This window comes from Urtica dioica, chromosome 6 (genome assembly GCF_054948205.1).
Source record: "Urtica dioica subsp. dioica isolate 48M chromosome 6, U.dioica_male_clone48M_v1_H2, whole genome shotgun sequence".
NCBI lineage: Eukaryota > Viridiplantae > Streptophyta > Magnoliopsida > Rosales > Urticaceae > Urtica > Urtica dioica.
Genome location: NC_142761.1, coordinates 34,067,432 through 34,139,099, shown reverse-complemented (window position 1 = coordinate 34,139,099; position 71,668 = coordinate 34,067,432). Strand labels below are relative to the sequence as shown.

General features: G+C 40.6%; 4 protein-coding genes and 2 pseudogenes across 4 annotated transcripts; 1 reads left to right on the top strand and 5 right to left on the bottom strand.

Annotated features, from left to right (window-relative positions):
* Nucleotides 1–10,026: 10,026 nt before the first annotated feature.
* GATA1 (GATA transcription factor 1) lies at nt 10,027–12,158 on the bottom strand. Its single transcript, XM_089617710.1, has 2 exons — nt 11,652–12,158; nt 10,027–10,887 (listed from the first exon to the last, which is right to left on the bottom strand). The coding sequence occupies exons 1-2, from the start codon at nt 11,814–11,816 to the stop codon at nt 10,219–10,221; spliced, it is 834 nt and encodes a 277-aa protein (XP_089473836.1). The 5' UTR covers nt 11,817–12,158; the 3' UTR covers nt 10,027–10,218.
* Nucleotides 12,159–24,387: 12,229 nt separating this feature from the next.
* On the bottom strand, nt 24,388–26,818 carry LOC149393760 (Core-2/I-branching beta-1,6-N-acetylglucosaminyltransferase family protein). Its single transcript, XM_089616394.1, has 4 exons — nt 26,130–26,818; nt 25,721–25,796; nt 25,488–25,603; nt 24,388–25,086 (listed from the first exon to the last, which is right to left on the bottom strand). The coding sequence occupies exons 1-4, from the start codon at nt 26,683–26,685 to the stop codon at nt 24,605–24,607; spliced, it is 1,230 nt and encodes a 409-aa protein (XP_089472520.1). The 5' UTR covers nt 26,686–26,818; the 3' UTR covers nt 24,388–24,604.
* Nucleotides 26,819–32,141: 5,323 nt separating this feature from the next.
* On the bottom strand, nt 32,142–35,763 carry LOC149393759 (protein PAM71-homolog, chloroplastic). The gene is made up of 10 exons (XM_089618449.1): nt 35,404–35,763; nt 34,583–34,736; nt 34,156–34,339; nt 34,010–34,057; nt 33,801–33,897; nt 33,131–33,294; nt 32,948–33,013; nt 32,792–32,842; nt 32,582–32,686; nt 32,142–32,470 (listed from the first exon to the last, which is right to left on the bottom strand). The coding sequence occupies exons 1-10, from the start codon at nt 35,534–35,536 to the stop codon at nt 32,405–32,407; spliced, it is 1,068 nt and encodes a 355-aa protein (XP_089474575.1). The 5' UTR covers nt 35,537–35,763; the 3' UTR covers nt 32,142–32,404.
* A 543-nt stretch (nt 35,764–36,306) lies between these two features.
* On the top strand, nt 36,307–38,115 carry LOC149393758 (aldehyde oxidase GLOX pseudogene; annotated as a pseudogene).
* Nucleotides 38,116–41,557: 3,442 nt separating this feature from the next.
* On the bottom strand, nt 41,558–42,040 carry LOC149393757 (S-protein homolog 29-like). Its single transcript, XM_089618148.1, has one exon. The coding sequence runs from the start codon at nt 42,038–42,040 to the stop codon at nt 41,558–41,560; it is 483 nt and encodes a 160-aa protein (XP_089474274.1).
* Nucleotides 42,041–44,010: 1,970 nt separating this feature from the next.
* LOC149393756 (S-protein homolog 5 pseudogene) lies at nt 44,011–44,460 on the bottom strand (annotated as a pseudogene).
* Nucleotides 44,461–71,668: the final 27,208 nt, after the last annotated feature.

The window sequence follows — 71,668 nt, the reverse complement described above, 5'->3', positions numbered from 1 at the left end:
GAACATACTTCGTTTCATTTTCTAAAGGCATTGAAAAGTATGAATGAATTGTACTTATCAATGATCGGCAGACTAAGAAATAGATTATGTGGTGTGTGTTGTAATACTCTATGTGGTATTACTCGTTTCAGTGAATGATAGAGTCTTTGGGTGTTATAATTCGTGATATGTATACATATCAGTTGTAATCGAAATTACTACTACATATATAGTTTTCCGGTGCGGATGACTTTTGGGTGCGACTTTTCGCACCTAAAAGTCGCACCCTAAAAAGACTTTCGGGTGCGAAAAGTCGGACCCAAAACTCAAACAAGCACTGGAAAATTTTCGCGAATTTTTTTAAAGTTGGGTGCGACTAAGTCGCACCCAATACTTTTACCAAACTATTAGGTGCGACTTAGTCGCACCCAAATGTCCTAAATTTTTCCGCGGCCAAATTTTCCCCCTCTTTTTTCAAATATCGTCGCACCCAAAAGTACTGACACAAGTCATTGGGTGCGAGAAAGTTGCACCCAAAAGTGTCATTGGGTGCGACAAAGTCGCACCCAAATTCAAAGTTTTATATAAATTAAAGTGATGCTCGGTTTTCATTCTATCCGAGCCAAAACCTTCTCTCTCTCTGATTTCTCTCCTACAAATTCTCCGACCACCACCACATTCCGAGCTCCGTCGCCGCCACCACTCCGAGCTCCGTCGTTGTGATCTCTCTCCGGCTAGGTAAACCCTCCCACTCTTAGATTTTATCCTCACTTTGTCTCTCTCCATTCTCTCTAACACATTCTCTAACACACACTCTCTCTCAGCCTTCGACCAGCCCTCCGACCAACCCCTCTGCGCGCATCTGCCCCTCCGACCAGCCCCTCCGCTGCAACCCCTCCGATCACCAGCCCCTCCACGACCAGCACCGAGCCGGCGCCTCCGCTGCAGCCCCTCCGATGAACAGCCCCTCCGCGACCAACACCGAGCCTCCGCTGCAGCCCCTCCGACCAGCCCCTCCACTGCTGCCTCTCCGACCAGCCCCTCCGACCAGTCCCGAGCCTCCGACCAGCCCCTCCGCTTCATTCGGTATTTTTCATAATTTGATTAGTATTTTGATTAGTAGTTTAGTTTATAATTAGTTAGTTAGTTTATAATTGATTTGTAATGAATTAGTTAGTTAGTTTGTATTAGTTTTAGGTTGTTTAGTTTTATACTTACATGTTTAGGTTGTTTAGTTTTGATTAGTTTAGGTAAATTGGAATTGTCAAATTGAAATTGTAATTAGTTTAATAATATGTTTAAGTTGTTTAGTTTTGATTAGTTTAGGTTAATTGCAATTGTCAAATTGAAATTGTAATTAGTTTAATAATATGTTAAGGTTGTTTAGTTTTGATTAGTTTAGGTTAATTGAAATTGTAATTAGTTTAATAATATCTTTAAGTTGTTTAGTTTTGATTAGCGTTTAGGTTAATTGAAATTGTAAAATTTAAATTGTAATTAGTTTAATAATATGTTTAGGTTGTTTAGTTTTGATTAGTTTAGGTTAATTGAAATTGTCAAATTGAAATTGTAATTAGTTTAATAATATGTGTTAAATTGTTAATCATTAAATTAAAATTAGTTAAGTTATTGTATAATTTAGTTTTATTTCACATATTTTTTTTATAAATGAGTTGAGATTATTGTATTTTTGTTGTAAACGAGCCACGGAGGTTCTGTTTAGGGTTTAGTTGATTATTAGGATAGTTTTGGATGATTTGTATATGCTTTTAAATGAGTTTGCAGGTTTTTGGTTTGTTAGTATTATAGGGGAAACTCTGCCGAAATTTAGATTGAGTTTCTAGCCTATTATTCTCAAAACCCTAATTTTTTCAATTCGACTTCAAATAACATAAAATTCATAATCTCATCTTCATTCATTCTTCGTCCCGTAGCAATAAGTAATCGACTTCATTCGTCTTCGTCACTTAGCAACAACTCCTAATAATTGTTAATTTTCTCTTTCGTTTAGCGAAATCAATGTCCAATCCAAGTAGAGATTGGATCACCGAGAACAATCGGTTGTCTTTACAGTATAAAATTGGAGTTAATGAATTTATCCGCGCTGCAAGAAGATTTCCGAACGATAATGGAAAATATCGATGTCCTTGCAAGCCTTGCAACAACGTGAGATGGCACGACATTGGGGTTGTAAGGCATCATCTGCTAAACAAAGGGTTTATCCCGGGCTACACAGAATGGTATCATCATGGCGAGGTTGTGCGTTCCGTCTGTCATCTTGAAGAAGTCCCCATCGGAGAAACAATCCAGAGAGGAGTAGGAGGAATACATGCTGCTGTGGAGGATATAAGAGATCACGAGGATTTCGACGGTGTTACGGAGCCGACTCCGAGCGAGGTGCATGCGGAGGAGCAAGTGGAAGACTTGTTCGCCGAGTTGGAGTTGGAAGCGGAATTGTACCCTGGATGCAAGGAGTTTTCGTCTTTGTCATTCTTGGTTCAGTTGATGCACCTTAAAGTCACGAACCATTGGACGAACAAGTCGTTCACAGAACTGCTGCAGCTCTTGAGGAAGTCTCATCCAGTCGGTAATCGAATACCGGAGAAGCACTACAAGGCAAAAGCAAAGCTGAAGCGTTTCGGCATAGGATACGAGATGATCGACGTGTGCATTAATGACTGTGTCCTATTCCAAAAACATCTCGCGAACGTCTACGTATGCCCGATATGTAACAAGAGTCGATGGAAGCCAACTGGTAAGAAGATACCGCACACTACTACAAATTAACATATTGGGTGCGGAAGGGTATTAGGTGCGACATGTCGCACCTAATAGTCGCACCTAAGCCCATATTAGGTGCGACATGTCGCACCGGATACTCATCCGGATGACTAAAAATTTCGCTAATGTTTAGTGGTATTCGGTGCGACACTGTCGCACCTAATATGAATTTGTCGCACCTAATACCTTTAGGTGCGACAAATGTCGCACCCAATGGGTTTCAAATTTAAACTTCCCCGCCGAATCCCTCCGAAATTTTTCGGATCTGGGATTTCATATTGGGTGCGACATTGTCGCACCCAATATGATTATTAAGTGCGACAAAGTCGCACCCAATATGAATTAAGGTTTTTAAACTCGAACTTCCTTCTTCTCTTTCACTCATTCGCTCTATCTCTCTCTCTCTCTCAGCCAGCCCCGCCCCGCGCGCTCTCTCTCTCAGCCAGCCCCCCGCCTGGACCAGCTCGCCGCCCGCTCCGGTACGTCTCTCTCTCTCTCTCTCTCTCTCTCTCTCTCTCTCTCTCTCTCTCTCTCTCTCTCTCTCTCTCTCTCTCTCCGTCTCACCGTCTCTCAATCTCACTCTCTCTCTCTCTCTCTCTCTCTCTCTCTCTCTCTCTCTCTCTCTCTCTCTCTCTCTCTCTTTCTTTCTCTCTCTCTCTCTTTCTTTCTCTCTCTCTCTCTCTCTCTCTCTCTCTCTCTCTCTCTCTCTCTCTCTCTCTCTCTCTCTCTCTCTCTCTCTCTCTCTCTCTCTCTCTCTCTCTCTCTCTCTCTCTCAGCCAGCCCCCCGCCTTGCGCCCCGTCGGCCGTGACCAGCCTCCCCCGCCCCACGCTCTCTCTCTCTCAGCCAGCCCCCCGCCCCGCGCCACGCCGGCCGTGACTAGCCTCCCCCGCCCCGCCGCCTGGACCAGCCCGCCACCCGCTCCGCTACGTCCCCCTCTCTCTCTCTCTCTCCGTCTCACCGTCTCTCAATCTCACTCTCTCTCTCACTCTCTCTCAGCCAGCCCACCGTCCCGCGCCCCGCCAGCCGTAACCAGCCTCCCCGCCCCGCCGCCGCCTACATCTCACTCTCTCTTTCTAATTTTTTTTAATTAAAATAACCTATTAGTTGCATTAGGTGCGACATGTCGCACCTAAAAGTGTCGCACCTAAAGGTATACATATTAGGTGCGACATGTCGTACCTAATACCTTTAGATACGGACTATTAGGTGCGACTTTTGAGGTATTTGGTGCGACAATCGTCGCACCGGATGACGTTTTTTGTCCTAGTGGCAAAAGATATTGTGATATTGTCCCTTGAAAGATCGATTGAAGCGACTGTACGCATCTCGACACACGGCGCTTCAGATGCAATGGCATGAAAGAGATCGCGTCAGGGAAGCTGACGTTCTACGACATCCTGCGGATGGTACATCGTGGAAGAATTTGGACGAGAGATACCCAAGCTTTGCTGCAGAGCCTCGGAACGTGCGGCTTGGGCTAGCTGCGGATGGATTCAACCCGTTTGGGAATATGAACCTATCGTACATCATGTGGCCTGTAGTACTTACGGCGTACAACTTGCCGCCTTGGTTGTGCATGAAGAAAGAGTACCTGATTCTCACGCTTCTGATCTCGGAGCCTCATTCACCAGGAAAAGATATGGACGTTTTCTTGCAGCCTGTTGTTGAAGAGCTTGAAGAACTGTAGGAGAATAGAGTCCGCGTTCGTGATTAAGCCAAAGATGAAGTGTTTCGGTTGCGTGCCGCGTTACTCTGGACGATAAACAATTTTCCGGCTAGATTGTATTTATGGGGATGGAGCGGCCAAGGGTATCTCGCTTGCCCTACGTGCAACTTTGACACGCCGTCCCTAAAAGTCAGAAACAGGATCGTCTACTACGACCATCGTCGATTCTTGAAAAGGCGTCACCGATTGAGGAAAAGCAATGATCACTACAAAGATAAGCACGAGAAACGAAATAAACCCGAGAAGTTGATTTTGCAAGACATACTCGCTCAGTTGGCTGGTGTTTCTTGCACGACTACTAGCAAACACGCTGCCTCTAAAGGTAAAAAACGAAAGCAAGCTGCGTGCGAACTGAATTAGACCAAGAAAAGCATCTTTTATGAGTTGCCGTACTAGTCTGAGTCGCAGTTGAAACACAACATGGACGTGATGCACGTAGAGAAGAACGTGTACAAGAATCTTCTCGGGACGATGCTCATCTTGGAAAAGAAGAACTATGACACCGAGAAGGCGAGACTTGATTTGATGGACTTGGGCATCAAGACCGCTTTGCACTTGGAACCAAATAGGGGTGGGTATTACAAACCGCGTGCGTCGTACGTTTTGACCCTTGAGCAGAGACAGCGATTTACAGAGTTCTTAAAATCTGTCAAATTTCCCGATGGTCTCACTGGGAATTTAAAAAAAATGTGACAACTGATGGGAAGCTCGCAGGTTTGAAGTCGCATGATTGCCACGTCATCTTGCAAAGATTGTTGGCTGTTGGTATTCGCCCTTTTGTGCCACAGCCAATACATGATACGATCACTGAGCTTTGCAACTTTTTCAAGTTGATAAGTTCGAGAACATTAAGAGCCGAAGATCTTGAAAGAGCGCAAGAGTCTATCGTCGAGATCTTATTGTTGCACGGCGGCCCGGTGCATATGCGGTGGATGTACCCTTTTGAGAGATACCTTGGGACGTTTGGGTAGACCTTTGGGTGCGAATAGTCGCACCCAAAGGTCAATATTCTCCGCCAAATTATACCGGGAAGACCATTGGGTATGACTTTTCGCACCCAATAGTTTGGCGAGAAGGCCAGTGGGTGCGACTTTTCGCACCCAATGGTTTGGTGGGTAGGCCATTGGGTGCGATTAGTCGCACCCAAAGGTTTGGCGGGTAGGCGTTTGGGTGCAAAAATTCGCACCCGCACCCAATGGCCTTCGCGCGGTTTTTTCGCTTCACTTTTTTGACTTATGGGTGCGAAAATCCGCACCTAAAAGTCTTGATCATCGGGTGCGACTTTTTGCACCCAAGACCTTTAGGTGCAGACTTTCGGGTGCGGAAAAGTCGCACCTAAAGTCGCACCTAAAGGTATCATTGGGTGCGACTTTTGACTTTTAGGTGCGAAAAAAGTCGCACCCAATGTTTTTTTTGTAGTAGTGAATAAACAAACACTTGGAGAGTGTTTGAATGGAAGTGAGGGAGCTCAGATTCAGAGCGAGCGTGAGTTGAAATTCACGTTTAGTAATAGGAAAAAGGGCTGTTAAGTGGGGATCGTTGAGTTCTTCTCAAACAACTTTCAATTTGGTGAAGTAATTGAGAATCGAATTTTGATCTAGGAAGAGATTCCCCAATTTGAGTCTCAATTGGAAGATTCTTGGACAGTTTGATTGTTGAAATATCTCCTTTAGGTCATTCTTGGTTTGAGTGTTGCGATATTTTTGTACGCAAGTGCATGTGTTGCCCAAGTAATATAGATTTGTAAGTAAGGATGCCGTACCCACGAGGACTAAGCTTAATTAATAATTAAATCAACTAGAACGAATTGAACTCAAAAGACGGAGGAGAAAGGTTATCACAAATTTTTTACAAGAAAATAAATAAAGCAATTAAAAGATTATTAAACGGTTTTGCGAAGGTAAGGAACATGGTTTCACTAGTCTATTCAATAGTTTGGATTCTTAAAAGTTTCACACAATTTAAACACTCAAACTTTGCCAGTCGCATTCACAATAATATCACTAAATCTCTCTCGAGCATCTAGCAACCTAAGCCCGTGCCGGAATTTTATCTCTCGATCTCAGCTCCTAAAAACAAGGCAAGCACATATAGATGACTCTGTAACAATCAAGCTATCGCTAGCCTAGGAATGAATCACGGTAATTTAATTCACGCACACTAACAACCTAATCTTTCTCAATCATCAAGTTGAATTCAAAATCATGAACGAGGTCGCGAATCTCATACATGCATTAAGAGCATAATTGAATTAAGCAAAGCAAAATAGAATGAATAAATAATTCAATTATGGTGAATTTGAATCCATAACCATATTCTAGACTAGCTACACCATAGCCCTTAAGCGGATTAGTTCATGGTGTAGCGGAGAACAAAGAAGAAGAGAATAAACTATAATTCATCAAAACAAAACCCATAATAATAATCACAAAATAAAATTAACAACAAGAGTTCAAGAGAATAAGAGATGAGAATAAAAATTGTGATTGTAGCGTAAACGAGGACGAAAGGCTCTTCAAAAATCTCTCTATCTCTCCCAAACACAATTAGGAAATCAAAAATAAAATTATAAGTGTTTTTTTAGGTTACAAGAATAGTATATATAGGATTATGGGTTATTTTCGGAGCTATCTAGGCCTTTAAATGAGATCCAATGGCCAATATTCGCTCAAAAAAGTGGAATAAACACTTCAGGAATCGTTGCCGGTGCACCGCGCCGCGATGCATAACGTAATTTTCCAGGCTCTGTTCATGGCTTTCTCCGGGGTGCGCCGCGCTGGTTTTTTTTACCAGCTTTGACTTTCTCACAACTCTTTGTTTTAGGTCCATTTTGATCCTCGTTTTCTTCTAAATGACTCCCACGATGTCCCGAAAATCAATTAAGCACCCAAAACCTGAAATTCACTCTCAAAATATCAAATAACCTCAAATACACTTGAGAACGTGCCAAATTCACACTCGAGAATGATAGATTTATACCGTATAAAATGCACTCATCAATTTCCCCCAAACTTGAACCTTTGCTTCTCCTCAAGCAACACACAAACTAGATAATAAAAATAAACACACTAAAGAAGTTACGCTAAAAACAAATGGTGATTACAAAATTATCAACGTGTCAAGTGTTAGTAAATGTCTCAACCTACAAAAAATTGCCAAATCCGACTCAATCGTCATACGAAATCAAAAAGATTTAAATTGACAAAGTGACATTTGCAGAGGAGGAGGATGGTTGAACATCTCCTTGAACATATGGAGCACCAAGTACCCCTTCTATATCATTAGCATGCTTTCTAGTGAACAGCTTGGGATCGACATTGAAGCGCAAATGCTTTCTAGAAAGAGCACCATCAGAAGCCTTCAGCCAAGGATGCTGACTGATCACCATCTCATATATCAGAGAAGGAAATCCAACGGGTGGTTGACTTTTTTTGAGGCTCCATGAGCTTACAAAACTTGACCCATGAATTTGCTCACTGATGCCCTATGAAGATTTGGGAACCATTTTTTTATGGCAATGCCATAGAGCATAGAGAACTACGTGGACATCTTTGTAGAGGACAAGTTCTGATCTACCCATTCAATCTTCTCCTTCCTGGTCAACACACGAGCAATCTTGTCAAAGTCTTGCTCCCGTGAAAATCTTCCACTAAATTTGTGTGGTAGAATGAAGGCATTGACCCAGGAGAGAAGGACACTTCATTTCCTCTACTATGAGAGACCCATAGTCTAAGCTAGACTCATCTCCAAACTTCTCAAAAATGTTTGCAATCACCTCTCCGACTAGCTAGAGAGAAAACTTCTTAGAAGAAGTAACAGTGGAAAAGAGATTTACCTCCTTCATTAGAGAAACAATCAGGAACAATATACTTATCCTCAACCAAGTCTTCTCATGTATAGTTGATCTCTTGAGCATATCATCCCATCTCTCAGCAAACGACTGAGTATCAAAACAAAAAACTCTCATGTAGAAACCTTTTGAAGTAGCAGCATGGCCCTTCTTCTTTGAAGGACTCCTCTTCTTTTGGGAGGCACTGAGCACATGTTCAAGTAGAGAAGTAGGAACTTGTTCAACCTTATTTTTCTTCTTCTTTGGAAGCAATTAATTTCTTCTTGCGAAATGGATAATCTTTCTTCCTTTTGTGAGGTTCTTCTTCACTCTCGGTCTCCTCCTCATCTTGAAAGACTCTCACAGCTTCATCAGCAACATCCCTTTCTGACTCAAGGACCCTTCTCTTTGTAGGTGTCTTCTTCTTCAACTCTCCATGACTGTGACCTCTGTTGAGAATCTCCGAGAGAACAAGCTGAGAATGAACTTCTTCAGGACCATCACCAGAATGAGCTTGGACAAAATTTCAGTGGACATTCGAATCGTTTATGTTTAGGTAAGAGCGATGTCATAATCTCACTCGAGCAAAAACAATTTCAATATATGAAAATATGAAATTTAAATTTTATGATATGATATTTTCAAAAAAATTCAAATTGTTATTTGGTAATTTATATTGAAAGTTGTTATTCTTGATTTTTTTTTTTTCTGTATGGGCATTTATTGTCGGTGGATTGAACTCATGACCTCTACTTTAAAGATGGTGTGAAATTACCACTAGACCACTGATTACCACTCGATTAAATCTTTTATTGGTATAATTTCGTATTCAAATATTACCACAAAACTTTTCCACCATAGTTGTAATTTCATATATTCTTGTTTGGAGGACAAACTTAATGAAAGATATCATTTCTGACTTTTGGCCCAATTTATTGTAATTCATCCACGCCTCCCAAAGGAAACAAATTTCACAGGACTCTCGCTACTTAAAAGTCATGAAACCAAATTCACTCGTGTAATCCCAAAAGCATCGTACGTTTAACACTTTTGGCCTCATGAACTTTCTCTACCCAACTGCATTTTTATTTTCTTCGTAAAACCAACTAGAAGAAATACACATAGCTTGAAAAATACTCAAAGCTTACTTGTCTCGTGACAAACAAGTTGCCTAAGAAACTCCCTTCAAATGTTGCTTTCTGTCTCAATTGATGATTTCATAAATTAGGCTTTTGTACACATATGAAGCGTGAACCTTCTAAGGAAAGAGAGTAACCATATATTGACTACAACAAGAATTTTCCACTCGAGCAACCTAGATAAGAAAAAAGAAAAAAAAAAAGAAAAAAAAGTGATCTAATCTATTCATGGACTATAATGAGGCTTAAAATATGATCATCATCATTGTTTGTGCCTTAAGAAACTTTTATACAATATATATTATAATCTGCAAGATTTTACATTCCGAAACTCTTTTTTCACTTATATATCCACAACTACTAAAGTTAGTTGACAAAGATCAAACATAGCATACAAATCTTCCCCAATACAAAGAGAAGGAATACCAAAACTTATTAAAGAGAGAAAAAAAAAATCCAATCAACCAACCAAAATTCACCCACCCTTCCCCCCATAAAAAAAAAAAAAAAAAAAAAAAAAAAAAAAAAAAAAAAAAAAAATTCACCCCCAAATTCAAGCTGTAATTTAAAGTTTTAAACAAAATAAGTAATGACACTATTCTATTTTCTTCTTTTAATCTCAAGACAACTACAGCCACAAACCAAAAAAAACAACACACTAATAGTCAAAACTCACCTAACAATATATCTAAAACTAAAAAGTCTAATTAGACTCCCCTAATTAAAAATAAAATAAAAAAATTTAATCTTAATCTGTGACTAACTAATCATCCTTTATTTTACCAAGACCCAAGTGGGCGGCGGTGCTTAGCGGCGGCCCTTGCTTCACCCTCCTCATCTCGACGATCTTCCGGTGGGAATTCGAGTGCTGCTCCGGCGAGAATGTCGGGCTGCTCGCCGGCCTGTACTCCGGAACCAACCGGCCGGACTTGAACCGGACCCCACACGCATTGCACAGCGTCTTCGGGCCCGCGGGCCCCGCCCGCCACTGCGGTGTCTTGTCCGCCCCGCAGTGCTGGCACTTCCTCCCCGGAATCACCGCAGCCAAAACCGGCAATTTCTTCTTCTTCGCTACTTTTCCGTCCGACCTGACGGCGGCGGCGACGCCCCAGCATTGGTGGCGGCCGGGGAAGGGGAGCTCGGCGCGGCGTCCTCGGCGGCGGCGCTGGCTCCGGGCGCGACGCGGCGGAGCGGCCAGTCCGCCGAAGCAGCTGGTGAGGCTTCCGCCGGCGCTGGTGCTGCTGTTGCTGTTGCTGCTGGTGGTGACGGTGCTTCCGTCGAGCACCGAGACGGGGCTTCGGTCTTTGTTCACGGCGGAGATATCGCCGGTGGTTATCCGGTTGAGGTCTCCGGGGAGTACGCCCATGAAGGACTCCACCGCCGGGAAGGCGTCCTTGTTCGATATCCATTCAAGCTCTTCCTCCACGAGCTCCTGAAAAAATAAGCTAGTGAGTTGACTCGGACGAGTTGGCTCGGCGAAAAAAAGAATGTTTGGGGGAATGGGCAGAATTGTCTTTTTGCAACTCTGCTTTAATTTTTAATGATGAAATGACATGGGAAAATAATGAAGTTATAATTATGTTTTTTTTTTTCTTTGTTCTCATTAACATGTGGTGTGGTGGTGGTGACATTTATTTTAAGGCTATTGGCTGCGTTTGAGCAAAACAGCTCAGAATGCAAAAGTCGTGACTTGACAAGTGGATACAATAATTCAATTTTTTTTAAAAGCCTTACGTATATAAATATTTGAATATGTGTATGTGTGTATCCCCACCTCCCACCAATTGGGGCGTGGAATCACGTTGGTGTCCTTTAATTCTCTGGATTTTGTAAGCCTATTTCCGGGGACAGAATGGTCATTTCGGAAAAAACTAACACCCGTAAAATCTAAAAAGAAATGGTCAAAAAAAAAAAAACAAATCGTTTGTTTTTGTAAATGTTCGCTTCCGTTATCAAACGCAATCAAAGCGAAAAGGCGTGCGCTGTGCAGAGAGCGCTCTATCGAAAATCACCCAATCCTCATTTAATATCCTTGTCCCCCGACTCGGACGACTCGCCCGGGTCGACTCAGTCCGTTTCGTTTTATTATACCCTAAGCTGACCGAGTCGGGGATAACTCGGCCGAGTCTCGGCCGGAACCGGCCTCTGAGACAAAAGCTAAGAAAGGAAGGACAAAAGAACGAGCAAAGCACTTACATGGCTGTTCCACGGCCGTACGGAATCGGATAGGCCCATAAAAAGCCCATTGGACTTAAGCGAGGAAGCCAAGGCTCGCTTTGGGCTCACCTCTTCCTCGTCTATGTCCGACGAGAAGTTCAACAGCTCGTCCATGAAACACGTCTCAGAATCAGAGGAGTCCATTTCCAGAGAGAGAGAGAGATAAAGAGAGAGACAGGGAGAGAAACGCTTAAAGGGTACAACAAAGGAAGGGAAAAAAAAGGAGAAAAGAAAAGGGTTTTGGTTATTTCTTCAGAGAGAGAAAAATAAATTGGGTGTGTTTTTGTTTTTTTTTTAGGAAGAGGGAGAGAGAATGGTATTTTGGCTATATTATCCCCATATGCTTTTTTTGATTTGAGGGTTTTTGGGTGGGAATGAATGAACGAACGAACGAGGGGACGTAGATTTTTCACCTTTTTTTTCCTTATTTATTTCCCTCTTTTTTAACTTTTTCTTTTTGTAACGTAAATATGGAAAAGTTAGTCTGTAATTATGGTTCATGATTTTTTCCATGCCCTCCACATCGAGGTCGTTCTTATTATGCGAGTAAAAGAATGTCAAACAACAAACTCCTATGAGTCAATGTTGTCCTTGGTGGTGATTCATGATTCGGTGATGTGGCAATAGACCCAACTTTTTGCTTAATCTTGTTTTATAAGGCTTATTTGACAAATCTTGTTGTGATTTGGTTTAATTTATAAATCTCATTTTAAGCAAGCCAAAATATTTTGTTTTAAGAAATGTTACAATATATATATACAAGACATCAACTTGATTGAGATCTTTGAAAACTTATGAAAAGATTAAGAAATCATCGAGATTGTAAATGGAGCAATTATTCGAAGTTAAATGGTTTTTGTTATAAAAGAAAATCCTACTTCTTGTACGGGATCAAGTTTTAGTTGTTTTGCGCAGTAATGGAAAAATACGTGAAAAATATAAATATTTTTGTTTGAATGATCATCTAACTACATAATTTAAAAAGTTATTACCATTAATTAGTTTCGGATTTCATCTAATAGAAGGAAACATCAAAATCGGTACAATTATAAATGAAGGAATTGAACAAAATGACAAACTTCTTGAAAGGTGATCATCTGGTTGTATCTTTCAATCATTAGAAAGTTACTAAATCAATAATTTTTTTTAGGTTTCATCATAAATAAGTAAAATACGGTTATAAGTTTAGAAAATGAAGAAAAGAAATTTATTTTAGTTTCCGTAATCATCTAACTTTATTTCCAAAAAAAAAATGTGTTACATACAATTTTTTTTTTTTTCATCATTGAGAATCCGAACATTAAGATACATACTGTTTAGAGTTTAGATATCCAAAATGATAGATTTTTGCTACCATGATCATCTTACTGTATATTTGAAAAATGTGTTACCTAATCAACTTATTTCTTCGGTTTCATTAAAAGAAAGTGAAACAAGAAGATATGCACGGTTATGAGTTTATGAGTTGAAAAAATGATATATTTTTGTTTCTGTGATAATCAGATTATATACTATAGTAAATAAGTGCAGAATCAATTTCTTTCTTCATGCACATTACAAATAAGCGTAATACCGAAATTCATACTGCTATAGTTTCGAGAATTAAAATATTATAGAATCTGTGTTTTAATATTCATTTGATTGCATACTTCAAAAATTTGTAATGAAATCAATTAATAGTAATAGAACAATAATATTGCCAAGTGAAAGTTAAGCATTGTTCAGCATTTTTATAAAAATATGAAGCATCTCAACACCAACTTTAAAGAAATATTCTTCATTTTCTTTTTTTTTTTATTCAAACTTCTTCATTTTCAGTTATATTAGGCTTGTGATTTTCTAAACTTTAATAATAAAAAAATTAGAAAATAAGATAAGATCGTATTTAAGTGACGTTCCCAAATATGTATTTTTACTACAATTTTAAGAATTTAAATTCTCACGGTTTATAAAGAAAAGTAACGATTATTTACACCCAGAGTCCAGACCCAGTGATTATTTTCCTCTAGAACGTATATTTTTAAATTTTTTTTTTTTAAAAAAAACACTCTAGAAAGTACCTATAAAGGGTATAATAGTGGTAAATGAAAATAATAAAGGGTAATTTTGGAAATAACCAAAACGTGCGTTTTCACGGGAGGTGAACTGCAGATGATAAATCCGCGGTCCCGCTTACGCAAACGGACGGCCCGCCACCAACTTGGCGATTATAACTATGCGAACACAAAGCAAACGTCATTCCACAAATCGAAATACGCCACGTGTATTTCCCTCCCTCGTTTAATATTGCGTTTTATTCGAAGATTTTTTTTGCACATGATTTAAGTAAAATATGTAAAAGCAAAATTTAAAAATCTTTGACCCTAATCTGCCCCGACATCGCACGTGGCTGCGATGATGCAGTGAGTTTTTATTTTATTTTATTTTGTTAAGATAACTTGTTCGGTTGTCTTAGGTGGGACCTACAGGGGCGGCCCGTTTGCATGTGAGGTGGGTCCCACACCACAACACCCACGTTCCACCGGACATTTGCTACGCTTGTATTTGGTGAGTTATGCTTATATATACCTTAATACAGAAGTATATAATAATTGACCTTAATTTACGAATACTTTATCAAATAGAAATCATATAAACGAAAAATATCTACGGGATAAAAATAAATAATAATTGAGCTTAATTTATGAATACTTGATCAAACCATACATACGAAAAATACCTACTATCACGATTAAGAATATAAGAGCAATGTGCTTTGTCCTTCCATCAAATTTGTCATGCTCTGCTGTCTGGTTTTATTTAACTTTTAACGACCATCTATGTTAATCAAAACGCATTCTGATTTCATAATAATATTTTTTTTTACTAAGATAAATTATTAGAACTTTTACACATATATAACTTAGTGAAATTTGTTGTCACTAACCCACCTTAAATTTCTTATTAGAGAAATAACTCAAATTTCATTTAATTAATGAAATAGTCCATTTTTTCTTAGTAGACAATTATACTTTTCTTATAATATACATTCGCTCAAACAAGCTCAAACAAACAAATTCACGCTCAAACAAACTTGGGCGATCATTCTCTGTCCAGAATTCAATAATCAAACCAGCTTTTACGATCATCATCATCGCAACATCGTTTGTCCTGGTAATTAACAATCATCTCTGAATTTCCTGATTCTCTGTACGTAGCTCGACTAATCTTTTTTGTTTTTTTGTTTTTTGTGGTTTACGATCAAACAGGCTTTTGTCTCGGAGATTTTCACAATCAAACAAGCTTTTGCAATCATCATCATCATCATCGCAACATCGTTTATCCTGGTAACGATCGATCATCACTGAATTAATGATTTTCTGTTCATTAAGTCGCTGTAATTTTTTTTTTATCGTTTTGTATTGGATTCATCAATTACAAACAATTCTCTATTGATATTTCGTTTATTCAATTTTCGGTGTGTTCTGTCAATCCTATTTGTTGATTCATCATCGTCCTTAGACAAATCAAGCTTTTATTTTACTGTAGGGACGATACGTTTATTAATTAACCGGATGAGTTAATTTAATTTACTGATTTTTGACTTGTATCTCATGTTCCTTTAGTATGTTCAGAGTTTTTTTTGTATATTTATGTTTATTAAATCTTCAGTGTTCATATTTATGTTTATTAAATCTTCAGTGTTCATATCTATATTTATTAAATCTTCAGTGTTCATATTTTTTCAGTTCACTAACGTTAATGGCATCACAATCTCATTCTCAAAGTGCATCCGATGAATTACAAAGTTTTCAGTTAATTTATTTAATCGTTTGAGTAAATTTGATTAACTATAACCATATAGGTTTCTTTGTAGTTGTTTAACAACTTTTGTTGTTCCAATTTTTGTTTAGAAAATGCGACTGGGTTAATTCTCCACGATTCTTCCAGCAGTCGATCTTCAATTGATACCGTTGATATCGGAAAACAGGTTTCTATCATTGGTGATGTCGACTTTGACAACTTCTCTACTTCATTTGATATCAAAGAAAATGATATTTTCTTGTCTAAGAAGTATATGATTAAGGTCATGCAATTATATGCTATTACATATCATTTCGAGTACAAAATCCTTAGATCTTCAAGTACTCGTTTCAATTTGATATGTTGTGTACCTTCTTGCCCATGGATGATGAACACGGTGTCTTCCAAGAATTATCATATTTGGACTGTACGCAAGTACACTACTTTGCACTCTATGGATCATAGGATGGAAGTCTTTTATTGTTCAAGCTACCTCTTCATTGGTCAGTCAATGCATCAAAACAGAGTTGGTTAATAGGAGTGCTAGTCATATTACACCGAAAGATGTGATTTCAACCATGCTGGTTAATGGAAAAGTCGAAATTTCTTATTACAATGCATGGAAATCTCAACAACTTGCACTTAAAGAAATAAGAGGTTGTCCCGATGAGTCATATTCTTTGCTTCCTCTTGTTGCAAAGATGATGAAGGAAAGGATGTTGTCAATGGTTCCCACAAGAAGAGTAGTAGTGTCTATTTATGTATATTTTATGTAATATAGTCTCACGAAGACTCTTGGTTGTAAATGCTAAATCATTAATAAAAGTTGAAACGTTCATTCATTCTTCCTTGTCTGTTTGAAGCTTTATGATAATCTATAGTCTTTAGTCCTTAAACAAACCTAACAACATATGAAGAGACAAATGTAGATTTGCATGAACAAACCTTCATGGTTTGCTTAAAACTGCATATTTACGATCTAAGGATCAAAGGACTATTGATCTCAGTACGATTGTTAGCAAAATCTATGATGTCTGGTTATGGGACATTGAGAGTTGGAGATTCTATAGTTCTTCTAGGTATCTTCTGAATGTACTGAATTGACCAGTGCACTTCTAGAGACAGAATAAGAACAAACCATTTAATCTCTTATGTCTCGAAGTCACTACGTATTAATTGCATCATACTTACCTCAATCCTGGAATGAGACATGTCATTTCATAGCTTACGTATTCTCATTTGAGAAAGTCAGAGTTCGGATTCACTATGTGATTCTTAACAGGACCTATTGGTGAAGTACTAAGTTATGAAGATGTCATGAGTAACTTTGTGAAGATCTCATAGATATGGAATTCATGTACAAGATTGCTGAAATGCAATGTATAACACCTCATGCTTTGTTCCTTAGAATGTGAATAAATGAACTGGCCAGTGTCCGAATTGAGTCATGACTATTTTGGATGAACCAATGTGACTTGTTAGCTCCTCGTCAATACATTGTTTCTAACTTGTTCACAAGCGACAAAGGAGTTGAGAAAATAACAGCTAGAAGGGTAAAATAGTAATTTTATAAATCCCGACTAGCTGATGATATTCATGAAGGGTAAACATAGATAATATTCAGTGGATCCACTCATCACAATTAAGTTGAATTCTTGAGTATAAAATAAATTCATTTGAACCGAGAGATTATAAGTGTCAACTCTTTAGTGGAGTCAGTTGACATTAAGCTAAACTTGGAAAAGGTTTGTGAACTTTTGAGTCCAAGTATGTTAGCTCAAGCTTTGTTCATTTGGATCCATGAGGTCACTGTCACAAATCATATCGAGTAGGATTAGTTAAACTAGAAGCTAAGTCAAAACAATAACGAGACAAATTTTACGAAAATTGTCTAAATGATATTTTTATCTTTTTTGACATATGATGAAATGAAGGTCAATAAATTTTTTTGACATTTTCATATGATGACAAATAAACCACTCGGCCATGATAAGATTTTGGGCCTTGAGGATTAATTTCATTTCATGGAATTTTACATGAAAATTCTTAATGGGTCTTTCTTATGTTGTCATGAACAAATGAAGAAACATCTAGAAGTTCCTTCTAGATGTCCCTTGGCCGCCCAACATAGATAGAAAAAGAGAAATTATTTTGTGCATTGATGTATGAAGATACTTGCCAAAAGGAAAAGAGGAAACAAATTTCCTCTACAAGGAAAGAGGAATTTCGGCCAAAGCAAGAGGGGAAGCAAAAGAGGAAACAAATCCAAGGGCTTCTAGAAGCTCTCTTGGCCGTGTGAATGAGGACGGAATGAGCAAAAACTTTCCCATGAATATGTGATATTCTATAAAAGAGGAAACTACCTTGTTGAAGGAAATTCCTCTCCTATAAATAGGGCCCTCATTCTCATTGTTTATTCATTCCAAAATTTTAGAGATTGAGAGCTTCTCTCTCTAGCTTGGCCGCCCCCTCTCCCTCTCTCTCTCTCTAGTTCTTTTCATTTTTGTTTTGGTATCTAGGTCCATATTTGACCTAGTGTTTTAGTTCTTCGACTCTTGGACTTGTTCTTGAGTCGTCGTGTTTAAAAATACCCACACACTAATTCCTTCTTATCTCGAGTGATTCATGTGATAGAAACTTTCGTGGTAACTCGAGTTCCCGAAGAACGAAGAAAGACGAGCTGCGTGGGAAGACGAACGTTTCAACCTTCCTAAGGCTTCTCAACGTTCAAGCTTCACAAAGGTTAGTAAACGAGTAATGCTCTTTAATAGTTTTAATTTAAATATAAACATGTGCTTGCTTTTTGTCTAGGTTAGTAAAATCATTTTACTTGTTTAAAAGAAAATTTTTATTTTCCGCCACTTGCTCGAAGCGTTAAATATTTTCTTAACGCTGGATCAATTCCAACAAAGGAATCCAGGTAAATCATTTGACATCAATCAGGCTCAGTAAATTAATTAACCTACTGTTCTTCATCAGTTAATTAATTAACTGAAACAACAATGTTAAATAGAAACTGTTTACTCTTTTACAGTGTTATTGTAATTATTTTACTTATTTTTTTTCAACACAGGAACATTTACTGATTTACAGATCAAACCAAGCAGAGAGTTTTTGTACTTCTTCATTTCGTTTGGTGCATCCATGGCCGGTTGGAAGTATTGTCGTCCCATTTTTTCTATAGATGGAAAGTTTCTTAAAAGTAAATTTGGAGGTCAAATGCTTCTTGCTTCTGCCTTGGATGGCGATAATCACATATTCCCACTTGGATTAGGTATCGTTAATTCGGAGAACGATTTATCATTGGAGTGGTTTCTTTCTAAGCTCGAAGGGTGTATTGGTGATCGTGACGACTATGTAATCATATCCGATCATCACATTAGCATTTCTAAGGCAGTTTCAAATGTCTTTCCATTAGCCAAACATGCCGTTTGCATGCAGCATTTATGCAACAATTTGAAGACTAGGTTACATCACGGCACCATTGAGACATTCTTCAAATCATGTGCAAAGGCTTACAAAACTCAAGAGTTTGAAAAGTTTATGACTTTTTTGGAAAGAATTGATCCGGGCATCAAAATGTACCAAGAAGATGCTGACCCCTTACGATGGTCGCGTGCACTTTTTCCGGGAAAGCGTTACAACATCATGACAACGAATATATCGGAATCGATGAATGCACGGTTGCTCGAGGCAAGGGGATTGCCAGTTTCGCAGTTAGTAATTGAGTATCGCAACATTTTTCAAGGATGGTTTTTTTATCAGTTACTCTCGGGCCAATCGACGAATTCGTCACTGACAACTTGGGCCTCGTTGAATATGTCTCATGAAAATGATGAAAAAGCACAATCAATGTCGGTGATTTCTAAATACTTTTAATTTACTTATCTATAACATGGGTTAATTATGTACTATTTACATAATTGATGTTGACCTTTATTATGTCTTTACTAAAATATTTGTAGTTGATAAGTTAATGTACTTTATTGTATGAGTTAATTTAATTAACTTACTAAGTTAATTAAATTTACTGTCTGGTTGATATTAAAATTAATGTTGATATGACAGTTGACAACTTGATTGCAGATCAATCTTATTAATGTTGATGAATTCCAAGTTGAAGATAATGGAGTGAACGAAGCTGTCAACATCAACAAACGAACGTGCACGTGTAATTATTGGAAAATGAACTATTTTTCATGCTCACACGCGATGGCTAAGATGTGGAAAAACAGGTTACAAGTGATGTCGTTGATTTCACGTTATTATACCAAAGATTTTTATATCGCCACCTATTCAGCTAGTTTGTACCCGATTGATGATATGTCGAGTTGGGATATTCCATCGGAGTTGCTTAAGGCAATTAAAGCCCCCATTGTGGTAGCAAAGGCGGGAAGGCCGAATATGAAGAGGTATGCATCATCTTCGGTTGCGGCGGAGCAGATGTATTGCTCGAATTGTGGAGCAATGGGACACAACAAGAGATCATGCTTTAAGAAGCATTAGATTTTTAGTTTCAAGATTTTGGAATTTGTCTTATTTTTTCTTTCACTGAACTATTTTTCATTTGTGAGAAATTGTCATATATTTGTGTTACATTTTCTATACGACAATGGCTTGATTTTATAGGCTAATTGATTGTTGAACTATCTTTTTTATTTTGCAATCAATTAACATTTTGCTTATGTTAAGTTAATTAATTAACAAACTGAATTGAGTTAGATTAGTTAATTAACTGAATGTTTGGATTGGAAATTAACCGAGGGTTGTGCAATGAAATTAGCAGATATTTGTTTAGGCATATTCTTCATCTTATTAGAGTCTTTATACTTTGCATATGCTTTTGGTTTGATAAGCACTTGTGTGTTTTTGTTGCATAAAGTGATTGGTGTTTGTTGGTCCCTTTTTTCACATATTTAGCTCATCACATGGATTATATCGATGGATCATATAACTGGTTAAAATAATTGACAAAGCAACACAAAAAAACATATAATCTATGTTCATATCTGATTATGTATATGACCCAAATGTCTCCAACCCTTGCTTTTCCCAAGACCAACCCCTAGGCCCACTCAGTCCTGAAATTAGTGGGCCTAATTTCAGCGAAACCCCAAGTTAGTGATCACCACGACGAGGCTACGTACTCCAGCTCTCTCGAAGACCCATGGACTCTTCATGTTCACAACAAAGACAAATCCACGACCCGAGTCCCTCCTCCATAAAGCTTTACTAACAATAATCAACTTTCAAAGTTTGGACAAACCGCCACTTTTCCCTTTAAAGGTAAAGGCTCGTGTCTAAAAAAGAGACTTGGGTCTTAGCTTCAGAAGTGGTCGAGTAGTTGAGCATGTTGTTGCCAATAAATTCACACATGCAAATGTACGTGTCGCTCAAATAGTAAAGTATATGTGAAGTACGAGTATCGATCACACGGAGACTAGCAATATTAACGATTAAACGAACTTGACCAAGTTGATTTCAAAGTAATTGAGAGATGGCTTTAACAGTTATAAAAAATAATTAAAAACTAAAGCAATAAAAATCATGCGATTTCAATAAAGGGAAATAAAGGGTAAGAATTTCACCAGAACTAAATAGGTTGGGGACATCGGGCTTGAACACACTAATCTACTTCTGTGGTCGCTAATCTCACTCTTTACAAAATATTCATTTTTCTCGAGAGAGTTCTATCAAAATTGTGTAATTGACAGATTGTTATCTTCTTGCCTTCTAATCCTATTAAAACAATTACATGCAATGAAAAAAAGAATTCAAACGATTATACAATTACTAACCCAGGTCAACGATGATGAAACGAAGATTTGCACGACTATCTACTCTCTCTCTCTCTCTCTCAAAAAGCAAATAATCCTATATATCAATTTTAATGGTGATCAAGCACTAGAATAAAATAAGCATAATTCGAATTAAGCAAACCATAAATTGAAAAAAAACAAGCACTATATAACCCTAAAGAACTCCCAACCATCATCAATCCCGGCTACATCGCAACCCCATAGAGTCCTCGCCTCTAATCAAACTCATGATCCTAGACAAGCACAAAATAATAATTGAAAGCAATAAAATAAACAATGAAACTAAGAACGAACTCATACTAATCAAAATCAAGGTTCTACAAAATTCAAAAGTCCATAAACTAAATGGAAAGGAGGAAGAAGAAGAAGAAGAAGAAGAAGAAGAAGAAGAAGAAGAAGAAGAAGAAGAAGAAGAAGAAGAAGAAGAAGAAGAAGAAGAAATGAAACAAGAGTCGAAGCACTTGTCGGGGTTGTCGATAACAGCGAAAAACTATTTTTTCTTCTCCAAACTCACCATACAATACAAGAAAAACAAAAACCAAGCTAAAGATGTGTTTTAAGGTCCATTTTTTTCCTGAGAGCTGGGTGGTCCACAAGGTACGGAAAAAGGTTGTGTTTGACGGGTTTGTTGGCCGCAAAAGATTCTACCAGTGTGTTCATCAAGGTTGCGTGTTCCCTCAAGGTACAATAGTTTAAATTTGATCACAATGGTCTATGAAATCAAAAAAATAATGTGACTAAGAGAAAGTCGTGTTGGGAAGCAAAAGGTTTGGTTGAATGGATGTGATTTTTTAAAGGCCATTCAGGAGGCCAACGTGGTGAAAAGACCCCTCAACAGTGGACTACGCCTCCTGTGGAGACATATGTGGTGAGTGCAGATATGACTCTTACGACAAGTGACCGGTCTTTTATGGGTGGGGTGTGTCCTCTCGGACCACGAAGGATTAGTGGCGGCTTCTATAATTAGTTACCACAACTAAAGGTGACCATTTCGACTGGTTAAAATTAACCGGTCGATTAATTTACATTTTAACCGATCGTTTTGGTCAAAATTAATCAAGCGGTTAATTTAACCAGTTATTTCATGGTTAACCGCGGTAACCAACTATCAAGAAAAAATAATATTGAGATTAATGGTTAATTGGTTCCGTTCTAAAAACACGGTTAACCGGTTAAATATTTAATTATTTTGAACGGTTATTGGTTAATCATTAACCGTTCAAAATGGTTAAAGGCTCAACTAGTTAACCATTTTGCCAACCTCAACCAAGGGTTCTCACCCATACTTGCAGATAGGGACGGTGGCAATGAAATCATATTTTTATCTTGAAAATTTACATTAGCCCCTTCTAGAAAAAAAAAAATTCACTTTAGCCCTTCTAAGTTTAGACTCTAGCTCGGTCCCCGCTTTCAGAAGCCACGGCGATTCTTCAAGGTGTGTGACATTGGCATGAGATATTGGTTAGAAGAAGATTGTGGTTCAAACCGATTACTTAAATGAGGTGTCGGTCTTCAATTCTTGCTTATTTCTGGTGATGACACTTGGTACTATATTTGGAGATATCTTAGCAGATGTTTCTAATTTTTGTATTACTTTCTTCCCAAAGTTTGCAGTGTATGTTCAAATATGCGATGATCGAGGCTTCTCCCATAAAAAAAATAAAAATTTTAACACAGTGGCTATTGCGTATCTATGTTCCGAAAAAAATATCATTTAAAATTTTAATTTCATTATTTTTTTTAATGTCATTATTATCAATTTTTTTTACGAAATGTAATTTGGCAAAGCATTGCTTGGTTTGCACTATATTTTGAGTATAGTCATAGATTCAATTTGTGGTTGCTCATGAAGGCAAGTTAAAAAAGACGAAATTGCGACATAAATACCTATTATTTTTTAGAACACATTTAAATAACTGTTCTTTTCTTTTCGCTGAAAAAACACCTAATATTAGATTTCAATTGTACCATTAAATAAATTATGTTAAATTTGACAGAAATCTACGTGGTACCTTTAGATCAAACACAATTTAGTATTTTTTTCGTAATTAAACATTGATTATATCATTCATATAACAAAAAAATTAATTAAAAAATAAGTTTAATATTATAATCAACCAGTAATGATATTTTAAAAAAAAAATTAATATTGAAAAAATTAATTAAGCATTTTTCTATAATAAAGAATATTCATCCTTAATTAATTTAAATAAATAAATATGAAATCATTTTAATAATATTATTAATGCCTAATTATAATATAAAAGTCATTAATAGTTAAATTTTTTGTTATTAAAATGATATTATTAATTTTTAGTTAATTTTTATGATAAAAAATATTAAATTGTGTTTAATACGAAGATTCCACGTGGATTTCTGTAAGATTAAACTGATTTGGTTTTACGGTGCAAGTGAAAAAAAAAATTAATATTTTAAATATATGTTTCCAAAAACATTATATATTTATACCGTCATTTTCTAAAAATATATATATATATATATATATATATATATATATATATATATGTGTACAGATGGATCAAAATCCACAAGCCTCTAAAAGTTCGAAAAGCCCGCTCAAGAACTTGGCAATTAAATATGTTATCATGCTCTTTGATTAGGGTTTCTTGATAATATATTCAAGCATTGAGCAATGCTATACGGCCCGATTCACGATTCCAAACGATTCACTCACATGTTGACACGTGGCAGTTTGTTGCCACGTGTCAACACGTGAGTGGATCGTTTGGAATCGTAAATCGGGCCGAAAATCAATTCCGTCAAGCGAAATTGCCTCATTTGCCACCAATTTTATAATTTTTTCCCACTTTCCACAAAAAGACTAATTTTTCCAAAAATGCCACCTGAGATGTCAACATTGTCTATGTCAACAATGTTGACATCTCATAGTGAAGTGCAAAAATAAATGTTAACATTGTTGACATAGATGGTGGCATTTTGAGAAAAATTAGTGTTTTTGTGGAAAGTGGAAAAAAATTATAAAATTAGTGGCAAACGGGGCAATTTCTCTTAACAATATCCTCCTATTACACACACATAGCTCATGGTTAATCTACTAGTATGAAGTGACATAATACTAAAGCCGTGACGTCTGATATCATCACACTTTACTTGATTCGTAGAAGCAAAGTATTGATTAAATCATATTATTTCAATAAAAAGTTATTCTTTAATACAACAATTTCTCGGTAAACTCAAATGCCATAGCATAACAAGCCTGTATAAAATCTAGCCTTCCTATAAAATAAAAAAAAAATAAAAAAAAAATCCAAAAATCTACAACAATATAAAAATATATTTTTAATGTGGTCATTCAACTATGCACCTGTCAGGTATAGAGGTAGTGTTGGAGAGCAATCCGACGAGTAGATTCTCGAGCCTTTTGGCTCCCGGGCCGGGCCTGAGGATTTCGGCATCGCCCCATATGGAGCACGTGGCGTTCCCGGGCGGGCCCAAGCACCAACCGCCCGGGACAACCTGTCCGCGTTCGAGGCCCAAAAGCTCTCGGTCGACGCGGTCGAGCAGCCGATCGTCTGCCCGGAATCCGGCGGAGAAGGCCGCGCCGCTCAGGACCATCTTGTCGAAATCCCGGGCTTGGTCGTCGGCGTATCTCAGGTTGTGGTTGACTACGGTGCGGTTGAATTGGCGGGAGTTGCAGATCACGGTGGGGAAGTAGCTGGAGAGAGACGAGGGAGTGTTTGACAAGTACATCAGGAGAGCCCTCGGGAGATTGTCCGTCCCGACGATCGTGAACTCCACTAAGTTGCGGCTTAGAATCGAAAATGGCGACCCTGCAAGCAAACAATACAATGTCTATGATTTAGTGTTTCACTCGTACAAACAAATACGCCAGTTCGTCTCACTTTTCAGCAAAACAGCCAAGACTTTTGATGGTATAGTGGGTTGGTAATTCGACTACAGTAAGTTTGAATTCGGAAGGTATTTTGCTTAAGTGGCTCGTTTCTAGTCATTTACAAGACAGAACTAACGGCTTTACTAAGGGCTCAGCGAAAGGTTTTTTTATTCTTATCAAACTTGGTCGTTTGTAATAGATCACCGTCACCACCAAGAAGTTGATCCTCATAGCTATGACCTACTGACCGGAAACCGATCCTCGAGAAATTTGACAGTAATAGCCCCAGGATATCACCTACTTTGATTATTTCACCTAATCAATAAGAACACTGAATACCTGTGAACAGCCGATACGCATCAGGCAATTTCCTCTTCTGCGAAGCATAAAACATTGCTGATTTCTCCGAGAGGTAAAGCCCCGGATCGACGATTATCGGCTTCAACTTCTTTGACCTGTTTTTACATGTATATGAGGATGTTTCACAGAGATATAAATGGAAGCCACTCAACTTTCCAGATCAATCCCCAAAAAGAAAACACATTTCTACAATTCAATGCAACACAACATACTCTCTCCAACCAATGTAGCTCGAATGCTTCACGAAGTTGAGACTCTTTGGCACGTACGACAAAATGTGAAGAAGATCTGAAAATTCACAATCAGGAAAAATACACTCAAAATCATATCATTTGACCATCGCAGAGTCTTAAAAATCTTCCAAAATTCAACCTTTATGTCAAAAAAATCAATTAGTCCAAACCCTAAATCACCAAGATTTCAACAAAATCAAAATCAATCACAATAAAGAAGAAAAGATGTAAGCCATAGTAATCCTAAATTCAAGAACAAATGAATTGCCTCTAAAACACAAATCCACAATTAAACGTCGATCCAGCAACGAAGCCTGAACCCTGAATAAATTTCCGAACTTTAACCAGAAAATCTAACAAATCGAAGAGCCCCGACCCAAATTCATACCGTCCTGAGTAACAAGAGGATAATCCGAAGCATCAAGGACGACAAACCAGTCCCAAGTCTCCGACAACCTCAAAAGCATCGAAGCCCCATGAAGCGCGAAAGCCAGCGGCGAAGAGCCCTTGGCGTAGACGAAATCGGCCTTCCCGATCACATCGACGTTTTCTGCGGCGCCGAAGATCGGCTCCGACTGGACCGCTGCGGCGAGGCGTTCCCTCTCGGCGGCGCCGGCGAGGCGATCGAGGTGGAGCAAGTAGTGGTTCCTCGGGTGGTACGTGGCTCGGAGGAGGCGGAGGATCCGGGTCGCATCGCCGGTGGAGCCGGAGATGAGGTAGGCGACGGAGGCTGGGGTTGGGCCGGCGGCGAGGGTGGTGGGCCGGGCCGGAAAGAGGGTCGGGTTGGGACGGGAAGGTGAATTGGCGGCGGGGGAGAGGGAGATGAAGAAGAGGAGCGAAAAGAGCGAGGCTGTGAGGATTATGGAAAGAGTTGTTTTCGGGTCTTTCAGGGATATGGTGTTCGACGACGAAGATGAATGGGTTTGGCTCTGTTGGTTTTGCATTTTGGTGATCGTTTTTTTTTTTTTTTTTTTTTTTTTGAGTTCAGTTCTGTGTTTTACTCTATTTTCCTTTTCCGCTTCTATTGATTGAGCTTTGTGTTTTCTTTTAGTTTATTTATTGCCAAATATGTCCCTTTGTTGTCTCGTTCGCGCGCGTGCTTGAAGTCTCATAGGTGTAGTTTACGTTATTTTTCTTTATTTATTTATTATTTTTTTTTTTTGAGAAGGTGTAGTTTACGTTATTAATAAACTAAAATGATTCCGAAAAATTCATATGCAAAATAATAACGCTCCACATTTTCTCTCATGGTCGTCGACCGACGTCGTTGAACACGTTGTATAGTCATATTATTATTTTTTTTATTAACTTAGACTAATAAGAAATCATCATATATTTCACTTAAGAAATTTAAATAATTCTAATTATATTGGTTAAGATCATTCTCCGATTCTCATGGATTGAGAGATGAATTCGCTCAAAGTTCCCATACCGGATGGTCTTCAAGTGGAGAAAGAGCCGGGAAGGACTAATAGGAATAAAGATAAATATGAGAAAGACATATGATATAATGGAATGAGGCTCTAGTCTTAAGGTTCTTTGTTGCTTTGGTTTCTTGGAGGGTTCAAGAATATCATGGAGCGATGTATAACCTCAACTACTAATTATATCTTGCTTAACATCACCTTCCTCCGGCTTATCACCAGCAATCTGCTCAGAGCCATTTTGAAAACTTAAGCTAGAATTGGGGGGCTTTTACAAGAAGCTGTATTCTCACCATATCTTTTCATCGTATTCTTGGAGATTCTAAGCCATTCGATTATTTGGGAAGAGAGGATTGAAGCGCTTCACAGCATCGAGATTAGGCAAGGAGTTTCAAGTATTTCTCATTTGATGTTTGCTGAAGATATTATTCTTTTGGTAAAGCCAATAATAATGGGATCGATGGCTTTTATTTGTGGTTTCTTGGTCTGATTGTGTTTTAACTGCAATCTATCTCATCAACCATACACCTAGTCCTCTTTTAGGACACAAATGTCCTTATACTATTCTCTTTCAAAAGGAAGTAGATTACAACTTTATGAGAGTCTTTGGAAGCTTAGTCTTTGGTTCAACTCTGCAAGTTCATTGGACCAAGTTCCAGCCACGTGCATGGAAGTGTATCTTCATAGGATATTTACAGGGTGTCAAGGGCTACAAATTATTGGATCTTAATACTAGAGAAGTGTTTATCTCTAGAGAGGTGGTTTTTCATTAACAAGTTTTTCCTTTTCACAACATAAAAATCAAATCAACAATTATTGATCCTTTTCCAAATATTGTGTTACCCTTACCTGTGTGTGATTTTGCAGATCATGCTCCCATTGATCATGGAGCTGCCATTCCACCAAATATTAGAGAAAAGAAAGTACAATCTCCACAGAGACAACCAGGTCATCAACAGGAGTTGGACTTTCAAGATTCAAATACTTCTGCTAATGAATGACTTATTAACATTCCTAGTAGAAGGTCAGATAGGCCAAGAGTCCCACCAACAAAGTTTAAGGACTATCATTGCAATGTGATCAAGATAAAATCAGGTGTACACTTTCCATCTTCACATCACATTTCCAAATTTTGTTCATATGATAGTGTATCTACTCAGTTTCATAATTTTGTTCTATTTGTTTCCGAATGTTTTGAACCTTAATACTATTACCAGGCCTGCAATTATGCAAATTGGATACAAGCTATGATTGATGAATTACAGGTCATGGAAGACTACAAAACATGGACTATTGTTGACTTACTCCCAGATAAGAAGAGTATTGGTTGTAGATGGATTCACACCAACAAGTTCAATTCAGATGAGTCTTTAGCTAGGCATAAAGCACGGCTTGTGGAAAAATGGTATAACCAGAGAGAGGGTGTTGATTTTATTGACACTTTCTCTCCGGTGGCTAAACTTGTCACTGTTAAAGTTTTATTGGCCTTATCAGCCTCCCATAATTGGTTTTTAGCTCAATTAGACTTTGATAATGCTTTTTTGAATGATGATTTGTTTGAAGAAGTCTACATGGATATGCCTTTGGGTTATGATAGCCAGGGGAGCACAAACATGCTAGTTGTAAACGTGTATGCAAATTGCATAAGTCCATTTATGGACTTAAGCAAGCATCAAGGCAGTGGAACATTACTTTCACAAATGCCATTGTATCATATGGTTTTAAACAATCTAAATCAGACTACTCACTTTCACTCGTGGATCTAATGCTAATTTTGTGGCTATTTCACTATATGTAGATGACATTATAATTGCAGGTCCTGACAAGCATGTCATAGATGAAGTCAAAGCTTTCTTACATTCCAAGTTTAAACTCAAGGACTTAGGTCCTTTAACATTTTTTCTTGGAATTGAGACAGCTAGGTCATCTTCTGGTATTGACTTGAGTAAAAGACAGTACACTCTACAAATTTTGGAAGATTATGGTTTTTTTTATTCAAAACCAGTGTCCACTAAGATGAATCCTAGAGTTTCTTTGAACTTCGAGGATGGTGTACCTTTAGAAGATATTACACATTATAGGAGTTTGATTGGCCATCTTTTGTATCTAACCACATCTAGAACAGATATTACCTTTGTAGTGCATGCGTTAATTCAATTCTTACAAGCTCCTTCTTATGTGCATCTACATGCTGCTCATCACTTATTGCGTTACATCAAAGGATCTCATGGACAAGGACTGTTCTACTCAGCATCTTCTTCAACTCAACTTAAAGACTTCTTTGATGTGGATCGAGGAACGTGTAAAGGCAGTAGATGGTTGGTCACTGGCTATTGCATGTTCCTTGGAGACTCTTTGGTTGCTTGGAAATCAAAGAAGCATAGTACAATATCGCGATCATCAGCAGAAGCAAAGTACCGGTCGTTAGCTTCTGCGACGAGCGAGTTGATTTGGTTGCAACAACTGTTGAGTGACTTTCATGTTGTACAACAAAGTCCCACAATTCTATTTTGCGATAACCAAGCAGCAATCTACATTGCTACTAATCACGTGTTCCATGAACGTACAAAGCACATAGAGATTGATCTCTAATTTGTACGAGATCATGTGCAACGTGGTGGTTTGAAGCTGTTGCCGGTTCTATCACAACACCAACTGGCCGACACATTTACAAAGCCTCTTCCTGCACCTGCTTTCCATTCATTCATGTCCAAGCTGGCACTCAAGGCATCTTTCGTCCACCTTGAGGGGGAGTAATGGAATCATTGGCTTTTATTTGTGGTTTCATGTTCAGTTTGGGTTGCTAAGAGTGCAAGTCATCTATTCAGCGTGTTAGTTTGAATGTTTTATTCTATTTATTAGTTTACGGTTTTGCCCTTTCTCTATTTTGTTAATAAGTGAGGACAATGTCGTCTTTTACCTGACCTTAAGTCCGGTACGTATGTTAGTTAAATACTATGTATTTGGATTATTTTATTCATTAATTCGAATCATTCAAGCGAGGTCTTTCCTTTCTTCTTTGTCTTCTCTTATCTTCTCCAAATCCTAAATTCCGAGATTCAAGCCGTAAAATGGAGAGAGCAAAACCGTAAACTAATAAACATTCAAACTAACACGGTGAATAAAAGACTTGCACATACAGTTCTTCATGTCTCCCACCCTTGCTATTCATCTTCCTGGTCTTGAGTTCCTGTGTATCACAATCATCATATGAGAAGGAAACAATACAAGAAGAATCTAATTCCATTAAATAAGGAGTGGCGGTGGTCCGGGCAAGGAGTTACTATGACAAAGTCTAGAGGTTTCATTCTCTAATGATTGCACCATGGAGACTAGAGAGTCGGTTGCTTCTTGGCTCAAAATGGAAGAATGCAACACCAAACTACACTATCATGCAATCCCCTTTTTCAGAAAATGAACTAAAATAAGACTTTTGTGTTCCTAAAGAAGAAGATTCACAACAGGTTTGAAGGATGGGTGGAGGGGAACATTTCGAAGGCCAGAAGCCACTTTGGTTAGAGTGGTAATCTAGAAGATACCTTCATATAAGATGACTACTTTTTAACTCCCAAGATCTTCTTGTCGATCTTTTGATAAAATGGCTCGGAAATTTTGGTGGAGTGGTAAGAGAGGAAATGAGAACTCTTGGCTCTTTTGGGTGGGACAAAAATTTCCAATCTATATTGAAGGTATGGAGGCTTAGGAAGTTAGAAGACACCAACATGGCTCTTTTGGCGAATTTTAGAAAGTGTTTAGTGGCCAAGGCCTTGCTGATTTGGGTGGAAGTGTAAAGCAAGATATAACGTGATACTAGTGGTTTTTTCACGGTAGAGAGCCGGACTAGTGACTCCAAAGGGTAAAAAGAGATTTTGGCCACAAGAGAAATTATTAACAGAAACTCTTGCTTTATTCTGGGAAGTGGCAAGGCGTTTTGTTTTATGGAAGATTGATGGATTTCAGCGATGTCGCTCGAAGGTCAGCATGTTAATCTTGGTGGATGGGCTATGGTTAGTGATTTTTTTTTCCCCGGGAATGAGGCGGTGGAACTACACAAAAGTTCGTGACGAGCTGATCGATATTCTGAATTCTGCGTTTTCTTCCAGCTCCGATAGATGACACTTTGATGTGGACGGCGATGGAGAGTGGAGTCTTTAGTGCTAAATCAACGGTATGTCTAATTGCAAGAACCTTCAATCATAAGGAAGACTTGTTGAAGAAGCATGGAAACTTCATGTCCATGAGAGAAACACATGGAACATCCGGAACTCGAACTGGGCTAGTGGGAATTCAGAGTTTGCAAATCAAAGTGGCTGAGCAACTGCAAGAGAGGAAATGACACATTGATGTGGTTCAGCCGGAAGATATTATCAAACTCAACGTTGACACATCCTTCTCGGTGGCGCGCAACTGCAATGGCAGAGTTCAATGGTGCTGATGCATTTCGACGGTCACAGCGACAGCAAGAGAGACAGAGCTTCATGCTTTTTTTCATGGCGACTTTATTGGTGAAATTCCGTAACCACCGTATGGAGATCTTGGTCGGAAAGTGATCACCAGGGCATCATGATTAGTTTGAGAGCAATCGGTAGATGAGTTTCAATTGTGAACTTTATTCCCTGTTTATTTCTGTTAGTGACACCTAGGAAATCTGCTATTCCCTTTTTAATATAATTTTAATATAAACAAGATATACCTGAGAAACATAATGAATCCAAGAATCGACGTTTCCAATACTGACTGCGGTTCTGAATCTGAATCTTTCGTCCACATTTGGCTCGGCCTAGAAAAACAGTGGCAATGATGGAAAGTAGTGTTTGACAATGCCCGTAGAACTCGATCAGTTGCAGGGTTTGGTGGCCTTATACGCGGAGCAATCGGAATATGATGGGTTAATTATTAGAGCAGACGACACCATAACAAACTTGTTACCAACAATTACACTCTAATTTTTTCCCACTTACAGCCAGAGCTAACAATTATGATCAAGGTAATAATTATTTTTCTTGATTTTTTTTTTCTTACATACAATTACAATTGTCATATTGGATACAAGAATGTGCATACTACTCTTTTTCCAACATAAATAGCTATCTTTCTTGATTTGTACTTTTTTGCAGTCTCTGAGTTGCATTTTTGTATCATCATCATCTTTGTGCCTAAATTTGTCTCTATCTCTCTCTCCCTCTTTTTTTTTTTTTTTTTTTTTTTTTTTTGCGGTTCATGGGTCAACAAATTCCCTCTAGAAAAATCCAAAGAATGTGGCTACTGCGAAAATGAGGAAGAGCACACCTCCCAAATAGCCAACCTGATAGAATGCACAAGAGCTTGGTCACAGAATCACAAATAAATAAAGAAAGTATTCATCGGAGATTTTTGTTCTTTTTCTTCGACATTTGTAACTTGTTGCTGTATTTACCAGTTTTTCAGAAATGTAGTTGGCGAGTAACGCTCCTCCAACGATTGCGATTAGCGTCGCTAGAAAATGCCCTGCTATTGCCCCGCTTGCCACACCCAATGGAGACTGTAAATGCAATAGAAAGGTCGATAAGAAAAAAAAATCAAATAAAAATGGAAAAAAATATTTAGAAGCTGCCTTTGATCAACCGAGTGGACATGAAATTTTGACCTGTGCTGCCCCGAGAGCAATCGTGGCCAGCATCGAGCGATCACCCCATTCCTGAAATCAGAGTCGTGGATATGAAATTATTTTCTTTGGAAAAGATTATAGATGACTGAAGTGAAGATATACCAACTTGTGCCAAGATTCAGACAACATGCTTACCGCGAAGAATACAAGGCTGAATGACTTCCAGATTATCTCTAGTGGGTTTGAGAGCCGTTTCGACGCCTGAGTGAGTCAACAAGATAAATGATTTATTAATCTACTAAATCGATGAAATATCGCAGTCAGTCAAGACTTGGATCTTTTATATGGGATTTCGGTACAATTCTGTTATTTTTTTACCTTTTCTTTCACAAGTTCCTCGGCTTCAGCGAATTCATCAAGTTCAGGGGTGCTCTTTTCACCATCCTTGCTGCTAGCTGATGGAAGTTCCCAAGTATCTTTTATGGCTTTGAGGCCGAAGAACAGTAGAAGAGTTACGGCTGCGTATTCTCCGATCGGTAAGGCTGTCATGTTACCACAGGATTATGAACAATCAGAACATCGTAAGTCTAAATAAGCAATCAAAACCATTTTAATGAATGGCAAAATGATGAAGTTGTTAATCAGAAAATGCAATATGGGAGTTTCAAATCAGAATCCCTTATTCTTGAATGAAAAATGAACCTAACAATGTAAAGCGAGTACGATAATCTATCAATGATGAACCTCAAATCATTGTTTGAACTATTTCCCTCTCGCTCTCTAATTTTTTATTTTTTATTTATTTATTTGTTTTTTTATGTTCTGATCTTTTATTGCTATGAGAAAACCTCCTAAAACATGTCTTTTCCCCTAGTCCTAAAGATTAATCAAATAAGACCTTGCCATGATAAACAATTGGCTCTGAACTAAAAGACATTAACTAGTAGAATATAAATATTTTGTTATTGTTTCATACCTACAGATAATCATCTCGTTCTTTCACTGTCTGGGCCTATTAATACATACACTGATCATTTGATTGACTTACTTGTCTGGAATTGAGCAGGAACTGAATTAAATATCCTCCCAATCACGACTGAAAGGACAGTCATCAGTGAAAGGGCACCCATTGAACCCAGCAAAACCTGTTCAGAAATTTCATATACATGCACATGACTATATATACAGGCACGCATACCTAAACGTCTGTGACTCGGTCAAAAGAGAGGAATACTTCAGAAGTTTTTCGCTGCATACCAGTACTTTATCGTATTGCATGGCCAAGAGTGCAGCGATGAAGAATGTCTATCAATTAGTTCAAAGGAAAGTTTTAGCAATATAAAAAAAATATTCGTGAAGGAAATTTAATTCGCTTATTTTAAATTAAACCAACGAAAGTTTACCTTGTCTCCGATTTCGGACACAAATATCAATGAAAACGCGGCTGTGAAACCTGATTTTGCGATCGCAGCTAAAAGCAACGAAGGACCTCCATTTACAAAGGTAATGAGTGAAAATACCGAAGCGCATCCAAGTAAGACCAGACCAATAGCAAGAGGATAAGGAATTTGGATTGGTGGCTTCTGACTATCAGATAAGTGGGGAAAAAAAAACAGAACAAGTATGAACAAATTAGTTTCACTATATCAGCTTGCACAGTGGCATAGAAACTGAGACCATCCAGAGCAATTTCGGGTCGACAAACAAAGACTATCATTTGAAGAGTTCATATGTCACTGTACTAATGCGAATAAAAAACGACTGTGGCCAAAATTTTCCAGTTTCATTTATTTTTTTAATTTTCTTTAAATCAGCTAGATAAACACTTACAGCGAAGGTGAAGTATCGTCCTTGGAGACCTCGTGAGAATTCTTGCTCTCATTAGTCTCTTCTGTTCCATCGTAGCCGCCACCAGACCCTATGGTGAGATTAGAGGCTCGTACTCGAATCGTGCTTGAAGATCTTGAATTGTCTCTACATCTTACTATAAATAAGTCAGACAATATTCTGCTTCAAAATGCCATGGACGCGGAATCGGTAATTGACCATCGAAGCTCTAATTCCGAACTAGGATCAGCGTGACTCGGATACCAAGTAAAAAAACAAGAAACTTGCAGATGAAATAGACACAGCTTGGGAGATTTATCTATCCATTGCACTAATAGCCGAATCACACGACTTGGGTACAAAAAACGTTAGTAGGGGTTCACCGCAAACAAGCTAAATAAATAAACATAAACTCCAAATGATTTGAACCCAGAAATAAAATCCTAATCAAATCTCCGTAAGACTAAATCATAAAATTGAAGAAACTCAGCTCCAGTCATCAAGACCAAAGAATTAAAAAAATAAATAAATAAATAAATAAAGAGTACTTCATTCTAAAGTAAGAAATTACAATGACTAGGAGAACTAACAGCCTGAACAATGTGGAAGTCACTGGATTTTGATTAAAGTTTGGGAGTTTGGAATTCTATGGAATTCTCATAAACCCAGATACAGACGTTTAATCAATTCAGTAACTAATATCAAAGGTAACTCAATTCAGTGCCCACCAACGTATTGGCTTGTTCATAAACACAAACCCAATAATAACCAACTAGTCCGAAACTTGAAAAATTCTAGGAGAACAAGCTAGAAAACGAACTTACACGAAGAAGGCGAAGAAGAAATGGTTTTTCTGTAGAGAACAGAGCAACATGGCAAACTGTCAACCACGGCTGACAAAGGAAGCTTAGCTCTTGAATTAGATAAAACCGGCTTTTGAAACACCAGTCTCTGCATTCTGTGTTTCCTCTACTTTAATTCTTGGAGATATATATATATTTTTTTCCCACCAACTTTAATAGAGACCCTCCTCTTTACGAATTATCTCCTTCATGAAATCTCAGAATAAATGCCGAATAGTTTCTTTCTCTGTAACTCGTTTTCGGGGTATATAATAATTTAAGGAATGAAGCAAAAATGAAGTCTATTAGGATTGAACTGAGAAATCGTTTTCTAGGGATGGTTTGATTAAGTGTAGTAACTTCAAATAGTTTGCTGGGGCTGATGGTCTTGGAAACCGCCACGTGGCTCGTGGAGATAGAACGGAATGCTATTTAGCAAATACTCATACGCCGTCGTTTTAAAGAGAATTTAACAGAAGATAAAACACCCTAGCACTAGATTTAGATTATTATTTATCGATCTTATTTAGTTATTAATTTTCTTTAGCTTTAATTGAAACAAATGCAATGAGCAGAATTTTGTTAAAATAGCTAAAAATGCTGTAGCTAAAAAATTCAAAACAGGAATATTAAAGATAATTATTTAATAAATTTAGTGCCTAAAAGATGTACGAAAAAGAAAACAAATCCTGAAGCGCTCGTTGAGAATTCAAACACAACAGTTTATTCTCACAGCACTCTCGTCAAGTTAAAAAACAACTTTATTGAAGCTCGCATATATAACAACACTATATAAGACTTACAGTTACACACCAAATCAGATACCCAATCAACAACTACATTTTCATCACAGAGAAGAATCAAGAAAGAATAGGTTCACCAGTAATGGCGTTCAAGAACCATTATTTCTTCTTCTTCTTCTTCCTCATCATCTTCTTCTCCTACATTCCCAATAACTCCTCAGCAGACTTCGACGACAAGCGGCTCGGAATATCCTCTCCGGCGAGCACCGACGAGTTCATCGGAAGCTGGAGCGTCGTCCAGGCGAGCATCGGGATATCGGCGATGCACATGCAGCTCCTCCGCAACAACAAGGTCGTCATCTTCGACGGCCTCGAAGTCGGCCCTTCAAATCTCTCTCTCCCCAACCACCGCTGCCTCCACGTCACCCGCCACGCCGTCGTCCGTACCAGAACCCGCCGCGCCGGACGAAACTCCTCCGCCGTGATGACTTCGTCGAAGATCGTCTCGATTCCGGCCACGGACTGCACTGCTCATTCCGTCCTCTACGACGTCGTTTCAAACACGTTCCGCCCTCTCACCCTCCGCACCAACACCTGGTGCTCCTCCGGCGCCGTCCTCCCCGACGGAACCCTAGTTCAGGCCGGCGGGTTCGGAGAAGACGGAATCCGCAAGATTCGGACTCTTTCTTGCTCCGATCCCGGCGGAGACAGCGAGGGTTGCGATTGGGCCGAGCTGGCTTCTCCGACGCTGTCCCAACGCCGGTGGTACTCCTCCAGCCAGATTCTCCCGGACGGGAGGGTTATCATCGTCGGAGGACGACAATCTTTCTCGTACGAATTCATCCCGAAGAGATCAAACGACGATTCGTCATCGTTCTACATGAGATTCTTGGTCGAGACTGTCGATCCGTACGAGGAGAACAATCTTTACCCGTTCTTGCATCTCCTCCCCGACGGAACTTTATTCGTCTTCGCAAACAACCGCTCCGTCGCTTTCGACTACCGAAACAACACCGTCCTCCGGCGATTCCCGCCGATCCCCGGCGGCTTCAAACGGAGCTACCCGAGCACGGGCTCCTCGGTGCTCCTCCCGATCCGCCTCGGAGGCGAAAACCCCGTCCCTCCGGTCGCCGAGATCATGATCTGCGGAGGAGCGCCGAGCGGGGCGTTCCGATCATCCGACCGGTCCCGAGTCTTCCCCGCCGCGGCTCGAAGCTGTGGCCGGCTCCGAGTCTCGGACAGAAACCCGCGGTGGTCCATGGAAGATATGCCGAGCCCTCGGGTCATGCCCGATATGCTCATCCTCCCCACCGGAGACGTCCTTCTCGTCAACGGAGCCGCCCGAGGGACCGCCGGATGGAACAACGCGGTCTCGCCGGTCCTGACCCCGTTCCTCTACATCGCCGACGGAATCCCGGGTCGGAAATTCGTGGTTCTCGACGCGACGACGACGGCGAGGATGTACCACTCCTCGGCGGTGCTCCTCCCCGGGGGATCGGTCCTCGTCGGGGGAAGCAACCCTCACCGGAGGTACAACTTCTCTGGGAAGCCCTACCCGACGGAGCTCAGCCTCGAGGTCTACCGGCCGTACTATCTCCGAACCGAGCACGCCGAGCTTCGTCCCTCGATCCTCACCGTCGAGGCCAGCGGGAACGGAGGGATGAGCGTGGCCTACGGCGAGCCCTTCGGGGTCACTATGGTTCTCAGGGATTATCGCGGCGGTGGAGTCTCGGTCGCGCTCGTTGCTCCGTCGTTTTCGACTCATTCCTTCGCCATGAACCAGAGAATGGTTGTGCTTCACTCGCTGGGGCTTCAGAAGCTCTCTGACGTGGCCTACAAGGCAACCGCGAATGGGCCGCCGAGCCGCTCTGTGGCTCCGCCGGGGTATTACATGCTGTTTCTCGTCCACGCCGGGATTCCCAGCGAGGCTGTTTGGGTCAGACTTCTTTGATTTGATTGTTGATTAGTTCAGTTTTTTTTTTTCTTATAGGGATATTCATCATTGTCTATATGGAAGAGAATTTGTTCGTTATGTAGCTTTGTCTGTATTGTGTACTCTTGTATTGTGGCTGATAATGAGACAAAATTCAATGTCAAATGGGGAGCAACTTTTTTTTTTTTTTTTTTTTTTTGTATGATTTCTTTGCTGTGATGTACTTTGTCCTTATTATTTGATTTTCAACGATATGTCTCATACTATTTTCTGTTTAAAAAAGAGAGATTATATAATTTAAACTTGAACTGGAAGGAGCGAGAGGCATATATAGCATTGTGTGCAGGTACCAAATTAAAGGTACGAGATAAAAACATATCCGCTTAGATATGCGCTTATAAGGTTTTCAACACTTTATTTTTATTTATTAACAAGTCTTTGGTTATTCTAGAAAGATGGCTCGACCTGCGAGTTCAAACAAATTTAACAATTAACAAAGGAACAAACAACATGGACATTCAAATCATACAAAGGGATGAGATAGACCATACGAATACAAAAGTGTTGTTTTGTTGTGGCCTTCGACAACTTGACAGATACAACAATTCCACCCAAAAATTACGTCTGCGATAATTTACACTATGCATATCGGAATAAAAGCATGTGATATATATATATAAAGAAACACTGATCGAAATGCCAATCTACACGTCATCTTCCCTTGTGCTCCGATAAAACCCGTGCCGTCTCGTCCCGACACACATTGCCTCGACACGCCTTGTTATTGCACTCAGTCCAAACTTTGGATCTGTGATCCCAATTATGGCCCAACAGATATCTTGGAGCTTTAGCTCTGTTTTAGACTTAGAGGCTTTACCTTGTTTATTAAGTTAATTGATGTTATGTGGTTTAACTTTTCTTTGTATACAAAAGATTAGTCGTTTTGGTTAGCTATTAGTTTTTAGTCGTTTCCTTGTTATGACTAGATAAAAATCATTTATTACTTAAGTCTCACAATCTATGTATGAATACATTAATCTTAACCTTGAATTAAAATGAGCCATAGTTTCGTATCAGTACTCATCTTCACTAAATGTGCCATAGTCAATGACCAGGTAGTATATGAGCTTTCACATATATAGAATTCATGAACAAAACATGCTAGAATGGAATCTGTATATTCTCTCACACTTTTTTCTTTTATAGTGTGAATAAATTAACTAGGTGATAAGCGCGTTCTAGACATGTTTGTTAGTGCTCTAGACGATGAAACGATGCTAGTTTAAGAGTGTTTTGATAGTAATTTGGAGTTTTTTCTCTATATTTTAAGAGTTCGGGACTTCATGGCGGAATTTGGAGCATGCGAAGAGGACGTGGCAGTCTCAAGGAGCGCATAACATTTTTCGGATCATGATTCCGCGACAACCGGAGCTCAAGATAGGTGGTTCAGTGAACCACCCTCGTCTGGGCGCCGCACAGGCTTCACAGAGTCTTGTGCGCTCTCCTGTGCGGCCCCTATGCGGCGCATGGCTGCCCAGAATTGGCGTGTGAGGCATACAGAAAGTGGTGTGCGTCGAACACACCAAAAAACAACAAATCCGACTTTTGTTTATTAAATGTATTTCGAGCCGTCGGATGTCATCCAACGACCATATGAGCTTCGAAAAACCTAGGTTACCTACAAAAAAAACTTTTGTTTATTCATAAACATATCTTTTCTTTGAGTCTACCAAGTTTACTTCGGAGACCACGGCGACGAGAAATTGGTCATCTCCCTCGGTCTCGACAGCACTGGCCTCACTCTTCTTCTTCTTTTGCGGCTTTCGGCAATCCGCGGCTCGGTGACCTTCTTTGTCGCAGTTGAAGCACTTTCCAACAAACTTTTGTTGGTTCTTCTTCTTGAAAGCAGCCCCTTTAGCCCCAAGCTTGTTGGCGGGCTTCTTGCCTCTCGAGCCTTCAACATGCTCGATGATGTTGGCTCTCTCGGATGTGGTTTTGAACCTCTTGTCGGAGCCACGATTGTCTTCCTCTATGCGAAGGCGAACCACCAAATCTTCAAGACTCATCTCATTTCGCTTATGCTTAAGGTAGTTCTTGAAGTCCTTCCAACCCGAAAGTAGCTTCTCGATGACGGAGGCAACTTGGAAAGACTCGCTTATGGTCATTCCCTCGGCTTGAATCCATGCAGTTACAAAATTTGAATCAATGCAGTTACAGAATTTGAGAGGAGTAAGCCTCTATATAGGCTAACATCCATGCAGTTACAGAATTTGAATCAAATCGTTTGGTCTTAATTCAGTCTTAATGCACGGTTATTGAATCAAAACAAACGTCCATGTTAATTCACGGTTATTGAATCAAAACGTCAAAGTTCATGCTCAGCAAACCGTTTAGCATTAATACTGCACGGTTATAAAATTAATTCTCACACTAACTACTCGTGGAATTAATCAGCTTTATGAAGTGAAACGTTCAAGAAAAAGAGATAGGAATCGGCCCAAGGCCCGAGATCGGGACATTCCCGAAACCTGAGCCCGAGCTCGAGCCCGGCCCGGCCGGCTCGGCGGCGGCGCGTGTGTGTGCGCGCGCGCATGAGGGGTTAAGAGATAACCCACACACACACACTCTCGTGATCTCTTGCACTTGGATGACCACTAAAATAAGAGGAGAATATATAAACACTACCACAACACTCATTCCCAACCAATGCGGGACTCTTGATTTCCACTTCAATTACACATAACAAATGTGTTCTTTAAGCATACTTTGAGCATCAATTTCTCATTCATTATAGCTCCGATTTTGGTAAACGTATAATCGATATTATACCTCATTTCGCAAGGAAGAATAATACGAAAGAATTATCAAATTCCGTTGAGTGGAACCCACTCAAATCTTTGCCTAAAGTCAGCAGCTTATTAGACAATAAATACTCTTTATTATCCACTTTTTCTCTCTAATATTCCAACACATATCACCGAGTTATCAATCTATATCGATTAAATAAAGGGTGATGTAGCTAAATAGTCAATTTAAAGTTATGAATTTGTAAAATAACCAAAATATGTAGTGATTTGGTTTTTAAAAAAAAAAATTGACCCTTAATGAAATTTGACCCACGGGATTCTCAATTAATTTTGGACATCAGATTTTGGTTCGTAGAGTGCCAATTTCTTCAGACGTATTACACTTTGGAAGACAGAAATCCAATTTAGCGTGTTATCATTACCCTTTATCCAAATTTCGCTTTTATTAGCATTTGTTTATTTAGATAAAAGAGCTTCACGAGGGCCTTTTCGTGAGGTTAGTTATCCAATCCTTCTAATTCGAATCTATCTATAGCTTAGGTCGCCGTCAGAATGAAAATCAAACGATGAATCATAATAATAATAAATTAAACATTCCTTCTTGGTACAACCGAGACAATTATTTAAGTTGTCGTCTATAATAATGAGAAAAATCAAGGACGAGGAGGAGGAGGAGGAGAAACAGGGTTCCAACCATAACAATTATCCAAGTAATCGCAGGGACCGCTGCATTTGCAGCGGCAAGCGCCGTTGGGAATGATGGTCCAACAACAGTCGAAGCAATGTCTCTCATCCCTCACCTGGTCATAGATGTCGAACCACTTGATCTCTGTCCCGAGGCTCGGCCACGAGAATCTGCAGAAGAATAGCGTGCTCGGCCAGAAATTGGGGTGAAACTTAAAATCCCACGATCCCCATGGCGCGATCACGTGGGTCCCGAGCTCGTCGTCCTTCGACTTGCAGCTCACAGTCAGGTCTTGTGCGGGCCCGCTCGTCGCCAACGCATTCTTGATGTGAACTCGCGTTAGCTCCGTCCTGATCTTGATCGCAACGCAGTTTGTCGCGTACAGCGATAACAGAACCAGCATTGTGACCACCGCTAGGGTTCTGTTTGAGGTTTTACTACAGCTAGCCATTTTTCTTCTTCTTCTTTTCCCTTTCTTTGTGTTTTGTGTGATGTAATTTTTGGCTATAAGTAATGTTTAATTTATAATGGTTGGATTGGTGACAAAATTTCGTATTTTTTGTATTAATTTTAATGTTGTTAAGTGTGTATGCCAAAGTTCATGTATTCGGGTTTTGTTTAAAATTTATTTGGGTACTTAGTATTTAGATATATAATTAAGCGCTGTAAAGGATACATTGCACTAACTGCAATATTTTTATTTATTTATTTACAGTCAATGTATATTAATTGCGTCTTTATTACTTTCGTTATTATGTTTACTATTAGGGTAATAAATGAAGATATTTTTTTTATATTGTGTGTCGTCAATCAAGTGGATTTTGACTTTTATTCTTGCCCTTTTTGTTAGTAATATCATAATTCATTATAACGCTTGAGACGCGGATTTGTCTATTAATGGATGGATTTAGATTTACGAGTATCTGTCTTAAAACGGCGTGGTCAACGATATATTAGATAGTTCCTAAAATAAAGGATATTCAGAGCCAATTATCGATATTAATATACTTCCTTTATATCTATTAGAAGGTGTTACTGTAATAAAAAGAAGAATAAATGAGCCCCTCAACTATGACACTCGTAATGACTCGATCCTTGAAGTATTTTTTTTTTTTTTTTTTTTTTTGGATTAAGCATATTCAAACTTTTATTTAGAAGTTTTAGTCATCCCGTCTATTTTTTCAACATTCCGTCAGTTAAGTTGTCCTGGTTTTGTCATGTGATTTCTGAAAGAAGGGCAATATAGTAAACACGCTTTGTAAAAAAAAAACTCTTAACAAAAATAAAAAGCTATCGATGGAATATCTCTCCCTCTTCTTCCTCCGACTCCGACTTCGAGCAAAACATACTGTACAATATGATGATTGAGCATTTTCCATCACCTTCTTTTGCTCCTAGCTCTTAGATATCCATTGTCTAATTCGATTCAGTTTGAAAGCACAACCTAAATCTGTCAATTGGGCCGTACCACCTGCAGGTCACCCGGCCCAGCCCTTATTTCAATTGGTTATGGACCGGCCCAGCTCGGATTAAAGAAGGACACTATGACAAATCATAATTCGTTAGATCTCCATGCTGAAAAGCCCTTGGCGAAGAATTTGGTTTCAACGTCGCCGATTGTCTAGTACCGCACGGTGATGCGATTTTTCATGGACAATTGACTTTTTTGTGTCTCCCTTGCTGACGTGGAGGATGCATAAACTCATCTACGTCATCTCGAAACTTTCAACCGACAAGATCATTCACATAAATCCGATCTCAATTTGGATTTGAGATTTTACTGAACAAATATTCAAAGATTAATATTTATTACTTGTGTTTGTCGAAAAATTTCCTAAACTATTGCCAAGCTAAATGCAAATTCAAATATCTAACAGCCACAAATAATCATAACCTACCAATGAAAAAGTACGAGCTTCGTGCCTCCGTTAAATTTATTGAATCAAATAAAATGATACACAATAAGGTTTGAGTTACCGGAGTGACTGGTGGGTTACCGCGCGATATACCGGTTACCGTCAAATCCCAGTAGTAAAACGTACAAAACCGTGAAATACCCGTAAAATTAGGATCTTTTAAATCGAGGAAGTATACACGAGATATTATCTCCTGAATTTTGAATCAAATGCGAGAAGTTCTCATTTAAATGTTTATATTAACGGACACGACTTCCACTACTAATTTTTTTTATTATTGATTTTAGTTGCGACATTCGTTGCGACTGTCGCAACTAAAATAGATTTAGCAGTGACCTTAGCCGTGACCGGAAAGAGGTGAATCGGTCAATATAACCTAGTAATCACCGCAGGTCCACACCATTATACAGTAATAAATTTCTACATTGTAATGGCACTTCAATATCCATAAGTAAAGCATGTAACTGATGAACATCCCATCTCTTATTAAAACATATAAATATTTCTAATTGATGAGAGTTTTGCGAGGTTTCCAAGGCAGGCAATGATTGAAGTCGCAGGCACGGCCACAAGGGCAGGAACAAGGGCCGTCGGCTTTGATGGTCCAACAACAGTCATGGCAGATTTGATCGTCTCTTTGCTGAATGTAGATGTCGAAGTAACGGTAGTCTATCCCTTCCCATGAGAACCGGCAGAAGAAGAGAGTCTGGCCCCACATGAACCAGTTCGGATGAAACTTGAACATCCACGTGGCACCCGGAGTCAGCACTTGGATTCCCAGATCGTCGTCCTTCGACTTGCAGTGCATCGTCAGGTTCTTCCCACCTTCCAGCCCGTTCGTGGTGTACACGCGTGCCAAGTGCTGGCGAATTGCCACGACATCGCTGCCCGCGTATAGAACGAAGAGAAGCGTCACAAATATGCTTTTCCTTGAGGTCTTGCTTCCTATTGCCATGGTGTTTGTGGTATACTGTACTGTACTGCCGTTGAGTATTTATAGATGGATGATGGTCAAAGAGTTTTTGTGTCAAGTTTTAATTATCAATGAATTTTGTGTTCTTGATGTATATCGGCTTTAATTGGATTAATTAGAATCTGTTGACTTAACGTTATGATTATTAATAAAGTTTTAGTATCATCCTTTTTCTTATTGATATGTATGCGTGCATCATGTAGTATTCAAGAGGAGGAGGAGGAGCGTCTATGATAAAAATAGAATGTAAGATAAAAAATAATGGATATAATATATTAGGATATAAGATTAGGGGAAATATAATTTAAAGGAGACATAAATGTTAAAAATAATCTAATTATAGAAAGAAAAACAAAAAATGTCAAATATACTAAAAATAAAAAGGTTCAGGGGTTCGGCACTTATATGCATATATATATATATATATATATATATATATATATATATATATATATATATATATTTACATATAAGTCTTATAAAGACTTAACTTTAGTCAAAAGCATTTAGTAAGTTATTATTGTTCCAGTCAAAAATCTAATGTAAATATATAAGTTTGACTAGTTAATTAAATTATAATAAATGTAATAATATAAAATGGAAGGTCTTCTTATTCTTTTGCACGTATACCTATTATGAAAAAATTGTACATTCGAAACTTATTGATTAACAAAATAATCAAAGTTTCAATTTTTCAGATAGTCAAATTTACGTTTTCAAAATTGTTTTGACAGCAAAGATTAAAATTTTTGGCGATTATTAAACTAAGACAAATTTTGGCTATTTTGCAAATTTATTCGTTTAAATTGACTATTTATCTACATCATCATATATATATTAAGAATATATATATATATATATATATATATATATATATATATATATATATTAAGAATATCTATAAAAAAAAGATTTTTTTTTTGTTCCTAGGAGGAAAATATATGCAGATTGATTCTAGAAATGATGAATTGCATGTATATATGTTCATCATCCCACGGAAAATATACTTAGTTGTACAAAACTTCTTTTAATCATTTCGTCTTACTTTACTTATGAACTTATAATATTTTTAATCTCTAGCTAAAATATTCACAAGGCAATAAATACATTTGTACGCTTTCACATCAATGTAAAATGTACTAGTGTTCAATAATACATTTTTGAAGTTTTGGAGAAGAAGATGCATCGTGGGTAAACATATAGTGTAACAATCAGATCTATTTGGTTATATGGTATTTTTTTTGTTCTCTTACCTGCTTGAGATATCATCTCTTTCCCCTAAGATAGATTTATCAATCATAAAAATTTGGAGAGTGAAATGAAAAGTAGAAAATATTATATTTATTAGTGGCTATACAGATCAATATTACCAATTTGACTTATTTATGGTTGTTTTGGTTCGAAAAGTAAAAGGAAATATTCATAGGCTCCATTTAGAAAAAAAAAATCAATTGTTAATATATATATATGATTTATAGCTAATGTAAAATTTTATTATATTTATAATATGAAAACACAAGTGATCTCAAATTGTTAATAAATTTAGTAATATGATGAATGCATTGAATATTAAATTTGGGGAGAGGCATGAAAAAAAATCAATTCATAAAAGGGCTCTGCAAAATAGCCAACTTTTCAAAATAGCCATTTGAAACTTTGGGCTTTGCAAAATAGCCAACTTTTCACCCTTTGGGGTAAAATATCCCAAACGTGGAAAAACCTGATATTACCCTTAGACCTAAATAGACCTAAACAAATCTCCAAATCAATCGATCATTCGAGAGCCTTCATCATTCGACCAGAAGAAAAAAACCCTGAAAAACTTAACTCGACTCATTGTCATCGGCGTTCTCGCCTTCGTCGATCGCCATCGCCGTCCTCATTGCCGTACTCATCTTCGCCGTTCGCAGTCCTAATCTCCGTGGATCTTTGTCGCCGATGCCGTATAACTCAGCCTCAATCTCCGACGAATTAGCTAAGTTCCATATTCAAGCGTTTTAATTTTTCTACTGTTCTTGATATGGATGCTAGATTAATAGTTTGGAAAGCATGATTGTATTAAAGTGTTATTGAGTAGTCGATTCAAGATTTTGAAATCATAATAAATTGTTTTGACATTGTTGTAGCGGTCTCGACATAATGTTGTTAATTATTTGTTGATATGAATACCGGATTAAAAATTTGGAAGGCAGGATTAAGAACATATAACAGTCTTGAGAAATTGTTGTTAATTTTGTTGATATGAGTACTGGATTAAAAATTTGGAAGGCAGAATTATATTTGTGTGTTATTGAATTGGTGATTAAACATTTTGAAATCTTGATTAAATGTATTTTGACATTGTTGTAGCAGTCTTGATCAATATTTATTATGATTATTCTTCATTTTGTTGATATGAATACTAGATCAAACATTTTGAAATCTTTATTAAATTGGTTTTGCCATTGTTGTAGCAGATGGCCAGGTTAAAGATCACTAATGCAGGAAAGAAGTAAAGGAAATATGAAGAACAGGTAAGTAGTTTAACTCTGCTTTATTACTAGATTAAACTTTTTGAATGCTTAAATTAATCCATACTAGTTTAAGGATGTGTTTTTACTGGATTAAGGTTTTTGAAGGAAGATTAAATTAGTTACCAGTTTGTTGTCATTTGAATTAACATTTGATTAAAATTCCAAAATTGTTTTACTTGTAGTAAATTAAATATTTTGATGGTAAGATTAAATAATTGGAAACATATACTGTGTCTGATTTAAGGAGTTTTAGTATGTTAATACTAGATTAAAACAAATGAAAGCTTGATTAAATTTTCATGACAGATGTCCCTAACCACAAGCAGAAGGCAAAAATCTACCATGATAGAAGAGATGGTCAGACAAACTATTATACAAGTATGTGAATGTTTATAATATCAAATAATATATTTGTGAATGTGAACGTAAATTATTCTTATTTTGAATGAATCTTTTTTGTACAACCACTTATCACACCAGATTTCATCATCGAGCAAGAGGCTTGGAATGGCAGCGCTAAAATCAATGTCCACACACGACTTGATTTGATTAAAGATATCAAGTTAAAGCTAACAGATGGCCACTGGGAGGAGGTGAAGAAAAGGGCCATTTGGTCACAAAACCTAACGAACTGTCGTCCAATTTCAATGGACAGTTGGCCATATTTGGAATAAAGGAATTCACAAACACTTCCGTTCAATACCCCGTTGGAAGCCACAGATGAAGAGAAGGTGAAGCTTGCAAATTTGTGTAACTTATACACACAAATATTGCCTTGCCAACACTCAGTGTGTTGCGACCCAATCCACTTTGAGATTGCTGCCAATGCTAATCAATTCGCGAATCATCCTTGGGGGTTAGAAAGTTTCAACAGCCTCCTTGCGACAATGAAGAAGCCGAGGACTCTGGCAAAGGGAAAAGTGCAAGGGTATGATGCCGATGGTTTCATTCACACCCTATTAGCATGGAAAGGCCTTTCAACAAAATTAAGAACGCGAAAAACACCAAGGCTTGTTAGGTGGAACTTCAACTTGAGCCCAACCTTTGCAGCATTTTCGCAAGAGGTTTTGACAACCCAAAAGTACTAATGTATATGTGTTTATTTATGAAAATTTGTGTAATATGTTTGTGTGCTGTACTCCATAGTAGTTTGAGATGTTTGTAAGTAGAATAAATATTTTGAAAGCATGGTTAATTTTTTTTTTAATGTTGGATTAATATTTTTGACATGGCATACTTTCTGTTTTTTGTTTGTTAAATCTATTTCTTGCTAATCGAAATGGAATGCACAATCAGCGAAATGAAGGAAAGGTACATGATACCTTTTAAGTTGACAATGCAGCAAGCACTCCAAAGACGAGAAGAAGATGAACGAGAAGAGGAGAATCGGGAAGACGGAAGAAATGACCACTTCATGCGCACGCCCCTATAGTCAACAACAACGTCTTTAGTGTGTGTCGCAAATGAATAGATACTTGAAAAGCTAAAAGCAATGGAGAAGAAGTTCGAAAAGAAAATGGACAAATTCGACAATAATCTCATGGAGATATATCAAATGGTATTCAACATCAACAACAAGCTTTTCGGGGAATTATGAAACCTCAAGGTCGCCTCACCTTCAAACATCGTCAACGATTAAGATGATAGACATGCAGTTGGTTTCATAAACTATGTAGTAGATGACATACAAACATAGGTAATCGATGATTACATTTCTTTTGTATAAATTTTTAAATTTTGTCAAATAATAATGTTAACTAATTAACTAATGTTTCAGTTCGGCATCACGTGGCTAAAGGGAATATAAGTAAGGTCGATGCAGTGGTTGAAGGGAATACAAATAAGTTCAACAATGCGGTGGCTGAAGAGAATACAAACAAGGTAAATTACTTTTGAATCGGGATTAAACTATGTGAAATCATGATTAAGAAATATACGTGAAATCTGGAATCATTCATGGACTATGATGTATTATGTAGGAGCAGGAAAATGTTACAATCAAACAAACAACATCAAAGGTGCAGGTTCGAAAGTCGAAGTTGCAACAAGTTCATCTTTGTTTGTTTGTTTGGAACCTAGATTATTATTTTTGGAAAGTAGATTATGCTTTTGAAATTTGGTAAATGGTGCAGTCTCAAACAATTGTTAAAAAAATTGTTGATATAATACTGGATTAAAATTTTGGAAGGAAGGATTAATAAATGTTTTGACCTTGTTGTAGCAGTCTCAAACATCTGTGTTGTGTTGTGTTTGGAACTTAGATTATTAATTTTGAAATTTGGATTATTTTTTTGTGAAATTGATAAATGTTGCATGAGCATAAAAGTGGTGCATCACAACCTATTGGACCAATTCAGCCCGTCCGCGAGTCACCGAGGAAAAAGAAAGGCATTAAAAACAGGGGCACTGTAGCAAAATAGCCAGTCTGAAACTATAGATTTTGTTTTTAGCCTATGTTTCATAATTTTTAGGGAAATAGCCAACGTGCTTATGTGTCAATAATTAATAGACTAATTTTCCCTTTTACTTAATCAAATGGAAATAATGAATATAATTATATTAAATAATAGGCAATAATAATATAAAATAACAACAATTTCAAAATTGTTATACGTAGCCTTTAACCTCTAACAAATCTTAACAAAATATTTTATCAAAGATATCATTAATCACGTGGTGCGCTAATCTAGAACGGCTTCACCAAGACTGACGTTACTGTTGGGAACCTGTCGACACAGACAATAAACGTAAATACTGGAAATTATCTCATTCTCCACGTTTAAGTAATTCGAATGGAAATAAATGGAAATAACTGTAAATAAATCATCTGTACCTCTAAATTTTTCCAAAATCTGACATTCGAAAATCTTCACTGTTAAAAAAAAAATTGACAGTGAGAGTCGGACCACCTGTAACCAAGCTCCGATCGTCTCTCCTGCCAACCACCGCCGTGAGGCTCGTCGCGACCCCCTTCCGGAGCGCCGACCATGGCCTCCCTCCGGACTCCGAGAACACCGGCTCCCTCCCCTACGCTCTCGTTAACCACCTCCTGTGGGCGTTGATCTGGCTCGGACGAGCCTTCGCCGCCTCCGACCGATCTGCGTCATCGGCGCAACTTCTTCGGCTGGACTGCCCCCTTGGCCCGCGACCTCGGCTTCTTCCTCGTCATCTTGGCATGTTGAAGGTTAAAAAAAACCCAGATCTGATTTTGTGGAGAGAGAGAGAGAGAGAGAGAGAGAGAGAGAGAGAGAGAGAGAGAGAGAGAGAAAGAGAACGTGGAAGAGAGAAATCTAACTGCTTCCTTAATAATAGCAACAACAAACCCAACGTTACGATTTTCATACCCTCTTTATTAATTATTATCTATTTCGGCTACATTCTTGTTTTCTTGTTATTCTCCTCCTCGCCGTTTCTGTTGGCTTCCACTGATATTTTTTTTCTTCTTCTGGTTGTGATCAAAAGTATATACGTGTTTCTTTTTGCTTTCTCTGGAAGTAATTATGTGTATGAATATATGTGTTTATGATTATATATGCGATGAGATGAGAGAGAGAGAGAGAGAAAATTCTAACTGCTTCCTTCATAATAACAACAATTATTCTGTGAAGAAAAAAAAAATACACGCACAAAAAACTGACTTAAAATATTGGAGGACAAAAAAGTAAAACATAATTTGCCACCTAATACGTTTGGCTAATTTCCTAAAAAACTCCAAACATAGGCTAAATCTCAAACCTAATGTTATAGGTGGCCTAGTTACTTAGAAAACTCTAAAAACAACAATCCAAATGAAGAACTAATCATCATGGGGAAGAGTGAGAAACACAAAGCGAAGATAATGTTTCCACCATACACAACTAAATTCGGATCTGCAGACCCCGAGGAGGAAAAAAAGAAGAAAACAGAAGAAGCCGGTGAAGAAGCCTGTGGAGAAGCCAGTGGAGAAGCTGATCGAGAAGCCCATAGAGAAGCCTATAGAGAATCCCGTGGAGAAGCTGATAGAGAAACTCGTGGAGAAGCGGATAGAAAAGCTGATAAAGAAGCCCCTATTTGACGATGATGATATGCCAAGCTTTGACCTTCAAATATCTCAGGCTATGGCTGAAAAATGAAGACAAGTGGAACCTTTAATAGGTCTAATATTTTTTGGATTGTAGGTCTAATATTTTGGATGGTTAGACTAATAGTTTGGAACTTTTATTTTGGTCTCTATTATGGAACCTTAAGTATGTTAGAATTTTGGAAATATTTTGGAAATATTTTGGAAACTGATATCCAAAAAGAGATGGATCATTGAAACTGCTTGTACAACCACTTTATTGAAAAATTTGTCTAATAAAGGACAAGATGAAACAAATAACTTGAGAAACAAATAAAAATTCAAGGAAATTAAAAACCCATGAGAACATGGAATGTCAAAATTACATAGAATGAACCAATTGGAAATGATAAAAGTGTAGGTGATTTTCTCACCTTAATAACCATATAAGTTGCGGAATTAATTAATTACACTAACAAGAGCTAATTAATTTTATGTTTATCTAACAATGTTGTCAATGGTGCCCACAAGAAGAGTTGTAGTTTTTACTTTTGTACATTTGATGTAATAAAGTCTCACGAAGACTCTTGCTTGTAATTGCTTATTTATTTATAAAAAGTTGAAACGTTCATTCATTCTTCCTTGTCTGAAGCTTTATGATAAAACCTTAGTCTTTAGTCCATAAACAAACCTAACAACATATGAAGAGACAAATGTAGATTTCCATGAACAAACTCTTCATGGTTTGCTAAAACAATATATTCGCAATCTAAGGCTCAAAAGACTATTGATCTCAATACGATTGTTAGGAGAATCTATGATGTCTGGTTATGAGAAATTGAGAGTTGGAGACTCTATATTTCTTTTAGGTACTTCCAAAGGTACTGAATTGACAAGTGCACTTCTAGAGACAAGATAAAAACAAACCATTTAACCTCTTATGTCTCGTGGTCACTACGTATGAATTGCATCATGCTTACCTCAATCCTGAAATGAGACATGCCATTTCACAGCTTACGTATTCTCATTTGAGAAAGTCAGAGTTCGGATTCACTTTGTGATTCTAAAAAAGACCTATTGGTGAAGTACTAAGTTATGAAGATGTCATGAGTAACTTTGTGAAGATCTCATAGATATGGAATTCATGTACAAGATTGCTGAAATGCAATGTATATCACCTCATGCTTTGTTCCTTGGAATGTGAATAAATGAATTGGCCAGTGTCCAAATTGATTCTTGACTCTTTTGGATGAAACAATGTGACTTGTTAACTCCTCGTCAATACATTGTTTCTAACTTATTCACAAGCGACAAAGGAGTTGAGGAAATAACAGCTAGAAGGGTAAAATGGTAATTTTGTAAATCCCGACTAGCTGATGATATTCATGAAGGGTAAACATAGATAATATTCAGTGGATCCACTCATCACGATTTAGTTGAATTCTTGAGTAGAAAATAAATTCATTTGAACCGAGAGATTCTCATTGTCAACTCTTTAATGGAGTCAGTTGACATTAAACTAAACTTGGAAAATGTTTGTGAACTTTTGAGTCCAAGTATTTTAGCTCAAGCTTTGTTCATTTGGATCTATGAGGTCACTGTCACAAATCATATCAAGTAGGAATAGTTAAACTAGAAGCTAAGTCAAAACAAGAACGAGACAAGTTTTACGAAAATTGTCTAATGGGTATTTTTGTCTTTTTAGACATAGGACGAAATGAATGTTAATAAATTTTTTGACATTGTCATATGATGACAAATGAAACTTAAAAAACTCGGCCATGAAGAGTTTATTGGGCCTCGAGAATTAATTACATTTCATGGAATTTTACTTGAAAATTCTTAATGGGCTTTTCTTATGTTGTCATGAACAAATGAAGAAAAATCTAGAAACCCATTGTAGAAGCCTTGCACGCCCAACATCCAATGAAAAAGAGAGATTATTTTGTGCATTAATATATGAAGATACTTGCCAAAAGAAAAAGAGGAAACAAATTTCCTCTATGAGGAAAGGAGATTTCGGCCAAAGCTAAGGAGAGAACAAAAGAGGAAACAAATATAAGGATTCTAGAAGCCCCTCTTGGCCGTGAAAATCAAAGGGAAGGAGAGCAAATTTTGCTCATGAATATGTGATATTCTATAGAAGAGGAAACTACCTTATTGAAGGTAAAACCTCTCTTGTAAATAGAGTCATCATTCCCTTCATTCTATTCATTCCAAAGTTTTATAGATTGAGAGCTTCTCTCTCTAGAACCCTTGGCCACCCCCTCTCACCCTCTCTCTCTCTCTCTCTCTCTCTCTCTAAGTTTTCTTTCGTTTTTGTTTTGGACCCTAGGTCCACATTTGACCTAGTGTTTTAGCTCTTCGACTTTGACACTTGTTCTTGAGCTCAGTAAAAGTGGCATAACTCTCAGCTCAGAATTAAATATTTAATGATTCTGGAATAAATTAAATGTCTGTTTGTCCTCTTTCCAATGCAATTAGTTTTAGGTCAAAAGGACATCAGAGCCGCTACTTATGGCAATTTTACTCCGAGGTGCGCGGCTATTCCGAAGAGTCCAGTTTTTTAGAATTCTGGATTTTCAACCCCACTACCATGAGTTATAGAACTTTAATGAGAAAATTTTCTTGAGAAAAATTGTTGTTCATAAGATTATAAACATAATTTAAAAGATTAGAATGTTTTGATTTTTGAAAGTTTAATTGAAATTGAATTTTTACAAAACTAGTTTGAATTTTGAAAAACCGTTTTCGTTTTCAAACTTGAAAATATTTTGTCATCCAAATCAAATAAGCTTTCAAAATGTTTTCAAAACTATATCGATATCACATATGTTTAAAATATATATGCTCTTAAAAATTTGAGTGGGAGGTCTCTGTTGAACCGATTTCTCGACCCAACAATCTACACTGGATTATTTCGATTTATCTAGTATATTTATTTATATGAATAGAGGGTCTCAGAATCCGTTTATGAAGAATGAACTAGAATCCGAAAGGAATTAATAAACGATATAAATAGCAATATAAATAGGGCGAAAGGATGCTCCTTTTTTATTTATAATCAGATAAAGCTCTATCAGAATAAGAAAAATTCGAATGGAAATGAACAGAAAATAAGCTTCAGAAGATAATATCGCAAATCTCTCTCTTCCCCCCCCCCCCCCCCCCAAAATCCCTCTCTCTCAACGAGGATGGAATGAGCTTTTATAGCCACTTTGCCGACTTTCCTTCATCTTCAGATCGATGCACGTGTACGTGCAGAACTTGTCTTTGATCCCTTATTCTTGCGCACATCTCCACTCTTCTAGGCGATTTGACTGTTTCTTTGATGACTTCGAACTTCAAATTCCTTGGCGGGACCGTCTGGGAACGTCTATGGGCCCGGGTCGAGTCTGATTTCCATCCGGAATAATGTCTTGGACCGTTCTGGGCTTTGGGCCGATCTGACGATTATCTTTCCTTTTGGACCGAGCTCGCTGTGGGCCTGGTTGATCTAGTTCGTTAGATAGAGGGGAGAGGTATTTACTCCCACAATCAGTCCCCCGATATCTTCTATATTATAAAATAATATAGAATATACTTTGTCGAATCGAGATTTTTTCGGAATCTGGTTGAAATTTGACGAAATATTCGGGTATTTCTATCTCTTGGTTACTTTTGAGCAGGCGCCATAGACACGTGTCGCTACGTCCGTGTTTTGATAACTCAAAAGATTTTTTAAATCATAGCGATCTTCTCGGGATTCTCAACCGTCGATTTGACGCTTAAATAAAGCCGTGACCCTTCGATTTTTCTCATTAATATCAATTCATTCACATCCCAGAGGTAAAAAATCGCAACTTTCTCTTCTTTTTTTTTTCTTTTTCTTCTTCTGCGTTTCTTAAACTTCTTGTTATTCGCCATTTTCGGCTGTGAAAATTTTCGGGATTTTCTTCGGTTATATTAGTGGGTGTCGGGCCTTCTAGGTTTGGTCGATTCCAGGTTCTTGCTTTTCCCTCTTTGGAACCGGCCCTTGTGAAGAGAAATGTCGGCACTCGACATGAAGAGCGATGATCCCAATCATGAGTTGTCGTCGCCGTCGTTTTTGACGAAACGCGACCTTGGCGACATGGGGGAGCGATACGACTTTCCCGACGGGCTCCGGGTGAAGGTAGGAGGCAAGTCCGCCGATCGAGTCATCCCTGGATATGCTTGTGCATACCAGGTATTTTTCGAGGAATGCGGACTTCGTTTTCCTATCCCCCGGCTGCTCATCGAATTCTGTGACCGTTTGGGACTTCAGTTCACCCAAATGTGTCCGAATTTTGTTCGCCAGGTGATGGCTCTGTTGCTGTTGTCTCTCTTTAGACGTTAATGACCTCGGCCGTCTGTTGGTCGCGAAGCGCAACTCAAAGCACCATCCGGTGTGCTTCTATTTGGCGAACCGGCCTCGCCAGGGTATAGTTACTGACCTCCCTGGCAAGGATAAGAACTGGGGTTCGAAATACTTCTATTTCGAAATCTGCGAGAAGACGGTCGAGGTGGTGAAGGATTGTTTGTCCATTCCGTGGAAGACGGACTGTGGTAATGGGGGGATTTTTGGGCGATCTGCGAGCTATCTATCACATGTCTGGGGCGAACTGACGTTTTGTTATCTGTCTTTGCAGAGAAGATCGTTGTTTTTCCGTTGGACGCGTTCGATCTAGAAGTCCAGAAGCTGCGCGCTTGCGAAGTCTCCTGGAAGTCTTTCTCCGAAGCTCGGTTTGTAGCAGTCGATCTTTGGCCCGCTGTTTCATCAGGTCAGTTTTTATTTCCGAGCTTTACCTTGTTTCGTAGTTTTTAGCTTTATTGTTAATTTGTTTTCCCTTAGGCGACTCTTCAGACGAACTCTCCTCCTCGTTCGAGATGAAGAACGAGGATGTAGACTAGCGCGCCAAGAAGAAGGCCCTTAGGGCGGCTAGAGATGCCGGGACCACATTCGGATCGGCCGAGGAGGCCAACCTGTCTGCTCCGACAGCGCCGGCTCCTATATCCTTTAATGGTGGTTCCTCCGGCCACGCTGCTCATCGAGCTCAGCGGTGAGCCCGAGGTCGCCAAGACCGCCGAGGATGCCCAGACCGCCAAAGATGTCGAAGCCCCCTCTGCCAAGGCTACGTCCTCCGAGGTTGCGAAGGCTTCGGCAGCCGCAGCCAAGTCTTCATCGGCTCCGTCCTCTCAAGCTAAGAGGAAGGAGGTAGAAGGCGTTCAGCAAAACGATCCCAAAAGGGGACGAGCTGAGGACCGAGGAAAGGCCGTGAAGGGCTCTGGTCAGCAACAGGTGTCTCAGCCGAGCTCCTATAAGCTGGCGTTCAACTACAACCTTGACAAGCCAATCTGCGACGATCCGGTGGCGGCGGCGTGTCTCATGCGCCAGTTCAACTTCCCTGAATACCGGCTCCCGATGGTCTCTAGAATGCACGGGTCGAGCTACTACCGCTCTGTCAGCGCGGCGGGCTCTCGGGTAGGTTTCGAATTACTACATATATATATTTTTTCGTTTTAAGGCTAACTCTTTGCCTTTGCAGTTCATGGCCGAGCTGAACAAGGGCTTTCTCGATTACGAGGTGATGTACGACCGCCTCTCCCTCGCGAACCAAGATTTGCGAACTAAGCTGAAGGCTTCCGAGGGCGAGCTCACGAAGTGCCAAGATTCCCTTGGCCAGATGGACCACCTCATTGCCGAGGCGGAGACATACGCCCGTCGTGTGAAGGATCTTGAAGATCGCCTTCAAGATTCTGAGAGGACGCGGGTCGATCTGAAGAGAGAGCTCGATATGGCCGAGGCCTCCCATCGCAACCTTGGGTCCGACCTGGACCGGGTGAAGGCCGAGCTGGCGAAGGAGAAGGCGGGGAATCGTTCCTTGTACCGCGCTTACCGTTCGGCTAAGGATGATGGTATTCGCTCGGGCAGGAAGGTTGCCGGGGCGAAGTACAAGGGGGCGCTGGTGGCCTACCGCCAGTTTGTCGCGGTCGGGAAGAAGAGGACGACCATCCTGCGGAACCTCGACCAAGCCAAGGCGGCATCGTCGATCTTCCAGGAGGTCGTCAACAAGGAGATCACTGACGCTCTTGCTGAATTGCAGGAGGCCAAGGATGAACTGGCGAAGCTTCAAGCCGAGCTCGACAGCGTTCCTTTGCCTTCTCTTGCCGGGGCCGAAGATCTCGAGTTCACCCCTTACGACGATCGCTGTCCTCCTGATGCGCCTGTGCCCGGGACTTCCGAGGTCGCGGATCAGTTCAGCTCGATGCTCGACAGCTCGGAGGCCGTACTTACGTCGATCGACGAGGCTGGGGAGAACTCAGAGGAAGCTGAGCTCGCCAAGGACGAGTCGGCCTAGACTCGCCTCGCCTCTTGCATTTCAATTTCCAAGTTTTTAAATAATTAATTAGTTTTGGGCCCTTGCGTGGGCGTATTCATTTTGGGCCCGACATCTGGGCAAGTTTGTCGAACTCCTTTTGTTTTATTATCGTTATTTTCTTTCATTTTTATTTGTGTCGAACATATTCCATGGATTTTGTTAAATGTTTATCGATGTTTATTTGCTTATTTTGCTTGCGTAATGATGGCCTCGATGGACAATGCATAATTATCTTTTTCCTTGTATTTGAACGAACGCACTGATTTACTATGGCGTTTATTTGTTGACAACTTATTTGCACGATGTGTGTCGGCCATCGTCAGTCAAACCCCTAGTCGTCGTGCCACCAGGTCGTGCCTTATACGTGATTTTCCTTTTCCGAACCAAAACTCGTCGTCTTCCTTTGCTCTTGAGTTAGGTTTATAGTAATTTATCGTACACTACGCATGAACGAAGCCTTAGGTGTGTTCATTTGCGGGTGTAAGTCAAATCCGTCGCGTTTGGCGAATTGATCTGAATCGAACTTGTTCGTTTCAAGTTTCTCTCGTTTATGTGAGGTGGGGGCTGAACCTTATCTCAAGGCTGCCTACGTACCCATGTTTGGGATCAAGCCGTTACGTAGTTCGATTGTTGTGATATTACTTTTTAACAGTAATATTTCTTTAGGTTCATAATATTCCAATATCTGAGTACTGGGATACCGTCGAGCGTTTCAAGCTTGTAGACGCCTGTTCGTGGGATTTCTGAGACTCGGTATGGTCCTTCCCAGTTTGCTCCCAATTTTCCTGCATTTTCTTCGGCTCTGTTTTGATACACCTTCCTCAATACGAGGTCTCCAGTATGAAATTCTCGGAAGTTGACTCCTTTATTGTAGTATCGGGCGATTGATCGTTGGTATAAACTCATGCGCGTTAGGGCTGGATTTCTTCTTTCGTCTGTCAAATCGAGGGAGTCGCATAGCATTTTATTGTTAGTTTCCTCGTGATCGTTCGCGTACATGGTACAAATTGTTTGGATTTCGTGTTCAATGGGCAGTATTGCTTTGACTCCGTAGACCAGGGAGTATGGGGTTTCCCCAGTAGGCCTTTGCGGACTCGAGCGGTAGGCCCAAAGTACTCCGGGGAGTTCATCAGCCCATCGTCCTTTCTTGGCTAGTAGTTTCTTTTTCAGGTTACCAACGATTGTTTTGTTGGTAGCCTCAGCGTGTCCGTTCCCTTGCGGGTATCGGGGCGTCGAGAATCGTAAAGTGATTCCTTCTGCTGCTCAGAATCGTCGGAATTCTTTTGATATGAATTGTGCGCCTTTATCAGTGATTATTTCTTGCGGCGATCCATGTCGACAAATTATGTTTTTCCAAATAAATTTTTTTACGTCCACGTCCCTTATCGAGACGAATGCTTCGGCTTCTACCCATTTGGAAAAATAGTCTGTTGTTATAAGGAGGAATTTCAGCCCTCCGGGTGCTGTGGCTAGGGGGCCGACGATATCCATGGACCATTTTAGAAATGGGTACAGAGCGGATATGGAGGATAGTTCTTCGGCTGGTTGTTTGATATTTGGGGCATGCTTTTGGCATTAGTCGCATTTCCGTGAATGTTGTTCGCAGTCGGCGACCATGGTTGGCCAAAAGTACCCTTGATTTTTTATTTTAACGGCTAGAGCTCTTCCGGCCGCGTGGTTCCCGTATTCTCCCTCGTGTATTACGGAAATGATGCGTTTGGATTCATCTTTCCCTATACATTGCAGGTATACTCAGGAGAAACTTCTTTTGAAAAGCACTCCGTCTATTATGGAGAATCTTGCGCTTTGGCTGATTAGTTTTCGGTGCAATTGTTTATCTGTCGGGGTGTGGCCTTCGGATATATATCTAATTATATCCCTTCTCCAGTCCCCCTCTTCTATTATTACCATTATGCTCGCGCTTTTGGTAGTGATGGAAGATTGTTTTATTATTTCGACCGGTATGATTCAGCTTATGGCGGGATCTGATGTTGAAGCTAAGGCGGCGAGGGCGTCAGCTGTGGTATTTTCTCCTCTGGGAATTCGGGTTACTTCAAATTTTTCGAATTGTTTTGTCATCTCTTTTACTAATTGTGCGTATGCCTCCATACGCTCATCCCTTGTTTCGAATTCTCTGCTGATTTGGTTTGCGACGAGTTGCGAGTCGCAGAAGGCGGACACGGATTTTGCTCCTACAGCTTTTGCCAGGCGTAGTCCCGCGATTAGTTCCTCGTACTCGGCTTCGTTGTTTGAGGCGGTGAAATCCAGTCGGAAGGATTGTTCGATTATTTCTCCATGTGGCGATGCCAAAAGTATCCCGATTCCGGCCCCTTATTTCGTGGAGGAACCGTCGACTTTCAGGGTCCAGCATCTGGTGCTTGCCGTGGTTTCGCTTTCGTTTGCGGGGAGCTCGATGAGGAAGTCGGCTAGAACTTGTGATTTTGCGCATGTCCTAATGCGATATTCGATGTCGTATTCGCTTAATTCGATGGCCCATTTTGTTAATCTTCCTGATTGATTGGGGCTGTGTAGGAATGATCGTAAAGGTTGAGTGGTCATTACGACTATCGAGTGGGATTGGAAGTATGGTCGTAGCTTTCGGGCTGATGCGACGACGGCCAAGGCTAATTTTTCCATTGCCGGATATCTTGTTTCTGCGTCAACGAGTGATCTACTGATGTAAAATACAGGTTTTTGGTCTCCTCGTTCTTCTCTGACGAGTACTCCGCTGACCGCGGTGTGCGATACGGCGCCATACAAGTAGAGTGGTTCCCCTACTTCTGATTTGGCTAGGATTGGGGGTTCGGCTAGGTATTGTTTTAGTTGTTCGAACGCTTCTTCGCATTTTTCTGTCCATTCGAACTTCTTATTTCCTCTTAGGAGTTTATAGAAAGGAAGACATTTATCGGTTGACCGAGAGATGAATCGGCTAAGGGCTGCCACTCGCTCGGTTGGCCTCTGGATTTCTCTTTTGTTTCGGGGGGAAGGTAAATTTCGGAGCGCTTGTATTTGGTCCGGGTTGGCTTCAATTCCCCTCTGAGTTACCATGTATCCGAAGGTACATTTGGACGGGTTCAACTTCATTTGGTAATTGTTTAGGACTTTGAAACACTCCTCTAAATGTGAGACGTGATCCGTTTCTCGTAGTGATTTTACTAACATGTCGTCGATATAAACTTCCATCGTTGTTCCTATCTTGTCGGCGAACATTTTATTCACTAGGCGTTGATACGTGGCTCCTGCGTTTTTCAGCCCGAAGGGCATCACCTTATAGCAATAGATACCTTTGTCGGTTGTGATAGCGGTTTTTTCCTGGTCGTTGGGATGCATCAGGATTTGGTTGTATCCTGAAAATGCATCCATGAATGACAGGACTTTATGACCGGCAGTGGCTTCCACCAAGCGTTCTATGTGTGGTAGAGGAAAGACGTCTTTAGGATAAACTTTATTAAGATCGGTATAATCGACGCATACGCGCCATTTACCATTCTTTTTCTTGACGACGACGGTATTGGCGACCCAATCGGGATATTTTACTTCGCGTATTAAACCGGATTTTAAGAGGCGGTCTACTTCTTCGTTGACCACTTTAGCTCTTTCTGGGCCGAGTTTCCTACGCTTCTGTTTCACAGGTTTGTAACTGGGGTCGACGTTGAGTTGATGTGCGGCGATTTCGAGGTCTATGCCTGGCATGTCCTCTGTCGTCCATGCAAATGTTCCCTTGTTCTTCTTTAGGAACGCTATTAGTTCTCGGCGGATGCTTCCTGTTGTCGCACGAAAATGAACAACGATTAAATACCTCGGGCGGTTCGATCCAAGGCCGGACCAAGTGATCGCGTCCGGGCCAAAAATGGGAGCTCGTAGACCGAGCTGCACCCTCCAGACCCTGAGGTGTGTTTTAGGGGGTGTGACCGTGCCAAGGGTTGGTTGCCTTCGTACCCTTTAGTCGGGATCAGGTCAGAACGTAGTTCAATTTGTGTATCGGGGGCTATCTTGGGCTCAGTGGCTTTGGGAATCCAAGGGTTTAGAGTAGGACCCGGCTCGTAGCTTCTAGTGAAGGCTTTAGAGGGGTCACGTGCTCGTAGCTCGGAGTTCTAGCTCAAGGGCCAAGAAGCGGGAGAGCGGTGTGTACCGCAGAAGCTCGGGTCACAGAAGAAGAGCGCGCTCCCTCTCGTGGAGGGGGGTCCTCGTGTTTCTGAGCCAAGGGAGGAGGAGTGCGCGCTCTTGGAAATGTCACAAGAGGGCGAGAGAGAGTTCTCGAGAGAAGAGAAGTGTTGTTGGCGTCAACCAGGATGCAAGTTGTGTCCAAAAACCGGCGTCCCTTTTCCTTCCCCAAGGGGGGGTATTTATAGTTGTGGAGAGAGGCCTTGGGCCGGCCCCTTGAGCCCCACCGGGTGGACAGGAGCGGGGTGCGCGAGGCTTCACGCCCGAGAGGGCGCAGGGTGCGCGGGACATGTCGCCTGGATGGGCGCGGGGCGTGCCGGGCGCGGGATTTGGCCAGGCGCGGCGTGCCCGGCAGCGGGCGTGCCTGGCCGAGGTGGCAAAGACACTCGGCCGAGGTGGCCGAGGTGGCAAAGACACTGGGCCGAGGTGGCCGAGGTGGCAAGGACGCTCGGCCGAGGTGGCCGAGGTGGCAAGGATGCTCGGCCGAGGTGGCCGAGGTGGCAAAGACGCTCGGCCGAGGTGGCAAGGACCTCGGCCGAGGTGGCAAAGACGCTCGGCCGATGTGGCCGAGGTGGCAAAGACGCTCGGCCGAGGTGGCAAGGATGCTCGGCCGAGGTGGCCGAGGTGGCAAGGACGCTCAGCTGAGGTGGCCGAGACACTCGGTCGAGGTGTGTGCAGGACGGGAGGCCAGGGCGCGCAGGAGTGCACGCGCGGACCGGGAGGCCGGGGCGCGGGTGCGTCCTGGCGCTCGGGCCTGGTGGGCCAGGGCCCGTTGGGCTTGCGGCCGGCAAAGCCCGGCCGGCCTTGAATCGTTTTTGAATTTCCGGTGTCCCGAAAACGACCGGTAACATTAGCCCCCCAAGTTTACGGCTTACGGGACGTAAGTCGTGAACTTTAGAAAAGAAAAGGGCGTTGAGGTGATTTCACCTTCGATCACGCGTGACCGTACGCACGCATATCTTTCTCTCCTTTTTTTTTTTTTTTGATGGTCGGACCCCTGGGGGCCGGACCGCGCCGGCCGGGCAGCAAGGCCCGCGCGCGGCCTAGGGCTGGGGGACTGGCGCGCGCGCGGGGGGTGGGGGGGGGGGAAGGAGCAGGGTTTGCTCATTCCTCTCCTATAAGTAGGAGAGCCCCCGCCCTTTCTGTTCACACTGGCAGCCTGCGGGTAATCGGAAAAGTCCTTTGAGTTTGAAATTTCCCCTGGGCAGCCGACTTTTTTTTTTCTTTTTTAATGGGGGGTGAGCTTGTTTCCCATGTTGATGATCCCGAGGCTGACCCTAATTGCCCTCTCCCAAATTTTTTTTTGGGGGGGGGGGGGCGGCCAAGGGTCCCTTTGAGGAACTCGACGGGATTCCCATCTTTGTCGAGGAAGACTCTAGCGCGGCCGACAAGTGGCTCGCGGAGTTGGAGACCGACGCCTTGGCGATAGCCGAGCTGGTGGGGCCCGGGAGCGGCCCACCCACTAGGTGTGGCCCCGAATGGGAGGACGAAGGGTCCAAGGACCCGCGTTCGTCACGGTTGGTGATCAACCTGGTTTCCCGCGAGGCATCCTTTGACGCCCCCTGCTCGAGCAGCGGGGTGAAGCGGCGGTGAGTGCCGAGCTCCCCCGGGCGTCTAACTTGGACGCCTCGGGTGTTGAGCTTGCGATAGCGCCGTCCGAATCTTTCTTGGACGAGATTTATTCGGACGACCCCATAGGGTCGGGCTCGGAGGGCCTTGCAGAGGACTTGGAGGCTCCTCCCGCGAGGGGGAAGGAGAAACGCAACGGGAAGGCGTTGGCGATGGCCTGGCCGGCCTTCGAGTCGGCGGAGACTTCGGGCTACACTTATGCCCGGTCACTGGAGAGGACCCGTATGTACGGAGTAGGTGACTCTGTCGCCCTCGTCGGCTTAGACTGCAGGGGGATCGATGCTGCGAGCACGCTCACTTCCCGAGTCTTCAGCACACTTCGGGAGACGTATAGCATTCTTCCCTTGGTGGGATTGCTTAGACCTGCCCCCGAGGACATGCCCTCTCGTCCCAGGGACGGGTATGCGGCCGTGACGATCGGGAGTCTTATCTGCGGGTTGCGTCTCCCGCTTCCCACGATCGTCCAGCAAATCTTGACCCGACTAGGGGTCCACGCATGTCAGATGAGCCCGGCGTTCTACCGCCTGTTGGCTACATGCTTCATGGAGTGGCACTGCCAGACGCAGCGTGCCATGACCATGGACGACTTCCGCAATCTAGTCGCCGTCTTCCCGGCGCCAGGGCAGCCGGGATTTCATATGGCCCGCGCTCGGGGAAACGTGAGGCTGGTCGAAGATTGTGACCCGCCTAGCCGCCGGGCGTGGATGGTCGCCTCGGACGCCTTTGACGAGATGCCCCTTCGCTTCGGCCGTCTGGCCGACTTTTCAGCGGACGAGGGGGCAGCGGAGCTCCCCTTTGTGAGAGAAATATCGGGGATGTCGGAAGCTCGCAAGGCTGGCGAGCGGTTCCGTTCCCCCGAGCTGATGGCGCTCACCGGGTGGTTCCCGCCCTTTGCTCCGGGCACCGAGGAGGCGCTCCGGGCGAGCAGGCCCCCGAGTCCCGTGGCTCAACCAGTTGCTCCTGCTTCCCGAGGTATCTTTACGGTTTTGTACAACTTTTTGTTTTGACAGGAACCTGACCTTCGTTGCTTTGTTTTGTGTAGCTGCAAAGAGGCGAGCTAGGAGGCTGGCCCTCGCTTCTCGGGACCCCGAGTCAATGGCGGAGATTCGCTCTAGGGTTGCTGACCGCAAGGCGAAGGGAGAGCGCGTCGAGACTGCCGGTCTAGTCGAAACGGAGTCTCGGGCTTCTTTGAAGAGGGCTTTGACATCGGCACCTCCCGATGAGCGTTCCGAACCCAAGAGGGCGAACTCGGCGGTGGAGCTGGAGGCGATAGAGGCTCGAGGGCATTATTTTCGCCACCTCGAGGGATCCCCACTATCCTGGTGGAAGGGCGTGGTGTCGAAGGGCGACATTGCTTTCTTCCAGGCGGGGGTTACTGACGCTCAGAGGTCAGTATTTTCTGTTTATTTTGTTGTAAGCGTAGGTTTTAGTTTTAACCTCTTCTTCTTTGTCGTCGCAGGCGTATGCGAGGGCCATGCGAAGCGACAGGATTTTGCATGACTTCATCCGACGCTTAGGGGTATCTCAGGAGGAGCTCGCTCGGACGAAGGCTAGGCTGGCTCAGGTCGAGCGAGGTTCGCACCCGGGGGCGGAGACCGAGACGCTTCGAGACCAGCTTCGTGAGGCCAGGGTGGAACTCCAAATCGCACAAGATCAGCGTGCCGGAGCCCAACTGTCGGTTGCCAAGATGGCGGGGGAGCTCACCGAAGAACGGCGAGCTTGCGAGGTGGCGACCCGATCAGCGGAGATTTTTTCGCACTGAGGTTACTGTTGGAATCGATCTAGGGTTTGAGAAAATAATTAACGCTTCGGTAAGCGGCGGAATTTTAAAAATTTTCTTTTACAAGTAAAACAGTTTTTACTAACCTAGACAAGTGCAAGTACATGTAATTAAAAACCAATATGAGCTAGAAGTTTACTAACCTTTCTTGAAGCTTGAACTTTGAAGAAGCTTGTGGAAAGTTTGCAACGCTCGTCTCCCCTCACAGCACGTCTCTCTTTCTTTCCTCGGCACCTCGAGCAACCACGAAAGTTTCTATCACTAAATCACTCGAAAAGAAGGAATCAGTGAGTGGGCACTTTTAAACGCTACGACTTAAGAACGAGTCTTAAAGTCGCAGAGCTAAAGACTAGGTCGAGTGAGGACCTAGGTGCTAAGACAAGAAAAAATCGAAAATATAAACTAGAGAGAGAGAGGAAGGGGCGGCCAAGTCTAGAGAGAGAAGCTCTCAATCTCTAAAACTTTGGATGAATCAATTGTGAGGAAAAGGGGCTCCTATTTATAGGAGAGGTCTCACCTTCTATAAGGTAGTTTCCTCTTCTATAGAATATCACATATTCATGAGCCAATTACCTCTTTTCCCACTTGAGATGCTCGGCCAAGGATGCCTTCTAGAAGGCTTGGATTTGTTTCCATTTTTGTTCATTGCCTTGCCTTGTCTCTCTCTTGGCCGATTACCCTAAAGCATCCTCATGCAAATTTGTTTCCTCTTTTTCTTTTGGCAAGTATCTTGATACATTTATGCACAAAATATTCTCTCTTGGTTGGGTATGTTGGGCGCCTATGTCCTTCTAGAATGGGCTTCTAGAAGCTTTTCCATTTGTTCATGACAACATGAAAAAGGCCCAATAAGAATTTTCAATAAAATTCTTATGAAATGAAATTAATTCACAAGGCCCAATGATCAAGTCATGGCCGAGTGAAACATGTCATAAAATGACCTTGTCAAAAATTTATTGACATTCATTTCATCCTTTGTCTCAAAAGACAAAAATACCCTTTCGACAATTTTCGTTCTTGTTTTGACTTAGCTTCCAGTTTAACAATTCCTATCGATGTGATTCGTGACAGTGACCTCATGGACCCAAATGAACAAAGCTTGAGCTAAACACTTGGACTCAAAAGTTCACAAACCTTTTCCAAGTTTAGCTTAATGCCAACTGACTCCACTAAAGAGCTGACACTGAAAATCTCTCGGTTCAAATGAATTTATTTTCTACTCAAGAATTCGACCTAATTATGATGAGCGGATCCACTGAATATTATCTATGTTTACCCTTCATGAATGTCATCAGCTAGTCGGGATTTACTAAATTACCATTTTACCCTTCTAGCTATTATTTCCTCAACTCTTTTGTCGCTTGTGAATAAGTTAGAAACAATGTATTGACGAGGAGCTAACAAGTCACATTGTTTCATCCAAAAGAGTCAGGACTCAATTTGGACACTGGCCAGTTCATTTATTCACACTCCAAGGAACAAAGCATGAGGTGACATACATTGCATTTCAGCAATCTTGTACATGAATTCCATATCTATGAGAACTTCACAAAGTTACTCATGACAGACTCACAACTTAGTACTTCACCAATAGGCCTTGTTCGGAATCACATAGTGAGTCCGAACTTTGACTTTCTCAAATGAGAATACTAAGGTGTGAAATGGCATGTCTCATTTCAGGATTAAGGTAAGCATGATGCAATTCATACATAGTGACTTCGAGACATAAGAGGTTAAATGGTTTGTTCTTATATTGTCTCTAGAAGTGCACTGGTCAATTCAGTACCTTCGGAAGATACCTAGAAGAACTATAGAGTCTCCAACTCTCAATGCCTCATAACCAGACATCATAGATTCTTCTAACAATCATACTGAGGTCAATAGTCCTTTGACCCTTAGATTGCGAATATATCGTTTTAAGCAAACTACGAAGAGTTTGTTCATGCAAATCTACATTTGTCTCTTCGTAAGTTGTTAAGTTTGTTTATGGACTAAAAGACTAAGGTTTTATCATAAAGCTTCAAACAAAGAAAGAATGAATGAACGTTTCAACTTTATTAATGAATAGATAGGCAATTACAAGCAAGAGTCTTCATGAGACTTTATTACATCAAATGTACAAAATAAAGACTACAACTCTTCTTGTGGGCACCATTGACAACAAACTCCCACTTGACTCAAAGAAGGTGTGTGTAGTCCTTCATGCCTAATCCCTCACGATGTTGGTCGAAGACCTTGTTCGCTAGGGCCTTGGTGAATGGATCTGCGAGGTTGTCCACCGTTGAGATCTTCTTCACTTCCACGTCTCCGCGCTGCACGATCTCTCGAATCAAATGGTATTTCCTCTCAATATTCTTAGAGCGCTTATGGCTTCTAGGTTCCTTTGAGTTAGCGACAACCCCACTATTATCACAATAAAGGGTCATGGGCTCGTCGACGTTTGGAACAACTTCCAAATACTTAAGGAACTTTCTAAGCCATACAGCCTCTTTGGATGCTTCACAAGCAGCCACATATTCTGCTTCCATTGTGGAGTCAGCAATGCAAGATTGCTTAATACTTCTCCACACAACAGCTCCACCATTAAGGATGAACACAGATCCCGAAGTGGATTTCCTGGAATCCTTATCCGCTTGAAAATCGGAGTCGGTATATCCCGTCATAGTCAGGTCAGTACCTGAGTATGTAAGCATCAAGTTCCTAGTTCTTCGAAGATACTTAAGAACATGCTTAACAGCAATCCAGTGCTCGGGTCCAAGGTTGGATTGGAAACGGCTAACTACGCCAACGGCGAAACATATATCAGGTCTAGTGCAAAGCATAGCATACATGAGGCTTCCTACGGCAGAGGCGTAAGGAATCTTCCTCATGTCTTCAATCTCTTGTGCAGTCTTGGGAGACTGGTCCTTAGAGAGTGAAACTCCATGCCTAAAGGGTGTTTGACCCCTCTTGCAGTCTTGCATCGAGAAGCGATCCATCACCTTATCAATATAAGATGCTTGAGAGAGCGACAGGGTCCGGTTTTTCCTATCTCGAAAGATTTGGATTCCCAGAATGTATGCGGCTTCTCCTAGATCCTTCATATCGAATTGCTTTGCCAGCCAGACCTTAACCTCAGATAACTTACCCACGTCATTACCAATGAGTAGTATATCATCGACATACAGTACCAGAAACACAACTTTGCCTTCATGTATTAACTTGTAAACACAAGGCTCATCTATTGACTGTTCAAAATCGAAGCTCTTTACAGTTTCATCGAATCTAATATTCCATGACCTAGATGCTTGCTTTAGTCCATAAATGGATTGAAGCAACTCACAAACCTTGGTCTCTTGACCTTTATCCACGAAACCGTCTGATTGAGCCATGTAAATGCGCTCGTCAAGATTGCCATTCAGAAAGGCTGTCTTGACATCCATTTGCCAGATCTCATAGTCGAGAGCTGCAGCTATGGATAGGAGTATGCGGATGGATTTAAGCATCGCGACTGGCGAGAAGGTTTCTTCATAGTCAATCCCTTCTTGTTGGGTATAACCCTTCGCCACAAGTCGTGCTTTGAACGTCTCGACGTTCCCATCAGGACCCATTTTCTTCTTGTATATCCACTTACACCCTACGGGTTTAATCCCTTCAGGAAGGTCTACAAGTTTCCAGACTTTGTTGACATACATCGAGTGCATTTCAACTTTCATGGCGTCAAGCCAAAGGTTTGATTCAAAACAAGCCATCGCTTGGCTATAGGAAACAGGGTCATCCATGTCGGAGACGGCTACAAGAGAGTCTCCATAAGACATGTACCTGTCAGGCTTTTGAGTAGCCCTCCCACTACGTCTAAGTACTACTTGACGAGATTCTGATGAGTTAGGTTGTGTTTCAGTTGGGGTAAGAACAGTTCTTACAGATGAGGTAGAAGCTTCCTCACCCAACTTTTCTTCAAGCACAATTTTGCTTCTAGGTTTTGCATCTTTCATAAAGTCCTCCTCGAGGAAACGAGCATTCGTGCTAACGAAAGTCTTATCGTCCTCGGGACTATAGAAAGTAAAACATTTGGTTTCCTTCGGATATCCTACAAACAGGCACAATTCTGACCTACTAGCCAACTTGCTAGTCTTTTGCCTCAGCACGTGTGCAGGGCAACCCCAAATTCGGATGCGGCTCCATCGTTCATAAGGAGTACCAGGGACCGTTTTGGACGGAACTTGGTTCAGAATGTAGGCGGCTGTTTCGAGGGCATTTCCCCAAAAGGAAGGAGGGAGTGATGAGTAACTCATCATTGATCTAACCATCTCCATTAGAGTTCGGTTCCTTCTCTCCGACACTCCGTTTTGTTGAGGTGTGCCAGGTGCGGTAAGCTGAGAAGCGATACCTTCTTCTTTAAGAAAGTCATCGAACTCTCCAGACATATACTCACCACCTCGATCGGATTGAAGGGTTTTGATCACTTTGCCAGTTTGCTTTTCCACTAAAGCCCTAAAGACCTTAAATACGTTAAAGGTCTCGGATTTGTGTTTGAGCAAATAGACAAACCCATATCTTGAGTAATCATCAGTGAAGGTAACGAAGTATTCGTATCCTCCACGTGCCTGTTGGTTGAGCGGACCACATACATCAGAATGTATTAGTTCCAGCAACTCAGTGGCTCTTCGACCCTTATCGGAGAAAGGTCGCTTAGTCATTTTTCCTTCTATACAGGATTCACTAGTAGGTAGTGAACCTATTGCAGAGGCTTGGAGTGGACCATCCCTCACAAGTCTCTTAATCCTATCTAGACTGATATGACCAAGTCTTAAGTGCCAGAGGTATGTTGATTTTGTTAGATCGGAGGATTCAGAAAGTTTGATCCTCTTTGGCTCCCTAATTAGATCGTTATCTATTTCGGTGTCTAAAAGAGAAGGTTGAGTGGGATAGATGTAAAAAAGACCATTCTTCATACATGCATCAGTGACAAAAGAATTAGAAAAAGAAATGCGAATTCCATTCTTTATAAACTTTAAATAATAATCTTGCTCGAAAAGTTGAGCAACAGATACTAGGTTTTTCCCAAAGGAAGGAACATAATAAACATTATTCAAATTTAAAGTTCGATCTTCAAAAGATAGCGTCACGGATCCCACAGCCTTCGTAGACACCACGCTCTCATTACCCCACTTGAAGCAGAAGTCGCCATCCTCTAAGCTTTTGCTTTTCCTAAAACCAGTCAAGGAGCAGCAAATATGGTTAGTAGCAGCGGAGTCAATAATCCACGATGATACATTATCAGCTACTAAACAGGCTTCAGTAACAAGTACAATACCTTTTGCTTTGGTTTTGAGGTAGGCAGGACAGTTCCTACGCCAGTGACCAGGCTCGTTGCAGTGGTGGCACTTGTTGTTAGACTTGTCCACCTTCGGAGCCTTTGGCGCCTTCTTCTTCGTGTGAACCTTAGGTTGGTTCTTCTTCTCGGCGTTGCGAGGTCTCTTCTTAGATCCAGAGGTGGAGGCAGTAGCATGTACTTCTCCTTGAGCCCACTTTTTCTTAGTGAGTGCCTCAGCGGTTTGAAGTTCCTTCATGAGCTCGGTAACAGTGTACTCCAGCTTGTTCATGGAATAATTCAACTTGAAGGTATCAAAAGTTTCGGGACGAGTTTCCAAGATCATATCTATTTTAGTCTCCCCATCAATCTCAGATCCAAGACTCTCCATCTCGTTGAGATAGCTAATGATCATCATCATATGATCTCTAACGGGAGTTCCAGCCTTCATACGACAGTTCATGAATTGTCGGACCGCTTGTTGCCTAGCTTGACGTCCTTGCCCTCCAAACATCTCATGGAGATTGTAGAGCATATCGGTGGCAGTTTCGTAATCACGATGTTGTTGTTGCAACACATTGTTCATCGATGCCAGAATGTAGCACCTCGCAATCTCATCGGATCGAAGCCAGGCCGCCAGGGCGTCTTTTTCCTCTTGCGTCGAATCTTCATTCGTTTGAGGACAGGGGGTAGTGAGAACCCATTTGTGCTTGTCGACAGTAAGGACTATGTCGAGGTTACGTTTCCAGTCGACGTAATTGTCGCCTTCGAGTTTATTCGAGGAAAGAATTGTAGAGAGAGGGTTGAGAGACATATTGCCTATAAAAGTTGAAACAGGTTTATGATTAGTCTTTGGTTTAGGATTTAAGTTTTATTAAGACTTTTGTAAAATCCAAAGGTGTTATAAACCAAACGATAATTTACTCCCTCAAGAGAAGGCCGCAAAAAATCTCCATTTATAAGTAAATGACACATCATTAATGCTAAGCCAAGATGTCAATACATCTATTTTGACTAGCCACCTTTTAAATTGGTTTGATCACTCACATCCTTTCGCAGAGCCTCAAGGGAGGATTACTAGGGATTGAGCCTAAGTGTGTAACCAACCACTTAGTCCAAAAGATCAGCTTTGAAAAACAATCCCCCAAGGGGAGGCCTTGTCATCATTGCATCACTCTCGGACGTAGCTCATTGAGCAATGATCGAAGCAATAACGCCTTGGAGTACTCACATTTAAGTGAGGGTCGCAAGAGCGGCTCTTAGTCCCACGTTATTGCATCTTTCATTAGTGTTGGGGATCGTGGGTTACAAACAACGAATATAACCCTCCCACTTAGTTTTTGGAGATGGTTCATCGACTCTTATAAGTTCGGAAACAAATTTCCTAGTTAG

Bases quoted from the DNA above. Each gene is read 5' to 3' on its own strand.
- LOC149393759 (XM_089618449.1), bottom strand. From the start codon at position 35,536: ATGCAGAGACTGGTGTTTCAAAAGCCGGTTTTATCTAATTCAAGAGCT. The intron at 33,295-33,800 runs GTAAGTCAATCA...GTAACATGACAG, and splicing joins TCCTGCTCAATTCCAGACAA to CCTTACCGATCGGAGAATAC. The intron at 33,014-33,130 runs GTAAAAAAATAA...TGACTCACTCAG, and splicing joins AGGAACTTGTGAAAGAAAAG to GCGTCGAAACGGCTCTCAAA.
- GATA1 (XM_089617710.1), bottom strand. From the start codon at position 11,816: ATGGACTCCTCTGATTCTGAGACGTGTTTCATGGACGAGCTGTTGAAC. The intron at 10,888-11,651 runs GTAAGTGCTTTG...TTATTTTTTCAG, and splicing joins TACGGCCGTGGAACAGCCAT to GAGCTCGTGGAGGAAGAGCT.
- LOC149393757 (XM_089618148.1), bottom strand. From the start codon at position 42,040: ATGGCTAGCTGTAGTAAAACCTCAAACAGAACCCTAGCGGTGGTCACA.
- LOC149393760 (XM_089616394.1), bottom strand. From the start codon at position 26,685: ATGCAAAACCAACAGAGCCAAACCCATTCATCTTCGTCGTCGAACACC. The intron at 25,604-25,720 runs GTATGTTGTGTT...ATGTAAAAACAG, and splicing joins AGCTACATTGGTTGGAGAGA to GTCAAAGAAGTTGAAGCCGA. The intron at 25,087-25,487 runs GTATTCAGTGTT...GTTTGCTTGCAG, and splicing joins TGCGTATCGGCTGTTCACAG to GGTCGCCATTTTCGATTCTA.